Here is a 63,072-nt window from a genome sequence, read left to right as displayed (position 1 = left end):
CGGAGGGGGGGGGGGGGGTCGCCGCCCTGGCAGTGGGGGCGGGTGGGGCTGCACCATCCCTGGGGAGGCGGGAGGGGTGGGAAGGCTGGAGGTGCGCCCTCGGGCCAGGGGGCCGGGAAATGTGTGGGAGTTCGGGAGAGTGGGGCTGGGAGCGACTGGGGTCTGAATATTTGGGAATGGGGCTGGCGGGCGACCTGAGGGCGAATCTGGGCATTTGGCAAGAGCCCTGGTGGGGTTTAGAGGGCGCTGAGGGCTTGAAATTTGGGACCTGGGGCGCAGAGCCAGAAGACTGGGTGTTTGGAGTTGAGAGCTGACTGTTTGGGGCTGGGGATCAGGACGGGTGTGTGGATATTTGGGGCTGGGTCGGTATGGGGGGTTGGATTTGAGGTGCTGGGAGGTCTATATTTGGAACTTGAGTTCAAGGCTGAGGGTCTGTAAATTTGGATCTGGATATTGGTGTGAGGGGTCAAAGGGGCTGTGGGAAAGACATTTAGGCCAATTTTGGGGTCTGCACAAGTTGGGGTACGGAGCGCAGGCCCAACCCTAACTTTCCAGGCCATGTCCTTTGGGGTCAGTGGCTCACTGTGCCGCCCGCCAGGGCCACCTCTCCTGGCTGCCTGCTCCTCGCTGTGTCTGTCCCTTCCCGCGCCTGTGTCCACTCGGAACCCTCCCAGAACCTGTCTCTCTCTCTTTATCTCGCTTCTTGCAGCATCTCTGTCTCTTTGGGTCCAACTCTCAGACCGTCTCTCGGGATCTCCTTGCCTATCTCCCTCTGCATCTTTCTCTGCATCTCTCCGTCTCTCTGTCTCTCACTATCTCTCAGTCTCTGTCTCCCCCAGCATCTCTGTCTCTGTCTCCCCCTCGCTGGTTTCCGCTCAGATTAAGCCGGGGACCTAATTCCAGGCCCAGGATCGAATTTTCTGGCAACAAAGGGAAATAGCGAATCGATCGGTCGCTCCGGAGATTAAGAGACAAGCGGCGCGCGGATCTATCACGGCTAAACGCCCCCTCCCCCGCCCGTCCCCCGCCCTGCCGGCCGCGGAGGCCCGACGCGCTCCGAATCGCCAAGCAGCCTCAGGAGCTCGGGCGCGGGCGCGCCCACAGCCAGGCCTGGCCGAGCCCAGAACTAACCTGACTGTGTGCCTGCTGAGGATGGGGCCGCGGGAGGGATGGGAGAGCCGGTCCCGACCCCGGGGGGAGACAGGAGAGGGGAGGGAGTGAAACCCAGGCAGCAAACCACCCGGAAGACTCATGCTGAACACACCTGTGGCCTCAGGTAACACCTTTTATCCACACCTGTCCACCAGTACACCTGTCACAGCAGTATTCCTCCTTCAGTTCCCCACATCGGGCCCTGCAGGTAACATTTCTCTCCTGACGCCTGCCCCTAGCAGGTAACCCCTGTCCTCTGCACCGTTCCCCTCATCTGCCTCAGTGGGTATCACCTATTTCCTCTCACCGGCCCCCTCCAGGTAACACTTGTGGCCTTTACTCCGGCTCCAAAGATACCTGTGATCACTCAGACCTGAGCATGGTCTGCTCTTACCTGCTCTCCAGGTAATACCTATTCTCCAGAAGCCGCCCTTTCCGCCTGAAGCCCGCGTCTGTATCATTTCATATCACTATCACGTTGCCCCCTTCCTACCTGCGCCTACACCATCCCACCCGTCCCCTAAAACTGCACACACACACTTGTTTCTCACACATGCATATTTCTTCACACCTGCTTCCCCTCAAGCAGGAGCTGTTTACCATATATTCACACACACACACACACACACACACACACACACACACACACACCTTCCTTTGCACATAAGTATCCACATGTGCATCCTCCTGGCCCGTTCTCCAGGAGCCGTGTCCTCGCCCACCCTCCTGGCTCTCACCGGACTTCTCCCTGGCAATGCTAATCTTGTCTGCCCGCTCACCTGTCCTTCCAGAAGCACTTCCCACACTTGTCACCTAGGAACACACCTGCGTAGCTCTGCCTGTCTGCTTGGCCTGGCTCCCTCACACTCCCACTGTTTTACATAAATGCACGTACTTCCAGGGTTCCCCCTGTCTTTCCCACTTGCCTTTTCAGGTGGCTCATCCCAGACAACACCTGCACCCATCGCACCTGCCTCCATGCCCAGCCCCAGCTGGCTGCTCCAGGTGCCTTGGTCCTTGGGGATCATGGATGTCCTTCCGTGTGTCTCTCCTGCCGCGGTCTCTTACAGCCCTCGTCCTCTGAAAATCACACCTGTCCACCTGCACACTGGCCACTCGCCTGTGTCCGACTCCTCACTGCTTCTGTCTCGCTGTCTTTCACAACACAACACCACTTCACACATACACAGTTCGGAGCAGGAAATCTGTCCTTGGACACAGGTATCTGCCTCACCTGTATACCTATGTCCCCATACCTGCCCCTCAGGTGCTGTCTACTTCTTTTCCCACGTACCTAATATCTCATGTTTGTCGCTTCCTCTCTCTTGCTGCACAAGGTCACACCAGTATCTCCACACACCTGCCTGTTCCTCACCTGTCTCCCTCAGGCACCATCACCTGCTCTGGTACCATGTTCACTCGTTTCTGCAGCAGATGGGTACTGAGCACTACACACTGCCCTCCTTAACCTCTCTGCTTCCCATGTCGTCACCTGTTCTCTGCCCTGGCCTCCCCGTCCTGTCCCCACAGGGAATAGCTACTCCTGGCCACACTTCTGCCCCACAGACAGGCACCTGACTCCTGACATGGGGTCCCCCTCTGTCCTTCTCCTTCCCCACATCTGTGTAACCCTTGTCCCTTCATAGCTTTTTCAAACCTTGTGTACCCATAAGCACCTGGTCTCCGCGATGCTTACCTTCACTATCTGCTCATGCAACCGGTCACTCCCACACTGTAGGAGACAAGCCTCCAGATCCCTCACACCTGCCTCCAGCCTGCTCCCCTCTTTTCACAGATCGTGTCCCCAGCCATCTTCTCCTCAAGGAACACCTTTTTGGTGAGCATAAGTGATACCTGCAGCATTGGTTACACATGCTACACCTGTTCTCAGCTGTCCACACACCTGCCCGCTGCATCGCACGGAATCCCTTGCATCCGAGGTTCTCAGACCTCAGCGTGTCAGAAACACGTGGAGGGCTTGTTGGGACACAGAGGCTGGGCCTCCCCAGAGGTTCTGGTGCAGCTGGTCTGGGTGGAGCCCAAGACCCTGCATTCCTAACACACTCGCTGCTGCTGCTGCCGCCTCCGCACCACCGCTGCAGGGGCCACTACTTGAGGAGACCTACTCATGGCACCTTGCCGGCTGCCGCTTTGTCACACCTGTCTCTGTGACAGGCACTGTTCTCAGTTCTTCGTGTCTGCTGTCTCATTTCATCCTCACAAGACCCTTATGAGGGTGGTGCTTACTCTTAACCCCATTTTACAGAGAAGGAAACTGTGCCCAGAGAAATGGAGTCACTTCTTTGACGTCTCAGAAACCGGTAGATATTGGAGATTTGAGTCAAACTGAGGCCATCTGACTCCAGTCACCCAGGTGTTCTTGCCTCCCACACCGGCCTTGCTGGTGACCTCCTTCCTCCCAAGACTCTGTCCACCTGGTCACTGGGGCCACACTTGCTTCTCCATCACCTGCCAGCTCTCCAACACCTCAACCTTATGTTCTCCCTCCCCTCCTGCCCTGGAACACACCTTGCCTCCCTGCTGTCACACCTGTCAGTGTCCCACACTGACTCCCAGCCAAGCTTGTCATCTGAATTTTCACTCCTACCTGCTCCCACCCCCAGCCTCATGGAGCCCACACAGCCACCTGCCACCATGCACCTGTCTCCCAGACACACCTTGGTCTCCGGAACTACCCGCCTCTTTACCCGCTCGTGTTCCCTACGTGTCCATCGGCCTTTATCCCCTTGCTGTCTCCCTCTGCCCATCTCTGCATCGGAGTCTCTTTTTCGGTGTCTCTGTCTCTCTTCCTATCTCTTTATAGCTCTCCGACTCTCTGTCTGTATCCTGCACTCGGTCTGTCTCCTCCTTTCTCTTCTCTGTCCCTTGCTGTCTTCTCTGACATTGCAAATATCGGGGGACTTGAAGCTATACTGAGCCCTATTTGAGTCCAGGCATCAACTTTCACCCCTGTGAAACCTGTCTGAGCCTCAGTTTCCACATCTGTGAAATGGGCATCATGATAGTTGCTACCTCCCAGGTGGTGGTGAGGATGAGGTGCTGAGGGCAGTGAGAGGACCCAGGCTAGATAGGGGTTGATCTCCTGTCTGTGGGTCCCTCTCTGTTCCTGTCTCTTTCCAAGGGCTGTAGCCCCCCCTGGCTGTCAGTGGGAGTGTGTGTGGTGGGGGAAAGGGAGAGAGAGGTGGGCAGAGGCATCCCGGCCAAGGCCTGGGCATGGGACCAGTGTGGGGCTGGGGACAGGGATCGATCCACTCGGCGGCAGTGCGCGGGCCAGGATTGCATCTTGTCACAATAATTTATTGCTCTCATCCCGTCTGATCGATGGCGCTGAATTAGCACCGTGCGATGCCCCTGGAGCCCCAAGCCTCCCCAAGCCCCCTGGACCCGGCCCTTCTCCGGCCCCGTGGGGTCCCCACAGCCAAGGCACCCAGTTCCAGCTGGCCTGGACCCCACACCTGGGCCTGTGGGTGCTCGGCCCTGCCCTCTGTCTCCTGCTTCCTGTCCCTCTGTCTCTTCCCCTTCTCGCTGCCCCACTTTGCCCCTCATGTCTGCCTTCCTGGGCCCTTGACCCCTGTATCTGTTCCTCATTTCCTCTCAGTCACCCACTTCTGCCCCATTTTCGAGCCCATGTCTTCATCCATTTAATTTCCTGTTCCTCTCTGCTTCTGTGTCTGTCTCCCATCTACCTGTCCTACTGGCTCTCTGCTCCATTCCCATCTGCCCGTCCCTGTCTCTCTGCCCCCTTGTCCCAAGTCTTGCTGCCCCATCTCCATTTCTGTCCCGTGTTCTCTGGCTTTCTGGTCCCTTGGACTCACCGTCCCTCTCTTCCTGTTTCCCTGCCTCGCTCCATTTCATCGGAGTTCCATTTAAACCGTTTTTCCTGAGCACATACTTGACACCAGGCCCTGTGAACAGGACACAGTGCAGCCCCTTGGCCATCCCAGCCACCAGTGCTCAGCGCTGTCTCTGGCGGAAGGCGTGGGCTCAGCAGGTGGCGGGGGGCGGGGTAGCCTGGCGGGCCTGGGGTTGGGGATGAGGAGCGGGAGAGAGCTGGGGTTGAGGGAGAACTTGTGTTGGGAAGAGGTGAGGGTTCAGGATGAGGCAGGTTTAGGTGTGGGAATGGGACCATGTGGAGGTGAGGAGGAGCGGGAGGGGTTTGGAGTTGGGGTGGTAGCCCTGAGCTGACACCCCCAGTACTGCTGAAGGGCCCTGAACCCACCCTGGGATCAGCCCGCCTGCCACTCTCAGGCCTTTCCCACCCTCCTGCCTGCCCCCTGCAGCTGCGGCTCTGCCTCGGCCCTAATCCCTCAATTTTCCGCATCTCTGCCCCTCCTCTTCTTCCCCCCTGACCCCGGGTCTTTCCAGCAGCTCTCTCCCCTTAACCTCCAGCGCTTTAATTCACTTTGTCAAGCCTCTCTGACTCAACGCCTCTTCCAGGGGCCCCTGACTTGGGTCTCCCTCTCTGCCTCTGCCCCTCTCTCTGTCCCTCTCCCTCCCTCTCTGCCTCTGCCCCTCTCTCTGTCCCTCTCCCTCCCTCTCTGTGTCTGCCCCTCTCTCTGTCCCTCTCCCTCCCTCTCTGTGTCTGCCCCTCTCTCTGTCCCTCTCCCTCCCTCTCTGTGTCTGCCCCTCTCTCTGTCCCTCTCCCTCCCTCTCTGTGTCTGCCCCTCTCTCTGTCCCTCTCCCTCCCTCTCTGTGTCTGCCCCTCTCCCTCCCTCTCTGTGTCTGCCCCTCTCTCTGTCCCTCTCCCTCCCTCTCTGTGTCTGCCCCTCTCTCTGTCCCTCTCCCTCCCTCTCTGTGTCTGCCCCTCTCTCTGTCCCTCTCCCTCCCTCTGTGTCTGCCCCTCTCCCTCCCTCTGTGTCTGCCCCTCTCTCTGTCCCTCTCCTCTCTGTGTCTCTGCCCCTCTCTCCCTCCATCTCTCTCCCTCTGTGTCTGTCCCTCTCTGGGTGTCTCCCCTCTCTGTCTTCCCCTCGCTCCCTGGCACTTCCTCCCTCTCTGGGCCTCTGGAGGGAGGGGCAGGGCTCCGTGCAGAGGTTGGAGGAGCAGCCTGGGTCCGCATAGCGGCCTCCTTCTCCTCGCCTCCCAGCGCTGTTTGGTAGGCGGGGTGCGTGGCACTGCGGCTCCCACCTCCCTGGGGACGCTCTCTCACCACCCCCACTGACTCCGTTCTTCGTGCTGGCCACAGCCCCGGGGACGTCTGTGCAGAGCCTGGGACTCAGGGAGAGAGACAGAGACCCACCGCCCCAGACATGCCTGCTGGAGGGAGAGGCTGGAAGTGGGGTGGGGTGGGCGTGAGGTCTCCATCCCTGCCCTGGTTTGGTGCCTCCTAATCACCCCAAACCAGTGTCACAGACACCTCCTCTGGCCGGGAGCCTGTGCCTCGCCATCTCTCTGCACTCTGTCCCTCAGTCTGTCTTGCACAACGCAGCCTTGGCAGAGGTTCCCGTGTGTGTGCGTGTGTAAGCTATGGTGACTGTCTGTGTGTGTGTCTGTGATGTGTGACACTACATATGCGTGTGTGTGGGTCTCGACTGTCTCTTTGTGTGACTGACTCGTGGAGATGTGTGTGTTCCTGGGTGACTTAGGTGACTGGCCTGTGTGCCTAGCAAAGCCATGCGTGTCGTGTTTGTGAGCGTGTGTGTGACCGTGTGAGTGTCTGGTGTGACTGTCCACACTTGAGTTGTGCCATGTCTGGCGTTCCCCAGCCGGGTGGCCAGGCCGGGCAGCCCAGGGCTGAGGGCCAGGAGTCAGGAAGGCCTGGCCCCAACAGGACCCCAGAGCCCGCTGGGCGGTGTGAGGAACTCGGTGGAGAACTGCCCTGGGAAAGGCCACAGAAATCCCCCAAATCTGTGCCCCGAGCCCGAACCCGGCGTGTGCGCTCGTGTGGCGGTGTTTGTGATAAGGCGTTGCTGTTGTCTCTGAGCCTGTGGGCGTGTGTCTGAGTCTCACATCAGACGTGCACGTGTGCGTGTGCGTGTACGTTTGTGTAGTCATTTTGGGGAGTGGAACATCGCGGGCTGGGTAAGGAGGGCCAGCTCCTGAGAACTGAGTGAATGATGCTGTGTGACCAGCCAAAGACTAGAGGCTGCGTGTGTGGTTGTGTATGTGTGTGTGGCTGTTGGCTGGTGCACGTGTGTGCTCGTGTGTGAGCTGGTGCCTGTGATGTGTGGGGCTGTGTTTCTGTGCTGACATGTGAGCGCAGCATGTGTGTGGTGCCGCTGTGTGTGTTCTGTGTGCCTGGGTGGGGATGATCCAGTTCTCAAATGAACCAGCCTGTTGTGGGGGGGTGGGGGGGCAGTGTGTGGCCTGGAGAGAAGTAGTGAGGGGGGTGTGTGTGTGCGCACACCTATCCCGGGCACCCTCCCCCAGGGTCGGGCCAGAGCATTTGGTTGATGTGAGCAGAGGTGGGAGTGGGGGTGCCTTCAGGGGCGTGTGGTTGTGTAAGTCCTGGCAGGAAAGTCCCCGTCACCTTCCTGACCCTGTCCTCCCGTGATGGGACTGGGTTTGTTACCCACGGACATGGCCGTAATCTGTATGGACTGGCGTGCGTGTGGGCATGCACATGTACAGAGTGTGACAGCAGGCAGCCAGGCTGCCTGTGGTGTGGGAAGTGTGCCCACCGGGGGGTGTCCGGAGAGAGTGTGTGCAGGGGGCTCCACTGTGTGTCTCCCGTGTGCACGGCTATGTCCTGCACGGGTGTCTGTTGTAGGGAGGGGTGTGCCCCCGGGTGGGCACAGGCAGCGTGTCAGGGTGTATGTGTGTGTGTCCAGGCGTAATGTGTGTGCCTGTTGGTATGTGTGTACGTGTGGGGGCGGCGGAGGGAGAAGGGTCTTGGGCCGCATCTCTCTCCTCTTTAGACAGAGCCCTGGAGAAGATATGAAATTTAAAAAAAAAATCAATTTTCATTCCACTTGTGCAGATTGTGTTAAGGGGAGCTGGGGGCTGGGTGAGGGATGAAGGGGCTGGGGAGGGGGTGAGGCCCGAGGCAGCTCCCGAGGCGGCCGGAGCAGCTTAGAGAAATCAAAACAACTGGTTAAACCCCAGCCCGGGGCCCCAGTGATGGGAGGCGTAGAGAGACATGGAGAGACAGAGAACAACAGAGAGAGACAGAGATGCCCAGAGACAGAGACAAGGAACAGAGACACTGGGAAGCAGGTATCCATCTGGAGAAGAGGCGGCCAGAGAGATGGAGCCGCAAGACCATCGGTGAGAGAGACACTGATACCTCGTGGGGTCTGAGGGGCCAAGAGACCTGTCTCTGGAGAGACAGCACCAGAAGCAGGCCTGAGAAGGGCACAGCTCACATGCATGGGCACACATGCAGAGACATGCACAACTTATACTCATGTGCTCACACAGAGACATGCAAACTTCACACACATAGGCACACACAGAGACAGTGTGCACCTTACATGCATGTGCACACATGCAGAGACTGCACACCTTACATGCATGTGCACACACGCAGAGACTGTGCACCTTACATGCATGTGTGTACACAGAGACCACACACATTACATGCATGTGCAGTCACAGAGACCGTACATCTTACATACATGTGCATGTACGCAGAGACCGCACATATTACAAGCATGTGTGCATATGCAGAGATGGCACACCTTACTGGCATGTGCATGCATGTAGAGACTGAGCACCTTACATGCATGTGCGTGTACACAGAGACCACACACCTTACATGCATGTGTGTCTATGCAGATACTGTGCAGCTTACATACATGTGTGATATGCAGAGACTGTACACGTGTGTGTGCACAGAGAGACATGCTGGAGAAGGGTGGGTGGATGGGTGGACAGGCAGGCAGCTGGGCAAATGGCAGCAGGAGCAGCGGGGTCCCAGGTGGGGTTCCCTCTGAGTGCCCACCCCATCCCAACGTAGCCCCTCACCCAGATAGGCAGGGGGTGAGTGCCACTGTGCAGACAGATCCGTGTGTGTGGTGTGTGCATGTGCATCTCGTCTTCATGCGATGCAGCACATGTGCATGCAGGGTCTCTAGTGCTTGCCTGTGTGACTTTGTGTGCTTGCATGTCACTTGTGTGACTGGCTGTGCTGGTGTGTGCCTGGGCCCGGGTGTGTCTGTTTCCGTGTGGCGTGGCGTCACTCAGGTCTGTGTATCTGCATGGATTGTGGACCTTGGTGAGCAGTTATGTCTGCTAGTGTGTGTCTGTCTGTGATTTGGGACTGTGGGTCTTTGTTTCTGTGGGAATGTCTGTGATCATGATGTGTGTGACTATTTTGACAATCATGTCTGTGAGTTGTTTTTGACATAAGGCATGTGTGCCTGAGTTGCTGTGTGGGTCTATGTGATGTGTGTTGGTTGTAACAGTCTTTGTGCATATGATTTTGTTGACTCATGCATCACACATCTGCGTGGTGTGTTGTGTGACGTTGTGGTGTGTGTCACTTTGTTGACCTGTGTCTGTGTGTTGTGTGTGACGTGGTCTGTGTTATTTTGCTGACCTGTGTCTGTGTATTGTGTTGTGTATGACGTTGTGGTGTGTGCTGCTTTGCTGACCTGTGTCTGTGTGTTGTGTGTGACGTTGTGGTGTGTGTCACTTTGCTGACCTGTGTCTGTGTGTTGTGTTGTGTGATGTCGTGGTGTGTGCTGCTTTGCAGACCTGTGTCTGTGTGTTGTGTTGTGTATGATGTTGTGGTGTGTGTTATTTTGCTGACCTGTGTCTGTGTTGTGCTGTATGACGTTGTGGTGTGTGTGCCTGGGTTGGTGTGTGGGTCTGTGATCTGCTTGGCAGGGAGAGGAGGGAGGCAGCTGTGGCCTGCCCAGCCCCTCTCTAACTGCTGTGCACACGCACACGCACACGCGCACACACATTCAGTGCCGTGGCTGCGGGCGGTGGAGATGGGGGTGGGGGGTGGAGGAAGCAAAATAAAATTAAAAATTAAAGCTTGCCCGGAGTCCCCATCCGCACAGCGGCCGTGGGGAGCCGCAGGGGGAGCAGCTCCCCCTCCACAGCCACCCTGGCTGGGGCTGTCTGTCTGTCTGTCTGTCTGTCTGTCTGTGAAGCTGTCCTACTGGACCCCTGCCTGCCCCACAGCCCGGGCCTGAAGGCCCCACTCTCTCCATCGGTCGATCAGTGATCAATGGGGCCAGGAGGGCGCCAGGGGCAGGGCGAGATCAAAGGGGCCCCAAGAGATGGACACTGGGACGGAAACAGAGACACGGAGACAGACAGCCCTGGAAACAGAGACAGAGACAGGAGACGGGATGGGGAGCGGAGAGACGTGGAGGCCAGAGACGTAAAGGCAGAGCGATGTGGAGACACAGAGCTGCGGCGGGGGGGGGTGGGGTGGGGGAGGCAGGCATGATCCTGAGACGGAGACATGAGGATCCGGAGACTCAGGACTTCAAACCTGGGCAGTCCGGCAAAAATGAAGGGAAGGGGACAGGATGGGAGGAGGCAGGGACCGTCCGGTGGGCCTGACAGGACAGAGGCGGGAGAGAGACCAGAGAAGTGGCAGGCAGAGACCATGAGACGTCAGAGACGTGAGAGAGACAGCGGGGGGGGGGGGGGAGCGTGGGAGCAGGGCCTGGAGCGCCGATCCCACGGCTCCTCGTTATAACGTGTCCGGAGGAGGCGGCGGGGAGTTGAAAGCATCGGGAAGAGAAATCAAAACCAACACGGAAATGAGAGGGGCCAATGGGGGGGGGGGGCGATAGGGCGGGGGGGAGGAGGGAGGGCACCCAGAGAGGCAGAGAGAGCCGGGGATGTGGGAGAGGTGGACAGGGAGAGGTGCGGAGTCAGGATGATGGAGAGAGATGGGGAGACAAATGGGAGGGAGATGAAGAGAGAGACAGACAGGGACAGGGTGGGGGCAGAGACAGAGAGATGGGAGCGTTAGAGGGAGAGAGAAGGAGGAAAAGAGGTGGTGGAGAGAGAGGGAGCAAGAGACGGAGAGATGGAAGAACTAGGGAGATAGACTGAAGGGTTGGGGGCGGGCGTGGAAGACAGAGAAACAGGGCAAAGGATTGAGTGGAGGCAGAGAGACCGAGAGATGGAGAGAGACAGTGATAGGGAGAGAGACACCACGGGTTGAGGGGAGACAAGAGAGAAGAGAGAGAGAAATGGGAGAGAGGGTGGGAGGAGACAGAAGGAAAGAGACCTGAGTGAGGAGAGAGAGAAAGAGGGAGAAAGTTGTGCAGAGGGAGACGAGGGACAGATGAGGTGTGGTGCTGGGGGCTGGCCCCAGAGGGCCTGAGCGGGAGGGAATGTGTGGGAGGGGCCTCAGTAGACTCTGGGCCATGGGGTTGGGGTGAGGGTGTGGGGGTGACTGGACAAGTCTGGGGGGAGTGAGCTACCTGACAAGTCCTGTCTGGTGTCCACGGGGGAGGTGGGGTTTAGGGGGAGCAGGGTGCCTGTGGGTTTCTGAGGAATATGTAAAATCTTTGGGGAGCAGTGGGGTGTCTTAAGAGGATTGGTGTATTTAAGAATATGCGGGCTGAAGTGTCTAAGGCGGGGGTGGGGTGGAGAGGGGGGTGTGGGGTGCCTGGGTGGTGGGTATCTGAGGGGCGGGGCTGCCAGAAGGGGAAGGTTCTGAGAGAGGGGCAAGGAGGGGTGGGGCACCTTAGGGAGAGGAGGTGCCTGAGGAGGGGGTGTCTACGGGGAGGGGGTCTGAGCGGGAGGACCCGTCTGAGGGGGAGGCAGAGCTAAGGGAAGGAGTGCCTGAGGGGGAGGCAGATCTAAGGAGGAAGAGGCGCCTGGGAAGCAGGTCCAGGTGGCGGGTCCGCGGGGTGAGCCGCAGGTTGCAGGAGGGTGTCTGTGGGGGGCACATGCAGGCACTGGGGCTGCTCTGCGTGGGTGGGCGGAGGGCAGGGCTGGCCTGTCCCCTCCCAGCCTGTGGGGCGGCACCCGCTCTGGCCAGCTCTGGGCAGACAGAGGAGAGGGATGGGGGTCAGCGGGGGGCGGGGAGGGGGGCGAGGTTCCGAGAGAGTTAAACCTGGGGCAGCCACAGAGAGACAGAGGGAGAGGTCAGGCGCGAGCCGGGGACGCAGGGACAGCGGCAGAGACTGTGCGGGGCGGCGGGCGGGCGGGCGGGCTGGCGCGAGAGCCGGCGCGTGTGAGTGAGCAAGTGAATGGTGAGGAGCGAGGAGGGAGGCCGGGAGCACCCTGGTGCTGAGTGCTCCGGGCAGAGGAGGGAGGCTGCCGGCGAGGTGCCGGAGGGAAGGATCGCGGCACAGGGTCAGGGAAAGGGACCGGACCAGGGGCAGAGAGGTGCCAGGGCGGGATGTGGGGGGAAAGGCGGCTGGCGTCGGCGGGGCAGGTCTCGGCGCTGACCCGTCTGTCTGTCCGCCCGCCCTGTCCTGTCCTGTTCCCGCGTGTCTGTCCCGGCCTCTCTGCAGGGCTGGCTCCACCATGGACTGTAGCTGCGTCTCCGACCTGCTCTTCGCCCCGCCCGCCCTGCCGGCTCTCTGGACCCCTGGTAACTGGCCTGGCCCCCTCCCCCACCCCAGCCCTCAGGCCTCCCCAGTGGCCCCTCCTGCTCTCTCCCTCTGCTCCCTCTCCCTCCCCGGTCTCTGTCGGAGTCTCCTGAATCTAATTCCTTAATGAAAAACTTGGCTAAAAACTTCACAGCCAGATGTCCCTGCACCTGCCTGTGGGATGTGAGGGTCTTTGGGAGGGTGGGTGAGGGGTGGAGGTCCGAGAAGAACAGGGATTCAGGGTCCTGAGGCCCCGGGGGTCTGCTGAGCACATCTCAGCCTGCTGTCACCAGGAACCTGCAACCTGCGGGCAGGGAGAAGCGGGGGACTGCCTCAGGGGGTGAACCCCTCCACCTGGCCCTTACCGGCCTGTGGCGTGGCCTGTGGCATTCCTAATGGGGTCCTGGTGCTGAGGGTGGGTGGCCCTGGGCCTCAGCGCTGGGTCCCTTTCTTGTGCAGGCACTGATGGAGAGGGGTGGGGAGGGGGTCCAGAGGGCCACAGGCCAGGGGCTGTGCACAAGGGACAGGATCATCCAGATAGGGGCTTGGAGACCCGGCCAGCCCCTGGAGGACGGCTTGCTCAGAGGATGCTCAGGATGGGGACGTGGACAGTAAGACCGGCTTGGGTGTGCATTTGAGTCCAAGTCACACGCCCCACAGATGAGCAGTGTGTGTGTGAATGTGTAAGTCACACGCCCCACAGATGAGCAGTGTGTGTGTGAATGTGTAAGTCACACGCCCCACAGATGAGCTGTGTGTGTGTGTGTGTGTGTGCGTGTGTGTGTGCGCGCGCGCAGAGACCTGTGCCTGGTTATCTGGGGCTGTGGAGTGTCACACTTGAGTGTTTCTGGAAGAAGGGTCACACTGGCTTGTGTGTGTGCGTGAGCTGGTGTGCCTCCTTGTGCTGCTCAGCTGAGGCTACCTGGGTGGCTCCGGGCGGGGCATGTTGCATTTCTTTGGCACGTCTAGTGTGTCTACATTTAGGATTGGGGTGGGGTGTCTGCCAGCTTGCTGAGTGCACCTGCCTCAGGGGGTGAAGCCCCTTCGCCTGGTCCTTACTGGCTTGTGGCATGGCCTGTGGCATTCCTGATGGGTGTCCCGGTGCTGAGGGTGGGCGGTCCCGGGCCTCGCCTCAGCGCTGGGGCTGCGTGTGTGTGTGTGTGTGTGTGTGTGTGTGTGTGTGTGTGTGTGTGGTTTCTTGCATCTGTGCCACTGAGTGTGACCAAGTGTTGGAGGCTGTCACAGTGTGTGTCCTTGTGTTGAGGTGCGGGGTCCTCTCTCTAGTGGTGTGTGTATGTGTGTGTGCACGCGTGCGTCAGCCATCACCACACACTGAGGACATGCATTGGAGGACAGGTGTTTCTGGGTTGGGTTGTGTACGTGCATGTGTGTGGCCAGCTGTGTGTCATCTTTGGGGCTGTGTGGGGTGTCTGTGATAGTCGCGTCCCCACTAGCATGTGTTCTGGGTGTGGAATGGGCCGGAGCCCGTGTTGATGGAGCCCTTGGTCCGAGGTGAGAAAAACCCCAAATGGAGTTGAGAGAAAACTCTCTCTTTGGGGAGGAAACTGCCTGGCCTCCGGTCCCGGCCTCAGGCAGGGAGGCCTTGGTGCCCACGCGTATGCACCAGGCAGCCTGGACCAGGCCTTGCTCCTCCTTGCCTCCCGCCCCGGAAATCGTAATGAGCCAGAGAGCGAAGGAACAGCCCGGGACCAGCAGTGGACACAGGCTGGCCTCCCAGCCCAGCGCCGCCTCCCTCGCCCTCGCTAACCTCATTCCCTTCCTTGCACGGCTCTCAGCTCTTTACAGGCCAATTCTGCCTTCTGCGTTTTTTTGTTTTTTGTTTTGTTTCCCTGAATGCCAGGGCTTGGGGTCTCTGAGGAAGGGAAAGCGGATAGAGGATGTGGCCCAGGAATGCGTATAGGACCTGGGGCTTCCTGGATGGTGAGGTTGAGGGGTGAGCAAGCACATTCCATTTCCCCCCAGCGTCTGCGCATATTTGGGCCGTGTGGTGCAGGATGCCATTGGGGTGTGGGAAGCTGAGTGAGCTGTGGGTGTTATAGAGTGTGGGTGCCTGGGGGGGCTGTCATGGTGTCACCCAGTGCGTGCCTGTCAGGTTGACACGTCTGTCCTGATGCTGCCTCACTGTCTCCCCCACCCTCTGTCGCATCGGATCTTTGGGGTCCTGTTTGTCGCCGTGGCTGGTTGCAGTTCTGAGGGGCCCGAGGAGATGTGTGATTGTGTGTTGGGGCGAGTGTGCAGTGTTGGGTGCTGGTGTGGCACATTGTGCTGGTGCACTGTGCCCAGCAGGCGTGTGCCAGGCTGGTGCATCCGTGTCCCACAGTGTAGCAGGTGCCCTCAAGGGGGAGTGGACGTCTGTGTGACATGTTACACAGTCACACAAGACACACTGCTCTCTGACCAGAGCACGGATGCAGGGAGGGAACCCAGCGGCGTGAAAGGCATAAATACATGACAGACATTGAGACGTGTGCGCAGGCCCAGCCTGGATGTGCCAGGGTGGGGTTGGCCACGAGGGGAGCTTTGGGGAGAGATGGTACAGGGACGGCACAGGGAGGCGGGAGCCGGCAGGAATGGGGCTGAGAGAGCAGGAGACCAGAGACCATGGGAGCGGGCCAGGGCGGAGGTGGTGTGCCACGGAGGGAGAGGGCTAATGCCTTCCCTGCAGGCTGGCCCTCCCCAGCTCTTCCCCACAGTCAAGGACAGGAAACTGGGCCTCCTACCCTCCACCCCAGGACGCTGAACCTGGGTGAGTTGTGCCAAGACAGGGACCCGATGCTGAGTTCTCTCCCGTTATTGGGAGTTTGGGGACTAGAGAGCCAGTGGGGTATGGGGAGTAGGAATTCAGTCCCTAAAGATGCCTGAGGCTGGGCAGCTGCTCATCTGGGGAGGGCGGGTGCCTCTGGAGTCCAAGCAGGGCCACTCCTGCCTGCCGTCCCCAGGGTTTGCCTTCCCGGATTGGGCCTACAAGCCGGAGTCGTCCCCTGGCTCGAGGCAGATCCAGCTGTGGCACTTCATCCTGGAGCTGCTGCAGAAGGAGGAGTACCAGGGTGTCATCGCCTGGCAGGGGGACTACGGGGAATTCGTCATCAAGGACCCCGACGAGGTGGCCCGGCTCTGGGGCATCCGCAAGTGCAAGCCCCACATGAACTACGACAAGCTGAGCAGGGCCCTGCGGTGAGGGCTGCGGCCTCGCCCCTTCTCCCCTCGTGGTCCCTCTGGGCCCGCCCCGGGAGCTCTGGATTTCCTGGGCAGAACCCCTTGATCGCGGCCAGGGCTCTCCTCGGGTCTACGTACGTCCCTGAGTGCAAGGCAGGCGAGGAGGAAGGGCCCCCACTCTGGGCTTTGGAGCCACACAGGCAGGACTCCAGCCCTGCCTCACTCTGGGACCTTGGTCAAGGGGCTTCTGTGAGCCTCAGTTTCCCCAGCTGTGCTCTGTGGCTGGCAGAGCATGGGCCCGGGACCCTCCCTCCACCCCGTCCCCCTCTCCCTACAGCTACTACTACAACAAGCGGATTCTCCACAAAACCAAAGGCAAGAGGTTCACCTACAAGTTCAACTTCAGCAAAGTTGTGCTCGTCAACTACCCGCTGCTGGACGTGGCGGCAGCCACCACGGGCTCCCCGCTCTTGCTGAGCCCGGGTCCCTTTGGGGGGGGCCCGGGGCCAGATGCTCCTCCCCTCACCCCCGAGGTGAGTTGGGATGCGGGGGTCTCAGAACAGGAGCATTTGGTGTCCCCCAAGCCATGGAGCCCCTGGGGAGGGGTGGCCAGTCTGAGCAGCACCACCTCCCTCACCCCCCGCTCCAGACCCTGCAGACCCTGTTCTCTGCCCCACGCCTGGGAGAGCCGGGGGCCCGGGCACCCCTGTTCACCCCCGAGACGGACAAACTGCGTCTGGACAGCCCTTTCCCATTCCTGGGCTCTGGTAAGGGCCTGGGGTCCCAGGGGTGCTGGGTGGGGGGATGCTGCAGGAGTTTTAGGGAAGAGGATGGGCAAAGACAGGATACAGGAAGGAGGTGGCAAGGCTGCTGTGTGTATGTGTGTGTGTGTGTGTGTGTGTGTGTGTGTGCGCTTAAGAGCTGGAGAAGGATTTGCAGGGAGGAACTGGAAAGGGGGCTGGGCTGGGAGAAGGGCTTTCAGGGGTGCTGAAGGAATGGGAAGCCTCATGAGGGTGGGGGACAGGTGTGGGAGGGACAATGGGACGCAGTGCAGGGGCCACAATAGGTGGGTGGGTGGCACCCTTCACTTAGGCCCCGGCAGGCAGCCCTGACTGTGGAGCAGTGGCCCAGCCCGATGCACCTCCTGTGTCCCCAGGTGCCACCGGCTATTCCAAGCCCCCTGGTCTGCTGGGTCCTTACAGCCGAGCCTTCCCAGAGTACCCCTGGAACTTTAACCCGTACCTCGCCGGCCCCTTCCCCAAGCTGCCTGCTTCTCTCTACCCACCCCACTTCTACCCCAACCCTCTGGCCAGCTCCCTGGGCCATCTGCCCTCGGCAGGGGCAGGGGGAGGCCCCACGACTGCACCCCTACTGGCTGCCACAGGGGAGGGCCTGGGCCCCGAGCGCCCCTCGGGCCTGGCAGCAGCCCCCCGTCTGGCACTGCCAGGGGCTGGGGGTCCAGAGACCACGCTGGGAGGGAAGGAGGACAGCGACTCGGAGTTGGAGATCACGGATGTCAGCGGCTGCAGCTCTGACAGTGAGGGTGACGAAGGCCTCCCCGTGCCCCCCAAGCCCAAGGGGGGCAAAGGAGGGCTTGGCAGCTGAGCCAGCGTGGGGGATGGGTTCTGCTGGGGCAGGGACCAGGGCCACTGCCTGTGCAGCCTCTGTGTCTGGTTTGCCCTCGATGCCCTGCTGGAGGCCAGGGACCAGCCCTCAGTCCCTTCCAGGGCAGGACACATGGCTGCCCAGTCTTCTCCCCCAGCCCCAGGCTGGGGTCTCACCTCCCCCTCCAGAGGGCGAGGGAACATGGCCTCCAGCCTCCTCCCAGGCTCCAGTTTGAGGGGGTCCCCACCTGGCCCCACTCCCAAAGTGCAATACGGCGCCCAGCCTCCCCGCCCACCCCTACCCCCGTGCTGTGACCTGTGTGTTTGTGTGGCTGTGTGTCCCCTGTGCCAGCCCATCCTGACACCCTCTCTACACAGGCCCCCTGGGGACAGGGTGCTCAGAGCAATAATCCCGCCCCCAGCCCCCGCCCAGGAGGGCTCCCCTCCCCACCAGCTCCCCATGACCCCAACAGCCACCTCCAGAGTTTACTACAAAAATAAAAGAACAGAAAGGAGTGTGGATGTGGGGTGCCCAGCACTGTGGGTGACCATGGGGATGGGGGTGGGAGCTGGGAGGGGTGGGGTGGGGGTGCCTGGGGGAAAACTGTTAACACATGGAATGAATGAACAAGTGGAGAAAGGCAAGAGGCACAGAGGCAACGCGGTGGGTCTGACCCAGGCAGGGGATGCCAGTCAGAGAGAACTCCAGACACCACACCAGGGCCCACCCTCACAACACAGAGCTCTCCTTAGATAATATATATTAAAAATAAACCTCCAATTCAGGATATAAAAACAGAGCAAAGGCACTTGGGGTGGGAGATGGGGGGTGGCCCCCCAGGCAATACTGGGATGGCCCGGGAAATGGTGATCACTGTGGTGCCCGGGGAATGAAGCCCTGAGTCCCCCAAGCAGAAGGCCAAGGCCAGCGGGAGGTTGGAGGAGGCAGTGGTCCCAGCTGGACCCCCTCAGACTTGGCCCAAAAGCCTGCGCCCTGTCCGTGGGCCTTGGGTGCATACGCTGCGGCAGCTGTGCAGTAGTGGGTGGTGGCCCTCCCGTCTCTCCATCTTGCAGAAGGCCTGGGGGACGTGGAGCAAAGCAGGAAGGAGAGAGATGGAGAGAGGAGGGGAGAGGAGGAGAGACGGAGAGAGACACGGAAAAAGGGGAGAGAAAGGGAGGGTGGGGAGAAAGCGAAAAATGGCCTGAGAAACAGAAACTGACAGAGATGGAGAGACACGAAGGTAGGCTGGGGAGATTCAGAAAGAGGAAGACAGGGAGAGGAACGGATGTGGAGGGGGCCCCTGGTAACTCTCTGGCAGTGCTCGGCCCCCTAGCTCCCCACTCACCTGCCTGGGGCAGGGAGCCTCAGGTACAGCCAGACTGGGGGACAGTGTTCTCTCCCAGCTGAGACAAGGTGAGTCGCAGGCGACAAAACTCCTCCTCCACCTCCTGGTTGGGGAGTCATCCATGAGAGGGGCCCTCACTGAGTCAGCCCCCCCACACCCCCCTCCCACCTGCCCGCCACCACCTCCAGCTGTTTAATGGTCTCCTCCAGGCCAAGTAGCTCCTCTCGGATGTCCTGGGTCTGTGTGGGGCTCAAGGGGCCGCCCCCTGGGACCCCACCCCCTTCAGGGGGAGGCCCTGCCCCGCTGTCTTCCTCTGAGGGGAGCAGGAGCTGCTTCAGGGACAGCACTGGTCAGGGACAAGGGGTCAGAGTCAGAGGCTGGGCAGGGGTTGAGATGGGGGATTCAGAGGGGAGCAGGGGAGGGGCAAAGGAGGGGAGAAGCCAGGGGCCGGTGGGTGGGAGGGAGGGTGGGCGCCAGCCAGGCTGAGCTTGGGGTGAGCCGGGCCTGCAGATGGAGCTGGGATGCAAAAGGGAGTGCATAGGTGAGGCCGAGGCAGGGCTGGGACCGGGTGGGAGGGCACCCAGGATGGAGGTGGGTCCAGGGAGACTGAACTGAAGGGACAGAAGCTACAGAGAGGCGTGGGGCATGCATGTGGCTGGCGCAGCTTGTGTGGCTGAGCACCAGGCCACAGCCCTGCAAGGAGGGGGGGCTACCTTTCTGAAGGGCTTTGGCAGCGAGCTGGCCCTCAGGGCCGGGCCTGCAGAAGGGCAGGAGGGCGCTGAGGGTTCTCTCGATCCGGCCTGGGTGGGGAGCAGATGGGTGGTCAGATTCTGCCTGGTTCCCTGTGGACACCCCCACCCGCACTGGAGGACCCTCCAGGCTCACCATCCGTGGGAGGCATCTCTCGGCTGCCACCGTTGCCATTCTCAGAACTGCTGAGCAGGGGTTCGCGGGTGCTGGGGGAGAAGTGCTGGGTGACCCCCACACCCTTGACCTCGGGGGAGGCAGGGGCAGGGAGGGAGACAGCGGGGAGATGGGGAGGTCCGGAGACCGAGACAGAGGTCAAGGCTGGGAGGCAGGGAGACAGAGAAGCCCGGCCAGTGGAAGGCAGAGGCCTGGGTGGGAAGACAGGTGGGCCATGGTGGGGCAGCACACACACACGCACACACACAGACACACACACGTGCGCACAGGCATGCACATGGACCAAGGCTAGAGCTCAAGCTCTGGGGACACACAAGAAGCCAGGCCCAGCCCCCCCAGCCTTCCAGGTCCCTCCCTGCCCTGCTCACCTGCTTGGACTGGGCCGGGGTTTGGGGCGGGAGGCAGGGGCAGGGACCTTCAGGGATCCGGCAGTCTCAGTGATAAGGGCACACCAGCTGGGGAGACAGGCCAGCACCTGGGCAGTCAGAGCCCCCAGACCTTGTGCCAGGGCCTCCCACCCTCACCCCGTCCCCAGGGACTCAGAGACCGGGCCCTCCTCCTCCACCTGTTTGTGGACTCAACCCCCCTTACTTCTTCCGCTCTGACATGGTCTGCGCCACCAGCTCATATATCTGGGCCTCTTGGTCCCAGGTAAAAATGACATAGAAGGCTTTGTGGTCTGTAAGGGGAAAGAGGCGGGCTCAGAGCAGGCAGCCCTCACAATGGAGGCGCTCTCAGGGCTCCGGACTCAATCCCCCTCCGGTGTCACCAATACCACCCCCAGGTGCCCTCCTCCCAGCCTTCCCTCTCATGCTCCCACAACTAGTCAGGCAACCCCTCGCCACCCCCTGGCCCTGGGGCAGCTTCCTGGCAACACGTTTGCAAATCCCTTGTCCCTGGGCTCCCGGCTCCCACTCCTGCACCCCTACAGCCCCAAGCGCAGTCAAGTGTCTTCAAAACGGCAGCAGAGCTGGCCAGCCCCGGTGAGCTCATCTGTGCAAACCTGGGGCAGTTCCCATCTCACTTAGTAAAACCCACAACATGGCAGGGCCCTGCCCACTTCTCGGGCCTCCCTCCCACAGTTGGCCTCAAGCCTGCCACGCTTCCCACTTCTCAACCTCTGCTGTGGCCTCCCCTTCGCCAGAATGCAAGATCCCCGGCTCTTTGGAGGGTTCCCTACCCACTCCCTAGGCAGCCATGCCTTGCGCCCAGGGCCAGGCCTCACCGGTGGCCACCTCCCGGGTCATGGCGGAGGTGAGCCGCAGCACCGGCCGCAGCATGGTCTTGCCGTCGGGTGTGGGGGTCAGCGTCCGGCTGTGTGACTTGAGCAGCAGCCGCTCGTCCTGGCGCTGGAGCAGCAGCAGCAGGTCGTCCAGCAGCAGCACGTGGACCTCTGCAGGGGCACGGCCCTGCTCAGCACCCCGGCCTGAGCGCCCCCCCGAGGCCCGGCTCGCTGCCCGGGGGCTCACCCACAGCCTTGTCCTTTGTCACCCGCCATGTCAGTGGGCCCTCGTGCACCAGCTTCTTCTTGGTGATGTCCAGGTTCTGGAGATGGGAAGGAGTAACGGTCAGTGCAGGACAGGGCGGGGCAGGGTGGGTAGAGATGACCAGGGGGCTGGATATCGGTCAGGGGTTAGGGCGGTGCTGGGGGAATGGGGAGGGTCGGCGTGGATGGGCCTCTCTGGGTCCCTGGGACCATTAGAGAATGATTGGGCAGCAGGGTCAGGGCCGAGGAAGAGGAGGCGAGGGCAGGCAGGGTCACCTTGAACTCGCTCAGCATGGGGTCACTGCTCTGCCGCAGGTGGGACAAGTCCAGGCGCCTCTGATAGTCCTTGAGCCGCTGGAGCAGGAGCAGCGTCATAAGTACAAGCCAAGGGCTGGGGCCACCCCACCGTGTCCCCCAGGGAGACAAGCCCAGGGTGAGGCCTGACCTCTAGTAACTCTAAAAGGGAGGAGCTGAGGGTTACTCAGCAGAAATGGCCCTGAGATGGGCAGAGCTAGGCTCACCAGCAGGTCCTCCATGTCCCGCACGGCCTGGTTGACGTGGTGCAGAATCTCTCGGCAGCACTCGGCCGCCAGCTCCACTTTCTCCCGCTCTGCAGGCTCTTCTGTGGGCGAGGGAGGGACCAGGCCTGGTAAGCTCCAAGCCTGGACGCTGCTGGTCCCTGGCCAGGGTGGGAGACAGGAGAGCGGGGCCCAGCAGAGTGGGCAGGGCCGTACCTGTGTTCTGCGCGATGCTTTGCAGGAGCAGGGGGTACTTGGTCAGCCGCTGCATCTCCGTGGGGATCATGTCCTTCAGCTGCAGGCGGCGGCACCGCGGGCGGCTCTCGGCCTCCTAAGGGGATAGCAGCGCTGAGGTGGCCCACGCTTGGGCCTAGCCTCTGGGTCAGGCCACCAGCCCCTCCTCCCTGGACCATGGCCCAGCGCCCGCCCCTCTGCCCCCCACCCCCCGCCCCCAGCCTGCCTCACCTGCACGAAGGCACAGAAACGAGGCTCCTTGCGCTGCTTGGCTTTAAGCTGCTCTAAAGCAAATGACTGGCGGCTGCAGAAGCGGGAGGAGATTTTCTGGAACCAGGAGCCCTCGGCACCATCAAACTATAGCGAGATTCAGGCCAGGGGGTGTCTCAGGTGGGACATTGAAGCCCAGACAGAAGGACAGGGCTGGGGGCCCAGGCCCTTGGCTTCTGGGTTCTTGGCTGCGGGCATGGGGGAGGCGGAGCTAGGCTGAGCGCTCTCACCCGGGCCAGCAGCACATCTCCAATCTCCTCAATGAGGTAGCCGCTCTCCTGCCTCCGCTTCATCAGGCGATCGAGGAACAGAGCTGTGGGGGACGGTCAGGATAGGGGGTGCTGTCAGGACCCCCAAGATTGCATATAGAGCCTGGTGGAAGCTGGCAGGGGTGGGGCTGCAGGTGTGTCTGCCTGATCCCTGGAGCCAGTGGGCTGTCCCCCTGGAATTTGAGCTCCAGGGGTTGGGTGGGGTTGACCCCAGTGCTAGACTTGGGGGTCCAGGAGAGCAGGCTAGACCCCCAAGTCTAGGCGCAAGGCCTCGGAGGAGGAGCCCAGGGGTGGGGTGGGCAGGAGGGCGGTGGCCCTGCACTCACAATGCACCTCGATGAGTTCGTCCAGGCTGGGGAAGATGTTCTGTAGCTCCTCCAGGGGGAAGAAGCCCCCGTCGGCCATGGGCTGGTAGAAGAGGTCGTGCAGCACCCGCAGCATTCGCACGTGGGCCGCCTCCGTCACCAGCAGCTCTGTGGGCCAGCAGGAAGGAAGTGTGGTTGGGGAGGGAGCCAGCTATGGGGGGCAGTCTCAGAGGCAGGCGGGGAGGATGAGGAGAAAGGGACGGGGTGGGGACAGCCCTCTTGGGGTTGAGGTCATCTGCCCGAGATTGCCACTGAGGATGCGTCAACCGCCGCCTCTCCTTTTTGGCGGTGGCCGCCAGCCAGAGCGACCGACGTGTCCCAGGCTGCCTGGCACCACAGGCTTCCCAGGACATGGGGTGTCAGTGCCCAAACGGGGAGAGTCCCGGGCAAACCAGGACGACCCAGTCACCCCATGGCCAGCAAGCTGGCAGCTGTGTTCCGTGCCCCACCGTCCAGCGAGGGAATCAGCCTTGGTCTCAGGGACCACGACTCCCTCTGCACTCAGGGTGGCAGCTCAGAGCTCTGCCTCTTTTTCTGGTGAGAACCTGCTATGCTTCAGATGTGGCAGCCACTAGCCCCGTTTCGCTCAAGTATTAATTAAAATGGAACGAGACACAGATTTCAGCCCTCGGGTGCCCTCGCCATAGTTCAAGTGCGCAACAGCCACTGTGTGGCTGCTGGTGCCAGTGTTGCACAGGCAGTATCGGCATTTCCATCATTCCAGAAAGCTCTGAGAGCACTGCTTATGTTTCAAGCATGTTCTTAGGAGGATCTGTGACCTAAAAAGCATTCGCCTACTGCTTTAAAAATCCCGAATGAGTACCTTCTCCAAGTAAACTTCCAAATGAGCTTCCAAAAGCATCTCTTTTTGCCAAAGCTCCTTTATACACACAATTCAAGACCACAGAAAAGAACGAGACAAAAACGAGACTCCTTCACCTCTGCCCAGAAGCAGCCCTTCTTCCCACTCTTCCCACGGACCCCCAGCGGCTGGACCGCGTAACAGCAGCAGCTGCGCTCGCTGCTCTCACTCTGCCCCACGTGTGCTAAACACCCCACGCGAACGTCTCATCCTCTGACAGCCCTTGAGACAGGAACCATCACTGCCCACGTCTCACAAACAGGGAAGCAAAGGCCACGCCAGAAACACAGCTGTATATACAGCTCCTGCCCGCAGCACCGCACCGTATGCACTGCTCCCGCCTTCGGGAACGTCCTTGTCTCTGCCAGCAGCATCCTGGCGCGGAGCGGTGTTCTCCAGTTTACTTTACGTGAGAAAGGGCCCGGCCTCTCACGCTGCCTGCCGAATCGAATCCATGGCAGACGGACATCCCCCTGCACCGCCTCCTCTCTGCAGCGCGGAACTCACCCGTGGTCACACGGCTGCAGGAGGGCACTCACCGCTGATGACCTCCTGCCGCTTCACCTGGCTCTTGGGCAGGCTGTGCAGGGTGCCGGGGGGCACGAGCTCCCGCCAGCCAGGGGGTTCTTCTGGTTCCAGCTCCAGTCCTGACCGTCCTGGCTCCCCCTCATCTCCGGGCTCGGGGCTGTGGGACAGAGGCCTGGTCAAGGCTCGGCTTAGGGCGGCCCAGAGAGGAGACGTGACTCCTAGTGCCTGCCCCCCAGCCCCCCCGCCTCGTCTTCAGCATCTGTGTCCCCAGGTGGCCCATGCTGCAGAGCAGCCCCAGATTTCTAGAAAGAACCGTCCTACCCTCTCCTGGAACCACTGCAGGCCCTCAGTGACCTCAGCATCGATACCCAGTTCTGTGTGACTCTGTCACTGACCCCCACCCCAGCCCCCATCCTCCCTGACTCTCCAGGCTGACTCAGTGGTGGGGGGGTGTTGGAGTGACGTACGTGGCTCGTCGGGCAGGGCCAAGCACGGCCGTGGCAGAGCTGGGGTCCATGTCCACGTCGCTCCGGGAGCGGCCCCCACCCCGGCCCTTAGCCCCGAGGCTGCCCCGGGCAGGCCGGCGGCGGTCACTCACCCGCAGGCTCTCCGAGCGCCCCAGACGCCCCGATAGCCTGGACCCCGAGGCCAAGGATACAGTCAGGAAGAGGCCAGGACAAGGACAGAGACGAAGAAAGACCAGGACAGGGACAGGGAGAGACCAAGACAGGGACAGGGAGAGACCAGGACAGGGACAGGGAGAGACCAGACGGGGACAGATGGGGAGAGACCAGGACGGGGACAGGGAGAGACAGGGACAGGGACAGACCAGGACAGGGACAGACGGGGAGAGACCAGGACGGGGACAGGGAGAGACCAGGACGGGGGCAGGGAGAGACCAGGATGGAGACAGGCAGAGACCAGGACAGGGACCAGGACAGAAATCAAACATGCAACAGAAGAGAGGAGTCAGAAGGAGCAGTGGCATCTAGGGGTGCTCAGTAGGGGGTGGTCAGGAAGGATAGGGAAATTTGGTGGGGAAGGGAGGGGAACCCAGTGTGGAACTCAGGACTGACCCCTCCCTTCCCTGAGGTGGGGGTGGGGGCAGAGCCAGGAGTTGGGGTGGGAGAAAGGGGATTTTAATACTTAGCTCTTTGGCTGGGAGGGTGATGTCCCCACCCACCCCTCTTAGGGGTGAAGGGGAGTGGGTGGCCAATGGGGAGAGGGGAGGGGCTGGGAGAGGTGGGGGAGGGGCTAGCCCTGCCCCCTGACCCAAGGCCCAGGCACCCACCTCTTCCACCTTCTGGGGAGAGAGGGGCACAGGGTCAGAGGTGGACCCAGATGGAACCCAACTCACCTCCCCCATCCACCAAAGGGTCCCCAAAGCGGCTGCACAAGGACAGGCAGGGGGCAGAGCCTGCCCCCCAACTGTGAGGGGGACAGGGCCCCCAGGCACGGAGCACAGAGGACTGGAGGGCTGAGGGAAGGGGCACCAGGAAGCAGGAGCAAGGCCGTGGGCTGAGGCTTAAAAGAGCAGAGGGAGGGCTGAAAGTGAAGGGGTGGGGGGGGGGGCAGCTGAGGGGGGAAGGGCATGGGGAGGAGAGGAAAAGAGTGGGAGGAGCAGAGGCAGATGAAAAGAAAGAGGGAGGAGGAAGGAGAAATAATTGTAAAAAAGAAGAGGAAAAAGGAATGAAAGAGATGATGAAAAGGGGAAGGAAAGAGGGAGAAGACAGAAAGGGAGAGCAGGGCAGAGTGGAGGTGGCTTGGGGACAGCAGGTGCAAATGGCAGCAAGACCCGACACCCATCCTCCCAGCCCCGATTCCTGCGCTCAGCACCCCCAGACCCCTGCCTGGGTACCTCTCTGTATCAGGACCCTCCTCGGTGCTCTCCAGGGGCGCTGGGGGCTCCAGGCTGGCGGGGCCCTGCGGGGGCGGGTCCCCCAGCTCTGGGGAGGCATCACCTGTGGTGTGGGGCAGAGCAGGGCTGGCTGGGAGGCCCTTTGGCACAGAGACTCCACTCTGGGGGTCTGTTTCTTCCGCCGTGGAATGATGGGCAAAGACCATCCCCTACTGCCCCATCTAGTGCCTGGCAGACACCAAGTGGCTGTTCTGTACGCTCAGGGGGGACGGACAGATGGAAAGGCCTCTGAGAACACAGCTGGGGCCCAAAGAACTGGTGGGGAGACTGGATGCTCTGCTCGAAGCATCCATCTGTTCTCCTGACCCTCAGCAAGGACTTTCGGGAAGAGGACACATATACCCCATGTAGAGATGAGGAGACTGAGGCTCAGCGAGGGGTTGACTGCCAAGATACAGCGAAGGTAAGCCTCAGAGCTGGGCTTTGAACGTGGACCTGGCCAAGCAGCTGAGGTCCCAGGGACTGAGTGCCACACAAGGATTGTGAGAAAGGAAATTAATGGGGCTGGCGGGTCACCATCTAAGGGGGCTGATTGGCCATGTACTCAGAGCAGGTGCTGGGAAATGAACTCATGGGGGTGATGGGAAATGTAGTCCAAGGATGTGGGAAACGTCACCAGGACAGAGGTCAGAGCCTGGGAGGAAAGCCGAGGAAGGGGTAATGTGAGGGAAGGGCGGTTCTATGAATGGCACTGGTGCCCGGGAGCAGGACGGGAGAAGGGAGGGACCTGCGGGGAGAACTGAAGGGTGCTCTTGCCATGGGGACCAGGAGACTCACCTGGTTCCCGGTCAGGGCTGTCCCCGGACACAGGTTGCAGTGAAACTCCAGGGGAGTCCTGCCCAGGGGCCCCAACATTCCGGTCCCGGGAGGGCACCCCCAGGCCTCCCTTCCGTTCTGTGAGGCCTGGCTTTTCAGCTGGGGAGACATTGAGGGAGGAAGGGGGAGATGAGATCCAGTAACTCATCCACAGTGGCCGGGGCATCGAGATGCTGTGTTCCAGCCGTTCCTCTCCACCTCTCCTCCTCCTGCAGACCCAGGAGCCAGCCCCCAGCCCCCTCCGCCCTCAGACCCATCTTCCCCTCTTAGGTTCCCAAAATGGATGCTCTGGCCTCAGGAACATTACCATCAGCCTCCGTTTTGAGGTGTCGAAAATCTGGGGCTGAAATGAGAGATGGGACCAATGGGACCGTGAGATGGGAGGCGGTGTGGCGGGGGGGAGGCGGTGTGGGGAAGTCAGGGCAGGCGAGGCCGGGCACCTCACCCTGGGGCTCTCCCCGGTTCCATCGGGCAGCGTCCAGGAAGCTGCTCAGTCCTTTCTTGGTCTTGGTGGGCTCATCTGACCGCCGGTTCCCCATCACCTGCGAGAGGTGGGGGGAGGGCAGAGGGGGCTGGTATTTCTGAGCCACCCACATAGAGGAGCTGGACCAGGGGCAGAGTTGTGAGGCTCCCACAGGCTCTCTGGGGAGGAATGGTCCAGGTTTGAGCCCTCAGGGAAGCACCTTTTTCCGGAAGAAATTCCTCCCCGACTTCTTGTCCCCACTCTTGGTCCGCACCCCGAGGTGGCGCATGTACAGGCTGATGGCGTTGACCACAGCGGCACTGTGGGGAGGGGATGGTAAGGACCCTGCGCACTGCGCCCCCAGAGCCTGACCTTCCGAGTTCGCTTCCCACCCCCACCCCACAACCACTTCCTGCTGCACATCTCAGGAAAGGGGCAAGTGCTCCAGGGGACAAGACCAGAGACGTGGCCGAACCCGGACCCCGCGCCCCAGCCTCCTCCCTGGGGCCCAGGAGACTAAAACGCCTGTCTTGCTGTCTCTCTGCTTCCATCACCTCTTCTCTTCGTCGGCAGAGATGGTATGTCTGTGAGGAAGGAAAAGAGAGACAAGCTTGCTAAGCCTGGGTCCCTGTTCCCCCAGCACAAATGTCCAGTGGCTGTCCCTTTGAAGCTGGGACAGGACAGGGGAGAGGCAGAGAGGGCACTACCGAAGCAACTGGGAAGGAGATGATCTCATCCGGGTGCAGCCAAGGACAGGAGCGACAAGGACGAGACCCAAGTGCCAGGCCTGAATATAGGCCTTGGACAGGCCTGGAAACTGGGAGAGACCCCACAGCTGGGAAGTGAAGACTAAAAACCAGATGAACTAAAATGCCAGGGCTGTGGGACCCAGAGGTCAAGGGGAGATGCTAAGACATGAATGTGGAGCTGCAGGGGGGGCCCTGAAATGGATGGGGCAGCTGGGGAGGGGCTGGCCCACTCACTGCATCTCCTCCAAGTGGGCCAGCAGCCGCTCTGCCACCAGCCGCTCCCGGGCCTCGAAGCTGGCGCGATCCCGCCCCACCCAGGCCTCCAGCTGCGTCAGCTCCTGCTCCCAGGGTGTCATGCCCATGAGCCGCTTGGATCGGAAGTCCTCCAGCTGCCGGCTGATGGCTGCCTGCTGGCTCTGCACCACCTCCTGCACGAACTGCCGCTGGCTGTCCTCGGAGATGAGGTCAGGCCGCGTGCGGTCTGCAGGGATAGGGCTGTGGGCTGGGGGCCAGTTTCCCGGGCCCTGGCTCCCCACCCACCCTCGGACTCCAACAGCCATGCTTCCTTGGGCTGCTGCTTCAGGAGGAAGACAGGAATCTCCACTGACCAAGAGCATGGTGTGTGGCCTCCCGCCCTGGGCCTCCGGGAGGCCTGGCCCCTGCTAGAGCCCTCTCCCTCATCCCAAAGTCCCCTCTCGTCTCCTTACCAAGTTCAAAGGCGACAGCGGAAGGGACAGACACCCGCAGAACCTGCTCAGGAGAGAGGATGGAGTGAAGGGGAGGACTGGGCAGTGATGGGATGGCAGCTTAGGTGCCCCAGGAATGGTGGTCTGAGGGAATAGTGGCGGGAGGAGGGCCAGGCTGGCACAGGGGCTCCCTGGCCCAGGATGTCCTTCACATTGCCCTCAGCGGGATGGGGGTTGGGAGGTATAGGTGGCTTTCCAGGGCCAAAGGCAGAGGGGACTGGGCCCTCGAAGGTGCCTCTCACCGCGGTCTTCTCCAGGAAGCTGTGGTAGAAGTCGAGGAAGGCCTTCTTGGCTTCCTTAGGGCCCAGAGAGCCCAGCATGTCCGCATGCAGGCAGCAGAGCTGGGGAGACAGAGGTGACCTGTCCTCTCTCCCAGCCACCCAAACCACACCTCCGCTTGGAAAACCTCGGGGCTCAGATCCTCTAGAAGTGTGCTCCCTGATCTCCACAAGCCCCTCACCCAAGCCTGCCTCTCTCGAAGGCCTCCCTTGGGGCCACCATGAGCAACTGGGAAGTGTTTTCCTGGGGAATGGTTCTTTGTGGCTCTGTCTGCCCGCTGCTGCCACTACCACCCGACACCTTCTAAACCAGGGGTGGGCAAACTTTTTGACTCGAGGGCCACAATGGGTTCTTAAACTGGACCAGAGGGCTGGAACAAAAGCATGGATGGAGTGTTTGTGTGAACTAATATAAATTCAAAGTAAAGGAGCAGAGGGGAGAGCAAGAGAACCCTCCGCTCTTTCGGCTCCGCGGGCCGGATAGAACAGCCGAACGGGCCGGATCCGGCCCGCGGGCCGTAGTTTGCCCACGGCTGTAATCTAAACCCTCTGTAAACACGAACCTGTTAGCTCATAGGGATGTCATCATCCCACTTCACAGATGAGAAAGCTGAGCTCAAGTTTACTGACGGTCACACAGCTAGCAAGTGGCAAAGCCGGGACCGGAACCCAGGCAGCCTATCTCCACTAGACTCCACTGCCTAGAGATACTGTGAGCGACTTGAGGGTCAGTGTGGCGGGGGAGGGGGTGTGGGTGCTGATTCATCCGGGTCTCAGACAGGGCCAGTGCACGCAGGCCCCGGTGAGGGGGCTCACTTATTCATTCGTGAAGCATTTCCTTGGGCTGCCCTGTGCTGGGAGCCGCTGGCAGTGCAGTGGGGACCCCAACCTGTCCTGACTCCTTGGGGGCTCTTGTCTCAGTGTGCTAAGGATTCAGCCCACTGGGGGCGGGACTCCGTAAACACTTGCAACAACTATGTCACTGCCCACCCCCAACCCAAGGCAAAAACTCCATGAAAGGCCGGTGGGAAGCAGCCCGGGACCGCAACGACCCCTCCGCTGCTCCTCCAACCAGCGAAGCGAGGGAACGGAATGAGGACAAGTCCCAAAACGCTGAGGCCATCCGGATCACCTCAGCCAAGCCCTGGCCCTCGGGCCTCGGGTTCTACGCTGTGGAAGGACATGGCAGTCAGCACCGAACCTGGGCTGAGTCCCAGGCGCTCAGTTCTAGAAACCCCAGGCTCAGGAGGCTGGAACCTCCATGCACCAGGCGAGGGTCTGCACTTTTCTGGAGAGAAGGCAATCTCCGAATCTCCTGCCAGTTTCTGAAGCTTCAGTGTCAGTCTACATGCCCTTCTTTCCGCATCCCTGGGCATCCCTCGCTGGCACTTCCGCAGCCTCCTTGTCTTCTGGAGGGTCCTGCTGGGCATTTCCAGTACAGCCCAGTGCCCTGGGATCACCCTGCTCTCAGCCTGCGCGGGGCTGCACGGGGCTTCGTGGGATGGGGCCGCTGTCCACAGAGCTTCTTCCTTCCTACATCACCCGCGGGGTCCTCTGGAGTCCCAGGTGCTTTGCACAGCATGGCTCTGCACCTGTAGCTCGCGGGGGTTTTCAATACAGGAGGCTTCTGGATCCTCGATTATCTGCCTCGAGGGCTGCTTGTGGTGGCTGCTTGTTTGTGAATCAAGGCTGGTGCGCCACCTAGATCCGAGGAGGCTGATGGATGCGCCCAGGTGCAATGACTGACTGGCGGCACCTCCAAGGCCACGGAGAGAAGGGTCCAATTTCTAGAGTCCCTGAGGAAGTCCGCACTGATGGGTGACACTGCCACAGGCACAGGAGGGGCGGGGCATGGTTTCTCCCCGGCTCCTGGATTCTGCTGCTCTCTCATGGCCCTGCGACGTGTGCTCTCCCAGCCTGCACTTAAAGCTCACTGAGATTCATACGGGCACCTGCAATCCTGTCTGGATCACACGGTGGTCCCTCTGGCTCCCTAGTTCTAGATCTGCTTTGCTTTCTGGATCTGTTTTCTAGACCTTCCTGGCTCATCTTCACTGGCCTAACACACTGACCACTCTGGCCGGGCCCAGCCCCACCCTGCCTGCGCCTACCCAGCCCCATCCTCACCAGGGGTCCTGGCTCGAACTGCAGGGCCACGTGCTGCAGGAGGGCCATCAGGTGGGCTGGACGCCGCTTCACCTGCTCCAGGCTCTGGAACTGGCTGTTTTGCTCCTCTGCGTTCTGAGGGTGGGGATGGGGGTGAGACTGTGGGGAGAAGAGGGGCCTTGGGCTTGACCCTGCCCCTTCCCTGGCACTTCCCGATGGATCCAAGCTGGGAGGAGGTGTCTATGCTGTAGAGGTGGCAGCAAGGCAGGTGAGAATGGAGGTTTAATATTATAATGAGAGGAGATGAAGACATACGTCACACAAGATGGGATGGGGATCTCTGCTGTAACTGGGGAGTAGGGATAAAGTCGGGGTTAGAGTGAAAAGGGTGGGATCAAGAATGGGATGGGGGATGAGGAAGGAGGCACCACAAAGACGAGAGAGAGCTTTGAGAGGCTGCAGCGGGGCAGCATTGGAGGAGAGAGAACTGGACCTGAGGTGGGAGGGGACACTGAGGATGGGACTTGAGGGGCGGGGGCCCCAGGGACAGAAGCTTTCCCACTCCAACTTCTCACCGCCTCCAGTTCGTTCTCAAAATCCTCGTCTTCAGCCCCAATGATGCTGACGGGCACCAGGCCAGGCCGGGGGGGCCCTGGGGCCTGTGGAAGAGGAGGGTTGGTTTCAGCCCACAGTGCTCCCCACTCACAGCCCCCCAACCTCCTCACTCCTCGGCTCTCTCCACTCACCGCCCCTCGGACCACGATGTTGTCTGCCTCCATGGGCTCTGCAGGGCTGGGGGAAGAGGAGGGGCCGTGGTTAGGGGATGGGAGGAGGTGGCACAAGAGGTTACTCACAGATTTCTGGCCCAGGTGTGAAGGTGAGTAAACAGCCTTTCCCCATCTGGGCCTCCACAGCTCAATGGGGCCTCTGTGTGGCGACAAAGAGCCCTTCAGAGGCCAGCCAGGGCGGGGAGCCCAAGGACAGGGAGACTTGTTGGGGGAGAAGCTGGAGTCCCAGGAGCCTGGGCCCATGAGAGAGCTGTGGCCATGATAGCCTGCAATTTTGGGGTCCCTAATGCAGGAGGGGGCTGGAGCTCAGACTCTGGGATCTCTGGGAGGAGGAGCTGGGGCCCGGACTCCTGGGTCTGAGGAGGAGGAGGAGAGGCTGGGGGCTGGGCCCCGGGGAGGCAAGGCGTGCAGGCCAGCAGAGTTGGGAAGGTTAAAGGGGAGGTAGGAGGTATATAAATGGGGTGTGTGGGGGCTCTCTTCTGATGTGTGACAGGCTTGGGGCAGGATGTTGCCTCTGAACCCACCAGCCCCACTTCCTGTGACAGGAAGTCACAATGGCAAATCCTCCAACCCCCAACTCTCTCCGCATAAGAAAACAAACTCTGAACCCTTCTCCCTCAAGGACCAAGAGTCCCCCAACCCAGGAGTTCTTTCCCTCCAGGATCTGATATATTTCTGGCCTCCAGTCCTAGAAAAACAAGGACCAGTCCTCAGACCGCTCATCCCCAAGGTGTGTCGTCTCCTTCGCCTATGTCCGTCTGTCTTGCTGGCTCTCCTTTCTCCAGACAGCATTCCCTGGCTATATCTCCCTTGAATCTACCTCATCTTTGCCTCTCTTCCTCATTTTCTCTCTCCCTTCCTTCAGACCTGTCTCATTTCCCCCGTCTCTGCCTCCTCTCCCTCCTCTCGACCCCATCCTGTGTCTGTTGCTCCCTGCTTTCCCCCTCATCTATCTCTGCCTCTGTCTTCCCACATTGGGTTCTGTAGCCACTGTTCCTGCACTTCTCTGAGTCAATGTTTCATATCTCTTTTTCCCATGTCATCTCCCTTAGAGTCTCCACTTCTCCCTGTGTCTTTCCACCGATACCTTCTGTGTCCTTAATTAATCTGACTAATGTCACAAGAGCCCATGTCAGGCAGGAAGAGCTGTGGAAACAAGAGTGGGGTGGACCAGTGGGGGGGCGGGGGGGAACTTCTCCCCACAGCCCAGAGCTATTTATAACCCTAGTTGCCTGAGACCCACCCTTCCCCCTGTTCCATAGGCCTCCTCCCTACCACTCAGTAAATGGTAGCTATAATTTTGATTATGATCATTAAACAATGATGCTTCCTCAAGTGTCCAAATGCCACCCCATGGGTTCACCTGAGCAAGCATCATTTTTATTCTTTTCCATAAAGGGTAGGTGTCCAACATCCAAATTTGAGTAATTTAAGATTTGAGCACTGTTAAATGTTCACATAAATAAAATTGCAAACCAAGGCAGAAAAATCATAGTAATTATTTATTATGAGAGCTAAACTTACATAGCACGCACAGGGTGCCAGCACTGCTCCGAGTGCTTCTCACACAGTACCTCAGCCCTCACAACCACAAGCAGCCCATGCTATTATTACTCCCACCAGAGATGGAGAACCTTCACTGGGCTGCCAGCTGCAACCTCTGGGCTGGAAAACATGACCATGAACATCCCATTTAGGAGTGGACAGGTTCAACAGAAGCAGGGAGGTTCCAAAAGAGCACAGAAGACGCAGGTTATCTGAGCGAATGCCAGGCAGGCCCCCCGGCCATGCACTTGGCATGTATTATCTCCTTTATCCCTTGCCGCAGCATGAAATAATGACTAAGGCTTAAAGTGCACTAAGTGCCATCAAGTGGCAGCATTACTGCTTTATAGGTATTAACCAACTTAATCCTCTCAGTGACCCCAAGAGGTCATTATCATCACCCCCATTTTACAGAGGAAACTCAGACACAGCTCATAAGGATAGAACAGGACTCAGCCCGGCAGCCTGGCTTCAGAGTTTATGCAGTTAACTACCAGAATGTGCTGCTTCAGAGCATGGGGAACCCCAACCTTAGGAAACTAAAATCTGAACCGAAGCCGAGACACATGAGGTCTCTTTATGGTCTGGGAAAGTCAGGGATATGTAGGCACTGTGGCCTGGCAGGAATGCAGGCTGGACTCTGCTGTGCCACAGAGGGTTGGGGCTGAGGGAGGATGGGGGAGTGGGGTTGGATGCTTAGGGGATAGGGGGGATGAGGGGCTGCCACAAAGGCTGAAGCTGTCAAATGGATCTGTAGGTAACTGACAAGGCCTGAGGTCCAGCAGAGGGGGTGCTATGTATATGGGGCTGGCCGGGTGGAGATCCTAGAGCAAAGCTGGCACATGTGGGGGGCAGCATGGGCACCTGGGTTCTATGCAGGGCTCAGAGTCTATAAGATATTGAATGGATGATCCTGGTCTCTAAGAACCTCTGGGAGACTTGTAGAACCTAACATAGAGTGAAGGCGCTTCCATAAGGGGCCTGATTCCATCTGACACATGGTGGGTCACACGTGATCATGAAACCATGGAGAAAGTAGCCAGTCTATGGGATCTCTGGAGACTTAAAAGAGGACCAGAATTCTTTAGGGGCCTGTGGTGGTTCCTAAACCCAGGATCTACAGGGCCCTGGATTCTAGGGGATGCTACTGGTCCCCTAGTTGGGGACCCCACGTCTGCAAGGAGCCGGGTCTCCATAGGGGGCTAGCAGAAATTTGGGGTGTCTGTAGAACCTTGTATCTACATGGAGCGTGGCGGGTCTACATGAGCCCCAAAAGCTATATGGGACGTGGCGAGTCTACATGGGCCCCAAATCCTACAGGGAACGTGGCGGGATGCACTTCCAGGGATGCTGGGGCGGACGTGCGGAGTCAGGGTCTGACGCCCGCGGGGGCCGCGTCCCTCACCTGCTCCGGGTCGGAGAAACCACCGCAGCTGCCAGGACCGAAGCTTCCGAGCGCCGGTTCCCGGTCCCCCCTCTCCCCTCCCAAGCCGCTCTAGCCGCCTCCGAGGCCACCTTTGATTCTAACTCCACTCCTCCCATCAGCCGCTCTAGCCCGGCTACTGACAGGTGACTCTATTCCTCCTGCCGGACACTCTAGCTCTTCACTGCGCCACGCTGGCCAGATGGGGCCGCTCTGGCCTGCCTTGGAGGGCTAGCGTTTCCGTATCTCGACTGCTCCCGTCACTCCCCTGGGCCCCGCCTCCTCTCGGGCGGGAGGTGAGGAGGGTTCCAGCCCGACAGCCAGGGCTCAATCTGAGATCTCAGAGTCACCTCGGCCCTTAGGCTCCCGGACGGGGCTCCCCACCCTATCTTACCTCCCTAACTCGGAGATCAGTTGAATTCCCAACGCTTGTACATGAAGTCTCTCCGCATCCCCACCCCCACCCGGCACACTTCCCGCTGGTCTGGAAAGCAAAAACCCTGGGTTCGAGCGTACCTTTCCCTCAGACATGCAGTGTAATCTGGAATAAGCAATTACTTCTTTCCGAGCCTCAGTCTTCCCATCTATACAATGGGCGAAGTTCGCCAGCTCTGTCCCCCACAACCCAGCTCTCTGGGTATAATTAGTGCCCCCCCACCCAAAAAAAAAGAGATTTCCAAAAACGCTTTCAAACAGCTCTCTGCAACTTTCAGCTTCACAGCGGCCTACGACGTAGTTAACTGTCGTGTTTTTTCTCACGGGGTCCTAAAGCAAGCAGGTTAGAAGGCGGCGCTTAGCGCGGAAAGCACCTGCGAGTTCAAAGCCCAGCTCCACTATCTCAGGTGTGTGCCCTGGGCGAGTCGGCTCTGCTCCCGGGCCTCAGTTTCCCCACCCGCACAGTGGGAGTGAGCTCCATCCTCCGCGGGACAGTTGGAGGCCTTGGCCCCGCCTCGCACGCCTCTCCCCCACCTATTGCACTTGACAGGTATTCGTTCTCCTCTTTTTGCCCCTTTGACAGGTGGGAAAACTGAGGCCCGGGGAGGGCCGGCGGCCGGCTCAGCGGCGCCGAGGAGGCCCCTCCACGGCCGGCCGCGCCCCACCCCCTCCATCCTCCTCCCACTTCCCCAGCCGCCGGGGGGAGGAGCGGGCGGGGCCGCGGACGGTGTACCTGTTGTCCGCGCGGGGAGGTGACCGGCGGGCGCCCGGGGTCGGGCTTGGCGATCCCGGCCCTGAGTCCCGGCTCCCGCTTCCTGGCTTTGGCGGGGCAGGAAGTTGGGGCGTTTTTCCGGAGGCCCCCGCCCCGCCACCCCTCCCCGCTTCCTGCCCGCGCCCCGCTCCCGCCCGGCACCTCCGCTTCCTTCCCTTTCTCGCCGCCCGCCCGGCCCCCGAGGGCACCGCCCCGCCCCGCCCCGCCCCGCCTCGTCCTGCGGGTCCGGCCGTGGATCTGCGGGGCGCGGCCTCCACGTCTCACCTCTGCCGGTGTCCGCCGTCCCCTCCCGGCGGGCCGCGTCCGCCTCCGTCTGGCAGCATCCCCCTTTCCGTCTGTCTCTCTGTGTTTCTGTCCGTGTCCCTCCCTCCCTGTGTCTCTCTTTCTCTGTCCCCTGTTCTCCGTCCTGGTCCCCCCGCCCGTCCCCTCCCTCTCTGTCACTTTCTCCCTCGGAGCCCTCTTTCCCATCTGGGTCTCTGCAGAGCCATCCGACTCCCTTCCCCACCTGTTGCTTTCCTCTCTATGTCCGTTTTTCTGTGGACTCTTCCCTCCATCTCTTTCTGCGATCGCTCTGAGTATCCCCTCTGATTCCCTGCCCTTCACTCGCTCCGTCTCTGCCACTCTCTGTGTCTCAGTCTTTCTCCCCTCTGTCTCAGAAACTGCATATCTGTGCCTCTCTGTCATTGCCCCTCCATCTCTCCCCTTCCCCGAGCTAGGGCCACAGACTCTCCAAATCCCCTGCCACAGCCCACTGCCAGATAACAGGTATGGCAATAGAAGAATTCGTTGCTGGCCCCACCAGACAGTCCCCTGTGATTCGGAGACTTAAATATGCATAAGTAAATGTACGTGGTCACCTCCATTCCCTCCTGTCCCCCCAACCTGCTCAGGGAAGACATGCCTGGGGTGGAGCCCTCTGCAAGACACTTCTGTTTCTTTCAGGGGGCAGCCAAGATTGGCTCCCTGCTCTCAGGTAGTGGGAGAGGCAGAGGCGGGTGAGGGGAGTGTAAAAGGGTGTAAGGGGGAAGAGTGGGGCAGACTCCTGGGTCTGAGGGAGGAGGGGACTAGAGGCCTGGGTTGCTGGGTCCCAGGGGAGAAGGGTGGGTGGTCCCCCTGAGATCCATGACTCCTGCTAAGGTCTGCAGTTGGGAAGCATTTATTATAACTAAGTGGCCATGACAGAGCAGGGAGGGGGAGGTGACACCGAGGCTGCTACAATCAGTCCCCTAGAGGCAGTGATTAAGGGCTCATTACCAGCGGGGTCAGTGAGTGGGTGGGAGCTTGGAAAAGGCAGCAGGGAGAGGAAGGAGGAAGAGCGGACACGCCCCAGGGGGAAGTTGATGCAGGACCCTCCCGGGAACGATGGTGAAAAGAGCTGGTTCCAGGGAGCAGGGGAGACACTGCAGCTGGGAGCATGGCAGACAGGGGCTGGTCACGGCTTCTCCAGCTGGACGTCTCCGATGTGGAGGCTGCCCACGTCCTGGTAGGTGCCCTGGAGGCCCCGGGAGATGTCCTCGTACATGGAGCAGTCATCAAGGTTCAGGCCCTGGGGTGCACACATGGTGGTGGGCCTCAGTGTCCGGATGCCTGGGCCCCTTCCCCAGAGGACCCCCAGGAGGCCCCCAATGCACCTGCTCCTCACCTGTCCCCACCCTCCACTTACCTCATAAAGATTTTCGTCTTCATAGTCATCCCGGGCGTCCACCCCGAACTTCAAGTTCTGCCATCGTTTCTGTGGGGGATTGGGAGTCTCAGTGGGTAGGGGTATGTGTTCAGGCCCTTCTAGATGTCAGGAGGTGCTTTCCCAGAGCCAGTAAGGGACCTCGCTCAAAGCCACATATTGGGTAAGTGGCAAGGCTCTCTGGGTCCAAACCAGTGTTCTTTTGGCTGTCCCCACTGCCCAGTTGTTCTCCATGAACAACATCAGTAGTAAATAGCTATGGTTGCCCTGTGGCCCAAAGAAACTGCAGGTCACAGACGCTGGGAGGATCCCCAGCCCCATCTTCCCTGGCCTTGGCTACGTCTGGAGGGCCACAGCACTCCTGTGTCGGGGGAGTAAAGCACCCTGAGCGGGGAGGGGGGCGGGGGTAGAGTGAGAACATCCCTAGAGAAGGGCAATGATGACAGCCAGCCGAGGGGAGACTGAGCAAGGCAGCGCCCCCAGCACCGTGTGGAATCCTGTCATTGCATTCATTTGTTTACCGCCCTGGCCCTGTGTGGCAGGGGCTGTCATTCTCCCAAGTTTTGGGTGGGGACCCTCAGACTCCAAGGGCCTGGTCCCAGGTGGCTCACCCTGAACAGCAGCAGTGTCCCGGGCACCACCGCGCAGAATAGCAGGATGATCCCCTCCGCTGTGATGATGTTGTTCTTGGTGCCCTCCCCCATGTCCAGGAAGGGTCTGGGGGCCGGCTCTGTGAGGAGGGGGTGCTGCTCAGAGCCCTGGCCCCTGGCCCTGTTCCCCCCGGCCCCACCACTAGCAAGGCCCCACTGAAGCCCCCACTCCACAGGTGAGAAATGGGTAAGTGTGTGGGAGCCGGGAGCAAGGATGCCCGCGATACAGGCACTGGCTCCCTCCCCACTTCCCAGACAGGAGGCCCAGAGTCCCTGGCACTCACCACGCACACGGAGGTAGGTGCCACAGGAGCGCCATTCCCTGCGGTTTTCCATAACATGGCACCTGTACAGGCCTCTGTGGCTCTTGTTCACCGATGAGATGGTCAGCTCACCATTGCTCTGGTCCCAGTCGTGGAGCTGAGAGGGCCACGTGAAGTTGCCTTGGAGGATTCGCCACCAGGTGACGTTAGGGCGGCTGCCTAGGCGGCTGATGTTGAGCAGGCACGGGAGGCGGGCCTCCTCCCCCACGATCACCGTCACCGATGGCGGGCCCCCGTCTATGCACAGGGTCTGGCCTCCTGGGCCTGCAAAGAGGCAGATGGCTCAGGGACTGTGGATGGGGACACAGGCTCCAGCCCGAGCCTCTGCAGCTGCAGCACTCCTGGGTGTGTGGGGGGAGTATGAGGACCCTCCTGGGAGGAGAGGGAGGTGTGGGGCACAGAGGACACACGGTGTTGGGACAGGGAGTGAGGGGGCACCTAGGGAAGGAGAGAGAGGTACCTCTGAGAAGAGAGAGAGGACATACCTTGGGGGGGGGGTTTGAGGACGTCCTGGGGGAGGAGAGGAAGACACCTGGATGGTGACACAGTGCCACCTCTTGCATGTGGATATTTAGTTCCCCGGTGGCAGAGTGCCCCTGCCCCGCAGCAACTTCCAGAATCAGTTTGGGCATCACCTCCTCCTGAAGGCTTTCCTGGTCTCCAGCCCCAGCCCCAGCCCAGCCCAGCCCCACACTTGACACTACCTTTTGTCATTTTCAAAAAACCCTTAGAAGAAGGTTGTCTCCTTATGCCGTTTTTCAGGTGGGACAGCAGAGGCCCAGGGCAGCCAGGGTGGCAAGGGGGGGGGAGGGGCGCCTAGGAGGAGGCAAACACCAGGCCTCCCGGGCCTCTTCCTGCCAGTTTGGGTCTGCCTTGTCTTGTGTCTCTGAGCCCGCCCCTATTCTCTGTAACTTGCATGTGTCAACCTGGGGGTCAGGGGTTGAGTTTAGTCCTTGGGCTGGGGGTTAGGGGAGCGTCTCGGCAGTGTGGGTGGCTAGAGGGAGCTGATGGCCCGCCCCCCCCCCCCCCCCCCCCGCCGGCTTGGGAAGCTCCAGCTATCAGAGCCAGTCCATATGGCTGCTCTGCCTCTTCTGGGAAGGAAGGGGGGAGTTGAGGAAGAGGCAAGAAGGAAGATGTGGGGAAAGAGGCAGCAACCTCAGGGGCAGGGGCTCCATTCCTGGCTCCCAGTGTGACCTCGCGTGACCAGCTGCCTCTCTGAACTCCTGGGTCAAACAGGTGGTCATAGCCTGACAGCTGGCATTGCTGAGGGAGGGTGGTATCAGGAGGCACCCCTCCCCCAGCACTGAGAAGGGGCTCCCTGTGCAGGGGGTGACTGGGATTCCAGGCAGAGAAAGGGAAAGCTTTTTCTTCACTCTGAAGCTGAGTGCACCCCAAGGTCCCCTTCTGCCCCCAGCTCTGAAGCTCAGTCAAGGGCAACCCTAGTTCCTCTTTTTGATCTGAGGCACAGGGTAGGGAAGGCACTCTGGCTCCTGCCTCCCTCCATGAGGCGGTGGGTGCCCCTTTAACATCGCTGAGCCCCCTCCAGCCTCCCCTAGGCCTGTTTGGAACAGTCAAGCCAACAGACAGATGCAGTTTCTACGGAGGCCTTTCCCAGCTCCCCTCCTGCTGTCTCCTCTCTGCCCTTTCCTGAAGCCCTGCTCTCTGCCTGTGCCCTCTCTCCAGCCTCCGCAGTCCCCCTCCTCTCCCAGGTACCCGCCTGTTAGCCGCATACCCAGGCCAGCAGCAGAGATCAAGAGGAAGAAGATGGTGCCAGGCGGCGGGACTTGCAGGACTGCGGGACCCCCAGGCATCTTCTCCCAGTGGGTTGGTCCGTCTGGTCTGGCTTGCAGCAGTCCTGAGGTACCAGATCCCACCTCCGCAGGCCCCGAACTCCACCCCACTTCCTGCCCAGCCCTCCCGGAGATGGGCTCCACTGGCCCCACTGCTGGGCAGCTCCTGCCAGTGTGCTTCCCACGTGAGCTGAGAGGAACTGCTCCCTGCACCTGTGGTGGCCACAAGTCCCCTGAGGGGAGGGTGCTTGGGTCGGGGGAAGAGGCTAGTTCAGGGTCTGGCTCCTCATTGGGTGCCTGCTGTGTGCAGGCAGTCAGGGCAGAGACTCTGAGCTTTCTTAGTCTTAGTCCCTACTGGCCTTGGGCAAAACCTGTGCCCAGTCTGAAACTCTGTGTGCTCCCTTCGTGGGGCTGGAAATGGGGACTTAAAGGCGAGGTGTTGTGCATGCACAGCACCGAACATAGCACCCGTCACATAGTAGGTGCTCATAATGTTGGTTACTGTTAATGTTCATGAGGAATAAATGAGGCAAGCCAGCGGGCTCTATGACTAAGTGGTGACTTCCCTTTCCACGCCTTTTGTTGTTGTTGTTAATCCTCACCTGACGGTGTTTTTTCCATTGATTTTTAGAGGGTGGAAGAGAGAGGGAAAGACAGGAATATCGATGTGAGAGAAACACATCGATTGGTTGCCTCCTGCATGCCCCCAACCCGGGGAGGAACCTGCAACCAAGGTACGTGCCCTTGACCAGAACTGAACCCGGGACCCTTTGGTCTGCAGGCCGACACTCTATCTACTGAGCCAACCCAGCTAGGGCTCCATTGATTTTTTTTTTTAAATATATATTTCTTTATTGATTTCAGAGAGGAAGGGAGAAGGAGAGATAGAAACATCCATGATGAGAGAGAATCATGGATCGGCTGCCTCCTGCACACCCCCTACTGGGGATGGAGCCCGCAACCCAGGCATGTGCCCTTGGCCGGAATCGAACCTGGGATCCTTCAGTCCACAGGCTGACGCTCTATCCACTGAGCCAAGCCGGCTAAGGCGATTTTTAAAAAATATATTTTATTGATTTTTTACAGAGAGGAAGGGAGAGGGATAGAGAGTTAGAAACATCGATGAGAGAGAAACATCGATCAGCTGCCTCCTGCACACCCCCCACTGGGGATGTGCTCGCAACCAAGGTACATACCCTTGACCGGAATCGAACCTGAGACCCTTCAGTCCACAGGCTGACGCTCTATCCACTGAGCCAAACCAGTTAGGGCACCATTGATTTCTTTAGAGAGAATGAAAGGAAAGGAGGGAGGGAGGGAGGGAGACACATGCATGTGAGAGACACATCGATTAGTTGCTTCCCAAACTCACCCTGACTGGGGCAGGGGATCAAACCAACAACCCAGTTAATGTGACTGGGAATCGAACCTGTGACTCTTTGATGTGAGGGCCGATGCTTTAACCACTGAGCACACCAGCCAGGGTAAGCCTTGGCATTTTTAATCCGAGACTAGGATATCTCTCTGGTGTTGTGACATGAGATGTTCCTGGTACCCAAGGAATTAATAGCAATGATGGGCTCTTTCTTGGCATTCTTTCATTCAGCCTCCCCACAAGCATCAAGCGCCCCTCCTTTTACAGAGGGGGAGACTGAGGCCCAGAGAGGGAATGCTGTCACTGTCACCTGTCTGGTGTTACACAGTCTGGTGGTGGAGTGGGTTCTTTTGAGCATCATTTTAGGTCAAATGGGAGGAAAATGAGGTTTGAGGGGAGAGGGTGGGGAATGATATGAAATTGTTGAGATGTTTCTGAGCAGTTAGGGGACCATCACACACACACACACACGCAAACACACACACAGGAAAAACTTTTATTGCAGGGAGATTTCTGGTAGCAAAAACTGGGAAACCAGACGATAAGCCCGTGCACAGAGAATGGCTGCATACATTGTGGTGCAGTCAGCCAACAGAGTAGTACACAGGAGAAAGGCAGGACCTCATGTGTCAACAGGGCTGCAGCCGAGAAAAAACATGAAAATGAGAAGATACAGTAGCATGATATGGTTGACTTGTTTCCAAAAGGCAAAACAGTGCTGTGTGCTGTTAGGGACGTGTGGTCTGTAGTCAAGGAGCAGACAGACCGGTGCAGGGGAGTGACACCAAGTTCCTGAGAAGGTTTCTCTGAGGGAAGCCAGGGGGTCGTGACTGGGAAGGTTACACAGAGGGCTTTGTCTAAATTTTATGTCTTGTTTTATTTCTTAAATTAGGTGGTGGGCCTATGAGTCTTTGTTACACTATCATGTACACTGTTTTGCTTGCTTGAAGTATTTCATAAATATTTTAAAAAAGCAACTGTTATGCTCACAGACGAGCATGGCCTTCAGAAGTCACCATTCCTAGGTTTGAATCTCAGCTCTGCCAACGGGCTGGCCGTCTGAGCCTGTTTCTTCTGTAATCTGGGCACAATCCCCCCACCTTGTGAGGCTGTGAGAATTAGTGTGTTTAGCACAGGGCAAGTTCCTCTTCTCTGGCCAGAAGGCTCTCCTTTCCTCCAGCGACCCAGGTGTTCTGTTGGGACACTGGTGTATATAGCAGGTCATTTGTCCCTCTTGCTTTAGTTCCTTCTTGTGATCCCACTCCTAAGGAAGAAGCCTGGAATCAGAGGCTGCAGCCCTAGAAATTCACCTCCTTCCTCATACATTAGTGGCTGAGCTGGTTTCCAGGCCCTCGACTGCCCCCTAGCGGCAGAGAAGCGCAGCTGCGGGATTGCTGGCCCTCTTAGGTTTGGGCATCTGCGCCTTCCATCACCCAGCACCCGTTATCTGGCGCTGTGCATGGGAACCAGATCCTTGGCATTCCGTTCTCATAACTCTGGGAAATGTCTTCAATCTCAGCGGACAAAAGAGGTGATTGGGGCCAGAATGAGGAGTGACGTTGGGCCTCATTTCCCTCACTTCTGAGGGACAGTGCACTTTAGTAGATAGAGCCTGGGGCTGGAGCCGTTACCTGGGTTGATACAGGTTTTGCCACTCCCTAACTATGGAATATCAAATTATCCCATCTGTGACTTACTTCCCTTCAAACTGCAGGTGCTTTTTGGCATTTTCTTCACAGGGTTGCAGCGTTAACGATACATATTTACCAAGTGCCTTGCATGTGATAGGTTCTATTTATTCAGAACAGTTTCCAGCACTGAGCTGGGGTGAGTGTAAGAATCTGATTTGGTATTCTTTGCATATCTTGGTCTTAAACTGGGTAACACTGGGTTGATTGGCTGGCTGGCTGCCAGATGTGCTGCTCTGAGCCACAGCACCATCTCCATGTGGTATCCCTGGAATCCCTCAGGAGCCAGCAGTGCTACAGATGAGGATTGGAAGGTTCAGAGCAGGAGCATTAAGAGTTGCACAGAATTAGGGGTAGAGCTGCCATCCAATCCCAAGTTGTTTGAAATTCAGGCTTGGAACCAGAAAGAAATGGGTATGATCCAAAGTCTCTTGGACTAGGGCCTTGTGCAAACCAGCTCAGCTTTAGTTCTCTCCAGCCAGGTAAGGCTGGTCACATGGGAACAGTAATGGGCCTTTTCCAGGCTTGCCCATTCCTATGGCTTGATGTGCGCCCACTGGGCATCCTTTGATTCTACCACCCACACTAGGGGCCCAATCACAGGCAGAGCTACTGCCCCATTGGCACCAAGAGCCCATCACCATGCAGGACCACTGAAGCTATGCCAGGTGACAGCACTCTGCCTCTGTGCAGGCACATCTAGGCCCATTTCAGATCAGGTCTATAGCCACAATGCAAAAGTGAAGGCTCAGGCAGGACCACCCTGCCCACGCAGGCCAGGAAAGCAAGTGCATACCAGGCACAGAGCTCAACCAGAGCTGGAAGAGCCACAGGGAGCCAGGGTTCTGTTCCTGTCCACTTCCTTCCAAGGAAACATCTCAACCCAGCCCTCCCCTCCCCCAACCGTGTTCCAGCAGGTGACAGAGTGCACTTCAGCACCCAGGCTCCAGCTGGGGTCACTGCTTGAACAGCATCTTCTTTCACCTCATTTTCTGAGAATTGCAAAGGCAGGATATGAGGGAAGTCCAAGCGTTTCTAGGTCTTGGCCAGTCCAGCCCAGGCATCTTGCCCCTTGGGGCAGAACTGGGAAGGCTGGGGTCTAGGCTTTAGCAGCCACAGCCACCCAGGAACAGAACCTTGACTCCCTGTGGCTCTTCCCTGGCTCCTTCCTCATGCCCCCAAATGGAAGAGGAGCAGACAATCAAGAGACCAAGACCAAGATTATGAATGAGGCAATTTATTAACACAGCATTTGTTCTAATGCTTCTTGTTGGCAGCTGCCACCTGTGGGAAAGATGGAAGAGTAAGTTAAGATCAGTCCTGGGGTCCGTGTTCCAGCACTTTGTAATAGTTACCCACAGCCCAGAGGACACCAGGCATCCTGCTTTGTGGTCTCACATGTATTCATTCTCCTTGTCTAATCCTCATAACCCCAGGTACTTCCCCATTTTACAGAAGCGTCAACTGGGACTCAAGAGCGCTGGAGTGGGATTCCAATACTGCAAATGCCATCATACACACTGATGCCTGTGCCAGGCCCTGCTCTGGAAGAGTTTCCCTCTCCTCTTAGGCCACCCAACTCTCAGAGGGCGACACCTTCCATTCCTTTCTGACACTTGACGTTAAGTGACTAAACACTCAAAGGTTCCTAGTAGGTCTGAGTCAATGATACAGAAAGAAGGAAACCAGTATGGGTTTATGCCAGGCCCTGGAGGGCCCCCACTGCTTGTAGATCACGGAATCCTAACCACCACCCCAAGTGGGCAGGAGCAGATTGCTCCACAGACAGGGAGATTGGCTGCAGCCTAAAGAACTGCCCCAGGGTGTCCAGCCAGTCAGTCATCGGGATGGAGACCTGAATTCTGAGCCAGCCCACCTCCCGATCTCAGCAACCACCCCATCTCATGCCCAGTCAGCATGAAGAATAGGGAGACATTGAAGCCAAAATCTGTGCAAGGCTGATGCCCTGCAGGAAAAGCAGCCCAACTGCACCACTGGGTTGGGTTCCCTTTACCTCAGCTCCAGCAAGCCATTCAGAAATGCTTTTTTCCTGCCCACCCCCAGGGAAGGCCTCCTCTGACCCCCTACCAGCCTGGACTGTGCCCTGCAGGGAAATTCTGATCTGACAACACCCAGGCCGGGGGAAACACCCAGGCCTGGGGAAACGCCCAGGCAGTGACAGAGGGACCCAACCCTAGCCCTCACCCAGGCCTCACCTGCCCTGCGATTCTGTCCAGATCTCTCTGTCCCTGAGGTGTCAATTTGCGGCCCCTGGGGGAGAAAAGGGTCATGAATGCCCCCCCCTGGCCCAAGGTTAGCGCAGGTTCTCAACTCCCCTTTCCGGATGTGAGTCAGGCTTCCCCAAAAGGCACCTGGCCACACGACCACATGCTGCCAGCCAACTCCCACTGAGGACCCCAGTGGGCTGCATTTTAACGAGCTTGGGGCAGGAGTGGGAGCCCCCCGGGAGCTGACAGGGTGTCCTTTGTGCAAGCATTAGATCAAAAGCCCTGAAAAATCAATTGGGCAAAGTTAACGAGCAGGCTAATGAAAGTGGACAGTCGCTAAATTACCTTCCTGGAGCCCAGGGTAGTCAGTTAAGAGAGGTCGGAGTGAGGCCCTTAGCTGTTTGCTTTTCTGCAGACTCCCCTGCCCACCAGAGGGTCCGGTACGGACAGTGCAGAGACCTAGCTCAATGGCCCCCGCTAACTTTATTATAGGTGGCTTGACCCCAAGGCTCCTCCATCACCCCCCTTTCCCACCCATCCTGATCCTTTGCTTACCCATCCTGATCCTTTTCCACCATTTTCAGCCCCTCCAGGGCTTGGAGGACTCTGCGGGCCACGCTCTTAGAGCCTCTGCTAAAGTGGCTGGGCATGACACCATTTCTCTGTCGTCCTCCATAGATCTTGGTCATGGAGCCAACCCCAGCGCCTCCCCGAAGGTACAGGTGCCGCGCTGTGGAAGCTGGGTGGGGTGAAAGGGAAACTTAAGGGCCCTTCTCAGGCAGAGAACACTCTTCTCCACAGCTGAGGGAAAGGCCTTGCCACACACACAGTCTGTGTGGCAGCTAACTCACCATTCATAGCCAGGGCAACTGTGCACACACTGAAACCCGGTACCTCCCTCTCCCACCATGGCCAGGTCATGCTGCACTCTGGGCCCAGTCTAGGAGACAGGACACCCAGGCAGTGGAGGGACTGCCAAAGCCACACTGCTAAGGCGTGACCCAAAGGCCTGTAGATAGAGCCTTGCAAGTGTTTAAGCCACAACTGTCCACCTCCATATGCCTGAGGGACAGGAGAGTAGAGAAGGGACCTATTGCCACTTGAGTGCAGCTCTCTGAGCCCTCAGTCCGAGAGTTTGGGGTGGGGGAAAGGGGGTCAGGACTGAGATCCATGCAGTGGATATTCCCAACCTGGCATGAGTATCACCCCCCTCTGTGGACATGGGGATTCCTCTCCCTAGATGGGCTTGGTTAAGTCCCTGGCCAGCCTCCTTGGAAATGCTCACTCCTATTCATGTGGAGCACTTAGTCGTCTGCCAGCTCTTTGTAGTTGCTTTCACGTTCTCCTCCCATGAGATACTAAGATGGCCTAAGGAGCTGGCCTAATGTTGTGGCCCTAGCAAGTCACCTCCCTCATCCAAAAACCAGGAGTAACTGTCCCTCAGACGAGGGTTACTGTGAGGACTCCATGCAAATGTGTCAAGTGCTGTTGTCCTCTACAGAAAGGAAACAGGCTCCAAAGGGTGCTCACTGGCTTCATGCCACAGAGCTCTGGAGGGACAGCTCCTTTTGTTTTGGTTTCCTACCTCAGGGGGCCACTGGAGTTTAAAGGCATTGCAGCTGAGGTGTGCCCAGACTTCAGCCATCACATGGCCTTGCCTGGCTGGGAGCTGAAGGGCAGTGACTTCAGGCCACCCTAGACCCTGGAGACGTACTGCTAAGAAGCAGGTGCTGGGCCATGTCCATGACCCTCCAGTGTTATGAAGTAGGGGTGGGTGAGATGGATCTGTGGGGTGGGTTCCGTCCCCACCAGCTGCTGTTCCCAGAGTACTCTTCCACGCCACTTGTTCCCAGCCCTCCAATTGCCTCACACAGCCATGGGCTTCTGGGGGTCAACAGCACAGCCTGTCTGTGGTCTCACTGTCTGGCCTCTGCTCACTTAAAAACCAATCTCTCCTTGGTCCTTTCTACCTCAACCTTCCCCTCACCCTACCCCTACACTACTGCTCTAACCCTCTTCCAGGCATTAAGCCACCCGCCCCCTGTGGATTAAGAGACTCACTTGATATATGTCAATACCCACAATCTTTCTACTGTGAGTGACATCGCTGGAAAACTCCACCCTTATAGCCAGTGCAAATGCCTAACACCCACCACCATCCCTCCTGTGCCTGTCCCTGGGCAGAGACCTGCTTTCTCACCCAGGCTGGGGAGAGGACCATCTTAGGAAGGGGGCAAGGTGAACATTCCTAAGATGTCCAGAGGATGCACACCTGAAACGAGATGCCCAAACTTGGCCTTGCCAAGCCAGGACCAGCGCTGACTAGTCCCAGCCTGGGGTCCATATGGAAAGGGTGGCCCAGCTCTGAGCTGTCCAGTAGACAGGGTTTGAATTTCAACACCGCTCATCAGCCTGCCTACTTTCCAGGTTTGTGTGGTGGTACTGAAGGGGATGGCTTACTTAAATCTTGAGTAGTGATGGCAGAGTATAAGCTCCCATAAAGCCTATTAGTTTCTTTATGGGGGTGGTGGGTTTACATTTCCTTAACACTGTATAAAATTATCTGGCCTGCTGTCAGATGTTACAGGCCCTCACCGTCACCCCAGTTTGCAATAATTCTTCTAACTTAATAGGAAGGTTAACTTCACAAACTGGAACTTTAGTTGAAATACTGAGCTCTACAAAATATGGACCTTTTTCACTCTTGAGCCCTTGTGGCCCTAGCCCCAACCACACAAACCAGGGGCTGTCACAAATGGCTTCTCCTTTAGTCCCTCCAATGGCCTTCTGCTCCTCTCCTGATCCTTGGGAAACCTTGTCACTCTCTACTGCCAGCTGTGAAGGAGGGACCATGCAGGGCCCCCTACCCATGGAGTCTAATAAGAGTAGAGCAGGTACGTGTCCTGCTAGGCCAGTAGGTAGGACACACACTGCACTGAGCACACGGCAGATCAAAGGAAGCCTTCCCAGATGCATTTTGTCCTTGACCCTTCTCTGCTAAATTTCTAAGGGGAAATTTAGACCTTGATCCACCCCCTGAATTGTTCCTGCAATGTCTCCAAGGCCCCGTTCCGGGATAGGACAGACCAACCTCCCACATATAATAAAAAGCACTCAGGTGTCCCAATTTAGCAGCTGCTCACTGCCAGATGTCTTGTCCAGGGCCACACTGCACCACCTTCTTCAAAGGTGGTCTTCCCTCAACACCATTCCTCCTCTTATAGCAGGTCTCCACTCTCCGGACAGGTTCTTTCTAGCCCTACCTCACCCTCACCCCCCACCACTGCCTGGGGACTCCTTCCTCATACAGCTCTGCCCTTCTTCTAGACCAGTGGTCGGCAAACTCATTAGTTAACAGAGCCAAATATCAACAGTACAACGATTGAAATTTCTTTTGAGAGCCAAATTTTTTAAACTTAAACTTCTTTTAACGCCACTTCTTAAAAATAGACTCGCCCAGGCCGTGGTATTTTGTGGAAGAGCCACACTCAAGGGGCCAAAGAGCCGCAGTTTGCTGACCACTGTTCTAGACCACTCTCAGGAGGGCCCTGCCCACTCCACACTGGCTCCTACACACCTCCAGAACTTACACCCCCCCACAATGCCACAAAATTGAGGGGGCAAAATAGGCCAAGCCCCCATGATCCAGAATAGAGAATATAGCACAGACCCTGCTGTGCCCCCTGGTAAAGTAGCATCTCCATTGACTTCAACTTGTACAGAGAATAAGCTGACCACCAAACTAGGCGGGAGCACTATAGACTTTAGAAGAGTGGTTGGCAAACTTTGTAAAGGTCTAACAGCAAGTATCTTAGGCTTTGTAGGCTGTCACAACTGCAACTCTGCCTCTGCTGTGGATGTACACAGATGGGCTTGGTTATATCCCTGCCAGAAGCCAATTCCAGCATGTCAGCAGGGCTGAATCATCTGAAAATGGCTGAGGGCATTTCCCTAGACCTGAAAGGGATGCAGGGATGATCGCTTGCTGCTAGACAGCTAAGGGCATCTTAATTTACATGTTATTGCCTCCTGCTGGCCAAATACCTGAACAGCCAAGACAGTTTCTCCCAAACCTGATAATCTGACAATGGATAATCTAAATCAGTGGTTCTCGCCGGTTCTCAACCTGTGGGTCGCGACCCCTTTGGTCGCCTAAGACCATCGGAAAACAGATATTTACATTATGATTCATAACAGTAGCAAAATTATAGTTACGAAGTAGCAACAAAAATAATTTTATGGTTGGGGGTCACCACAACATGAGGAACTGTATTAAAGGGTCGCGGCATTAGGAAGGTTGAGAACCACTGATCTAAACCCTGGCCTTTTAAGTGTATATCTACCTTGACTTAGGACAATTTGTGTTAATAAAAAGCAAGGGGTCCTGAGTCAAGGAAGAACTTGGTTTCTTTAGCCAAGCTCCTCTGCCCCCGCCGTTTGCCTTCCAAAATTATGTTTTGTCTCTGAACTTATTTAATTTACACACAGCGCCTTCTCCAGATTCCTGAACCCTTCTGATGCTGGATAAGACCTCCAGCATTATATCCCCAAGAAATATGCACATAATAAACCTCTGTCTAGAACCATCACCCTATGCCAATAGGGCAGCTGGGAAAGTAAGGTAAAAAGAGAGCTTCGGAAACCCTAAGGGGGACCAGGAGGGAAGGCAGAGGACACACTCCAGTATGTGGAAGGGGCATCTTGGGCAGAAACTGGCCACAGCAAAATGAAAATTACACAAGGCCTTTACCCAATTTTCCATTAATCTCTCCCCACCTAAAAAATAAAGTATGGCCGAAACCGGTTTGGCTCAGTGGATGGAGCGTCGGCCTGCGGACTGAAGGGTCCCTGGTTCGATTCCGGTCAAGGGCATGTGCCTTGGTTGCGGGCACATCCCCAGTGGGGGGTGTGCAGGAGGCAGCTGATCGATGTTTCTCTCTCATTGATGTTTCTAACTCTATCCTCTCTTCCTCTCTGTAAAATATCAATAAAATATATTAAAAAAAAAAAAATAAAGTATGAATTCCTGCCAGGGAAGAGATGAATTTCCCCTACCACATGATGACAGGGAGGGGAAAACTGTGGCATCACAAGCTGGCAGACCCTGAACATGTTACTTAACCTCCCTGATATCTACTATCAAATCCAAAGCACCGGTCCTGTTTGGGAAATTTTTAATAGGTTCAGATTAAAATGGGAAAGCTAAGATTCTTTCTCCTAATCTTAGATCCAAAACTGTCCTGACTCTTGGGGCATTGGCAAAGAACATTCAGGACCAGGCAGCTCTACTTCCCAAGATGGGTGTGGTTTTGTCCAGGCCCTATCACTGTTGTTTACCCAGCAAAGTCAAGTCAGCTTCTCTTCACCAACACTTCCCACCTCACAAAGTTGACCTTTTAGCCCTCAGGGGTCAGAGGTTGTGGCCAAGTCACATTAGCACATGTGTTCAGGTTAGGGCCTGAAATACAGTGACATCTGATGCATGAATGCATGACCAATCTACAAAATACATGCTCTGAAGTGCTGGGCAACTCTTCTCAAGGTTATTCTCAAGTTTTATCAATTTCAAAACTCTGCTTTCCACCAATTTCCCATATGGAGGAGGCAAGCTTTGGCCTGGATGGAGCTCCCACTTCAGAGGAGGAAGGTTGGGGCGACAGTTTGGAGAAACTTGAAATGTCAAGAACAGGCGAGAACTAACACTGTGAAGTCAGGGGTTACACTTGCAATCTGTCCAAGCTGCAAGTTACAGGAAGATTAATAAGAGAGGGGGCTTGGCCCTGACGGGTTTGGCTCAGTGGATAGAGCGTTGGCCTGCGGATTGAAGGGTCCCAGGTTCGATTCCGGTCAAGGGCATGTACCTTGGTTGCGGGCACATCCCCAGTGGAGATTGTGCAGGAGGCAGCTGATTGATGCTTCTCATCGATGTTTCTAACTCTCTATCCCTCTCCCTTCCTCTCTATAAAAAAAATCAATAAAATATATTAAAAAAAAAAAAAAAAGAGAGAGGGGGCTTGGCAAATGATCACAGGGTGACCATAAGGTTTTCTTCTGAGTATTTGGGAATCAAGATGTAGAGCAAAGAGCGACCTGGCCAGATCGACAACCACTTAGGAATAACTTGCTAGAGACAGGGAGGCACTGTGATGACCTGAGCAATAAAAAGAAAACAGCTGACTCTTCTTCAATGATTACTCTCCAACAGGCAAGCATATTTTAAAGCAGTTTGACTGTATTAGGCTAATCTGATCCAACAATAATTGGCACTGACACATTATTAACCCCATTTTAGAGATAGAAAACCAAAACACACCGGCAGATGGAGGTAACAAATTAAATGTAGAGGAGGATCTGAACTCAGGGAGTCTGGACCCCCTGGACATAAGGATAAGGCCTGCCTCTAAAACAAACCACCTCTAAGCAAAATATGAACATCCATTTGTCCCTGGGTTTTCCTGGAGGATCAGAGGAAGCCACAGGTCCTCACACAAACCTCTTACAAAGGAAGAAACAGAGCCAGGGTAAGAAGTTGTTGAATGTCACACAAAGCATGCAGTGACAGAGTCAAAGTCTCTTGCAATCTGGGGGAAGAGGGAGGCAAATAAGAGATCACAGAGGGCACGCGAGTATGATCTGTGCCAGGGGTCACCCGTCTCCCCACTACCCAGCTAAATGCCCCAGTTCCTACCAGCTCGTGTGTAGAACCAATTCTCATCGTAGGGAGCAAGCTCTTTGTGCTTGGCCAGCTTGACAGTGTCCACCCATTCAGGGACTTTCAGCTTCCCGGACCTGGGATCAAGACAGCAAGAAAGGCACAATTCACCAGTCTCCACAACCCCCTCATCCCCTCTCAACAGGACTGGACGTTAACAGGAGCTGGACGTGTCCCAGAGTATAAACAAACTGAAACTCAAACACAACCCAGGCCCCATGTAGAAAGGGGGACTCCACACTGAGGCCCTCCAGTAAGTCTCCCCCCTACCAGGAGAGGGCGCTGCGGACCGAGGGGCCAGCAAAGACCACAGCCTCCAGCCACTGTGAACCCCACACTCACTTTTTGAGGAAGGCTGCTAGAGCTCTGACGAACTCCTGCTGGTTCACGTCTTTTACAGTAACTCCGGGCATCTGCGAGAAGGACCACGCACGTGAATACGAACTGGTGAGGACCACCCACAGGGGCTGGGGCCGAGCCCCAACGCGACCTACACCGCCGCCCTCCCCTGACTTCCAAAGGCCCTACTTCAAGTCCGGGAGCGACTGGCGGTCCTAGAGTTCACCGGCGCCCACGACCATAGCCCGACCGCATTTGTGGAGACGCTGTAGGACCCTAGACCCTGGCTCTGGGGTTCCACACTCCCGGCTGCCCCCAGGCCCAGTCTCGGTTCCCGGACCACGCCGAGCCAGCATGTCCGGGCCTGCCGCTCGCACGTGGCTGCGGCTTCAGGGGGCGGGGCGGCGCCGCGCAGACACCTCGGGCTCCGAGACACACGCTTGGGGCTGGGGAATCGGGTCCCGACGCTCCGTGCCCAGCCTGAGTCAGAGAGCCCGTCTTACCGTGCGGCCTCCGCGCTGCCAGCCAGGGGAAAGGGAGCAACGGGGTTTCCCGGACGCACAAATCGGGCGTCAGTTCTCGCGAGGGTTCCGAGAGCTCGCGAGAACGGGGGTTAGAAAAGGCAGCTCCGCCTATCTCAGGGCGAATAGGGCTTCGCTTCCGCCGAGGTGGGCGGGTGTGTAGTGAGGCGGGAAGGCAAAAGAAAAGGCTATGGGGACGGATGGGGAGGCTTGTTTCTTCCCCATTCCTCCTCCAGGAGTGTAATAGAGAGGGGAGAGCGTTCCCGTCTTGAGCTGGGGGTATCTGGTTTCCTTTGCATTGATCAAAACATCAGCGGAGGACACTGATGGCGGAAGTTAATGAAGTTCGGTGGGCAGGGAAAGACCTAGCCACTTCTGGCGTTTTCAAAGGGACGACCCCCCTTCCCCTCCAAAGTGGAAGTGGCTTTACTGGTCGGAAGTGGGGGTAGTAAGGGCGGAACTGTGATGGGGAACCCAGAGGAAGTGCTAAGAAGAAATCTGCCCACTGCCTTTCCTGTTTCGACCACTAGCCCTCCCGAGAGCTAGAGACGGAAGCCCCGCCCTCCTTAGGGCGGAAGTTGCTTCACTAGAGCACAGGCGGACTGAGTGGGAACGAGGCAGTGGAGGCAGGGAAGGGCAGGGACACAGAGGCGGAGGCGGGACCTTGGGAAAAGTTAGTTTAGCTCTGCCTCCTAGCGTCTGAATCGGCTCGCTCAGCCCTTAGCCTTACTTGCTATTTATATTTACCTACTGACCTGTGCAACTTTAGGCTGTCCATTTGCTTGGTCTTCAGTCTCTCCTTTAAAAAAAAAAGGGGTGGGGGAGAATTTAAATGGAAATACCGAGATCCCGATTATTTTTTAAGTGACTGCTTCTGTACATGGTGCATCTCATGAATTCTAGCAACATTGTGTGTGTGTGTGTGTGTGTGTGTGTGTGTGTGTGTGTGTGTCTACCTACTCTGTGCCAGGCACAGGTAAACATTATGTAGTATTAGTACATGTACACTTGTTCAGAAGCGCAAAATCAAAGGTGCCAGCAGGTTCTGTGTCTGGTGAGGGCCCGCTTTCTGGTTTATAGACAACAATCTTTTTTTGCACCCTCATTGCAGAAATTGGGAAAGGAAGATCTCTGGGCCTTTCTTATGAGGGCACTAATCCTCCTATTTGAGGAATCCTCATGACCTAATCACCTCCCAAAGGCACCACCTCCAAATACCATTACATTGCAGATTAGGTTTCAACATATTAATTTTGGGGGGCACACAAACTTTCAGTTTGTAATAGTTTGTAAACTTTATAACAGTTTATAACATGTATTTAAATTAGGGACTTTACTTACATTCATGTAGCATGTTGTCAAAGCCTATTTTGCATTGTTTCTAAAATTTGAGAATAGTTTTAGTATCTCAGATTCTCCCCACCCCTGAATCAACACTTGTGTTCCCATGTGTAACTGTAAATGTATCCACGTAATGGGTAATTATTGTTTTTCTTTTTTTTTACATGCTGACTTTATTTTTAATGTAAATCTTTATTGTCAAGAGTATTACAGATGTCCTTCCTCTTTCCCCCCATTGTTCCCCTCCACCAGTTCCTGCCCCACTCCAGGCTTTCACCACCCTATTGTCTGTGTCCATAGGTAATGCATATCCTATATAATAAAATCCTAATATGCAAATAGACCGAACGGAGGAATGACTGGTCACTATGATGCACACTGACTACCAGGGGGCAGACGCTCAACACAGGAGCTGCCCCCTGGTGGTCAGTGCACTCCCCCTGTGGGAGGACCGCTCAGCCAGAAGCCCGGCTCATGGCTGGCAAGTGCAGCAGTGGTGGCGGGAGCCTCTTTCACCTCCACTGCAGGCAGGCGGTAAGGAGTGAGGAGTCCCGGACTGTAAGGGCCCTGGACTGCGAAAGGGATGTCTGATTGCCGGCTTAGGCCCAATTCTTGGGGGATCATCAGTCTGTTCCATGTTTCCATGCCTCTGATTCTATTATTTATTTATTTATTTAATATATATATATTATATATATTATATATATATATATATATATATATATATATATATATATATTATTGCTTTTTTACAGAGAGGAGGGGAGAGGGATAGAGAGTTAGAAACATCGATCAGCTGCCTCCTGCACACTCCCTCCTGGGGATGTGCCTGCAAACAAGGTACATGCCCTTGACCGGAATTGAACCTGGGACCCTTCAGCCTACAAGCCAAAGCTCTATCCACTGACCCAAACTGGTTAGGGCTCCGATTCTATTTTTTAGATTCAATTGTTGATAGCTATGTATTTAGTGCTATTTTATTGTTCATATTTTTTATCTTTTTTGTTCTTCTTCTTCCTCTTCTTAAAGAATACCCTTCAACATTTCATGTAATACTGGTTTGGTGGTGATGAACTCCTTTAGCTTATTCTTGTCTGTGAAGCTCTTTATCTGACCTTCAATTCTAAATGATAGCTTTGTTGGGTAGAGTAATCTTGGTTGTAGGTTCTTGCTATTGGTCACTTTGAATATTTCTTGCCACTCCCTTCTGGCCTGCATAGTTTCTGTTGAGAAATTAGCTGACAGTCATATGAGCACACCCTGCTTTTCTTTGCAGCTTTTCTTTTGCTGCTTTTAAGATACTCTCATTGTTGTTAATCCTTGGCATTTTAATTATGATGTGTCTTGGTGTGGGCCTCTTTGGTTCCTCTTCGTGTTTCCTGGACTTGTAAGGTAAGTCTATTTCTTTCACCAGGCAGGGGAAGTTTTCTGTCATTATTTTTTCAAAACCACCTGGCAGGAGGTTTTAAATATCTTGTTCTGTCTCTTCTCCTTCTGGCATTCCCATAATGTGAATGTTGGTACGTTTGAAGTTGTCCCAGAGGCTCCTTACACTGTCCTCATATTTTTGGACTATTTTTTCTTTTTGCTCTTCCGACTGAGTTCTTTTTGCTTCCTCATATTTCGTTTCATTGATTTGATTCTCAGAATCCTCTACTCTACTGTTGAATCCCTAGAAATTATTCTTTCATTTCAGTTAGTGTACTGGTATGCTTAATTTCTGAATGGTCCTTTTTTATGTCTTTGAAATTCTCACTAAGATTCTTGCTTACTAAGTCCCTCAAAGCTCTCATTAAGGACCTTGAGCAACCTATTAAGCATTGTTTTGAACTCTGTATCCATTTTGCTTCCATTTTTTTTTTTTTTTTCATTTGTAACATGTTTCTTTGTCTCCTCATTTTGGCTGCTTCCCTGTGTTTGTTTCTATGGGTTAGGTAGATCTGTTATGTCTGCCGAACTTGGTAGAGTGGCCTTGTGTAGTAGGTGTTCTGTAGGGCCCAGTAGCTCAGCTTCCCCAGCCACTCTAGGTGCACCTCTGTGTGGGCTGTGTGCATAGTCTTGTTGTATTTTTGTTGTAATTTTTTGTGTGGTTCTGTGTGCTGTTTGGTCTCATAATTTTGTCTTCTTTTTCTCTAAAAGGCACTGCAAATTGTATAAATGTCAGACCTCACAAAACTATCCACACTGCTCCACTAGGCATTTCTCATAACAATGCATTGCATTTGCTTACATATACCCTTCTTCTAGAGGCATGTCTCATTCTCCTTGAAGCCCTAAAACTTAACAGGGCCTGGTAAGCCCCCATTAAATGTGCACTGAATTGAATCAAATAAAAATAGAAATAAAGTCTTGTTACTAGTATTTTTCTGATTCCCTATAACCCGTAGCTTATTGATTAAAATATTTAACTTCTGTCTTTCCCAAGCTCGACACTCAATGAAAATCCCCCTTTCTCTCCAAAAGCCTGAAAGAGTGGTGTGTACAGATTTCTTTCTGAATCAGCAGGAAGAGGAAAAGGAGAAGATGAATCGCAGTTTGCAGTGGGGTCTCCTGGTGAGGAGTCCAAGTGAAGAACTTAACCACCATGACTCAGTTGTAAATGTGGGGGTCAGCCTTGGTTCCCTCCTCCCCTTTCTCTCTCCTATCCATCCAATCCACTGTAAGTCCCACCTAAAAAGTTCTAAACTTTTTTGTGTTCTGAATTCTTTGGTGTTTCACAAAACCTACTGCCCCTTCTCAGAATTAGAAAAATGCATAAGGTAAAATATATAGGATTTAAAATGAAATCAATTATATTGAAATACAGTCATCACAAGTATTTTGAATTGTGCTAATAGTAATCCATGGGCTTCTTTAGCACATTATTGCTTAAGATCAAGCGAAGGTCTGATGACTACTGTCCTCTCAAAGCCATAGTGAGTGAAAACAGTATTGTAAGAGATCTGCAACAACTGTACAGAACATGGAAACAGCTGTGCATTCCATTGGTAACAAAGCCCAGGTACTGCTGTGCCACTGTGGTCTGTTGCCTGCATTCAAGATAGGAGGAAATACTAGGTTTTTGGTCAGAGGATAGCAAAAATCGAGACTTAATTCCAAGTTCATGGACCCCCTCCCCCCGAATGCTATCCACAGACCCCTTGAGGGGTGGTCTGTGGAATCCAGGTTCCTGTTCTAAAATATTAATCGAACCAGAAAACCTCCTTTGGGTTTCATCACATTTGTAGTAAAATCTAACTCCTTGTTGTGGCCCTGCATGAGCCAGCCCCCTGCTTGCCTCTCCTTCCTCACCTCCCTTGACTTCCTCTCTCCCTAACTCTAATCCAGCCACACCGGTCTCCTTTCTGTTACTGAACCCAGAAAGAAGTCTCTGCCTCAGGGCCTTTGCACATGCTGCTGCGTTGTACCTTCCTTTCCTTTTTGGTCTGCACATGACTGGCTGCTCCTCATCACTCAAGTCTCTATCAAATGCCTCCTCCTCAGGGAGGTCTCCCCAGGCCACCACTCTGATAAGGAGTCTTCCTTTCTCTTGATCTCATTGGTAACCTATTCATCCTATCTAATAAAGAGGGAATATGCTAATTGACCCTCATGCTGTTGCAAAGATGGCGGCACCCACAGCCAATAAGGAGGGAATATGCTAATTGACTTCCCTGCCCTCAAAGATGGTGGCGCTCATAGCCAATAAGGAGGGAATATGCTAATTGACTGCCCTGCCCTCAAAGATGGCGGCGCCCAGTCCCCTCAGCCCTGTCGGGACGGCAGGTGCGCTGCAAGGCTGGGCCCACCTCTAGGCGGGCCCGGCCGCTCTGTGCACCTGCCTCTGGAGTCCCCCAGTCCCCTCAGCCCCCCAGCTGCCCAGGGTCAGCTTGAGGCACAGGCAAGGCTTGGATGGTGGTGCCCAGCCACCCAGGGCCAGCCCGAGGTGCAGGCAAGCCTTGGATGGTGGCTGCCCGAGGCTTGCACTGCCGGCAGTGGCGGCAGCAGAGGTGTGATGGGGCGTCGTCTTCCCCTGATCGCCGGGTCGCCTCCCACCCCTCAGGGCTCCCAGTCTGTGAGAGGGAGTAGGCCAGGCTGAGGGACCTTGCTCCAGAGCATGAATTTTCATGCACAGGGCCTCTAGTTGTTTAATAACATGCTATTTAGCCTCCATGTGTTTGAATGTTTTGGGGAGTTTTTACTATAGTTGATTTCTAATTTCACTCCACTGTGATCTGAGAAGATGCTTGATATGATTTCAATCTTCTTGAACTTGTAGAGACTTGTTTTGTGTCCTAACATGTGGTCTGTCATTGTGACTGATTCATGTTCACTTGAGAAGAATGTATATTCTGCAGCTTTGGGTTGAAATGTTCTATAAATGTCAACTAAATCCATCTGATCCAGTGTGTCCTTTAGCACCACCATTTCCTTGTTAAATTTTTGTCTGGAAGATCTATCCAGTGAAGTCAGCGAGGTGTTACAGTCCCCTACTATGACTGTGTTGTTGTCGATCTCTCCCTTCAAGTCCTTCAGAAGTTTTTTTTTTTTTAATATTTTTATTGAAATCAGAGAGGAAGGGAGATGGAGAGATAGAAATATCAATGATGAGAGAGAATTATTGATGGTCTGACCCCTGAATGCTCCTACTGGAAATCAAGCCCACAACCTGGGCATGTGCCCTTGACCAGAATCAAACCTGGGACCCTTGAGTCCACAGGCCAACGCTCTGTCTAGTGAGCCAAACCGGCCAGGGCTAGAAGTTTGTGTTTTTTAAAAAAATATATTTAAGTGCTCCTATATTGGGTACATATATGTTTATCAGGGTTATATCCTCTTGTTGGATCGATCCCTTTAGAATTATGTAGTGACCTTCGTTGTCTCTTGTGATGGCCTTCATTTTGAAGTCTATTTTGTCAGATATGAGTATTGCTCCTCCAGCTTTTTTTCTTTTCCATTTGTATCGAAAAATTTTTCCCCCATTCCTTCACTCTCATCCTGTGTGAGTCTTTAGTTCTGAGGTGGGGCTCTTGTAGACAGCATATAGTTAGGTCATGTTTTTGTATCCTTTCAGCTACTCTATGTCTTTTGATTGGAGCATTTAATCCATTTCATTTAAGGTTATTATTGATAGGTACTTATTTATTGCCATTGTAATTCTGTATACCTAGGTTTCTCTCTCTATTTCTTTTTTTTTTTTTTCATTACAGCAGTCCCTTTAGCATTTCTTATAATGCTGGCTTGGTAATGGTGTACTCCTTTAGCATTTTTTTTTTTTTTTGGTCTGGGAAGCTCTTTATTTGACTGTCTATTTTGAATGATATCCTTGCCAGATATAGTAATCTTGGTTTCAGATTCTTGCTTTGCATTACCTTTAGTACTTCATGCCATTGCCTCTGGCCTGTAGAGTTTCTGATGAGAAATCAGGTGTCAGCCTATGGGAGCTCCTTTGTAGGTAACAGTTTGCTTTTCTCTTGCTGCCTTTAAGATTCTCTGTCTTTATTTTTGGCATTTTAAGTATGATGTGTCTGGGTTTGGGCCTGTTTGGGTTCTTCTTGCTTGGCACTCTCTGTGCCTCCTGAACTTTTTTCTTTACCAGGTTAGGGAAGTTTTCTGCCATTATTTCTTCAAACACATTTTCTATCTCTTCCTCCCTTTCTGCCTCTTCTGGCACACCTACTATTTGAACTTCGTTACAGTTCATGTTGTCCCACAGGCTTCCTTAAGCTGTCCTCCTGTTTTTTAATTTTTTTTTCTTTTCTTTTTGGTTCTCTGATTGAGTGATTTTTTTAAACCCTGTTTTCTAATTCACTGATTCAATCCTCAGCTTCCCCTAATCTGCTGTGTATTCTTTCCAATGTGTTCTTTAGTTGTGCTATGTCATTCTTTATTTCTGTTTTCATAGTTATATCTTTTCTCATGCTGCTGGGCATCTTTACCATCATTATTCTAAACTCTATATCAGATAAATTTCTTATCTCCATTTCATTTATATCTTCTTCTGGAGAATTCTTTTGTTCTTTCATTTGGGGGTTATTTCTTTGTCTCCTCATTTTAGCTGCCTATTTGGGTTTGTAACTATGTATTAGGCAAATCTGCTACGCCTCTCAATCTCTAGTGCAGGACAGTGTCAAATGCTATTTCTGACTAATTAGGTCAGGCAAAGACTCAAAGCCTCCAGAGACCACATCTGCCTGTAGACTGATAGGATTCCATCTTGAATAGCCCTCAAACAATCACCCACAAGTTTCGTGAGAGTTTTTTCAACTGGGTGGGGCAATTGCTTCTGCCTGCAGGTTAATTGTTATTCTCAGTCTCTTAATGGGCCTCAGAATGGGTGTTTTCCAATAGGGTGGGTCAACTGTCTTCCCCCCAGGCAAAGCTGCCTATATAGCAAATGTCTGCATGAGAAGGATGATCCCCACAGCATGAGGGAATGACTCAGCACAGGAAACCAGGGTGTCTGCTTTCTGAGTTCTAACCCTAGAGCCACCAATCCTGGCTTCTGCTCACACAGTTCCAGTCCACTGTGCCCTCCCTCTGCCAGAGCACAAGGTGAGTGGCTCCACAGGAAATTTTGTGCATTAGCCCTTTAAAAGGTGCCTGTATTTCCAGTTGTCTCTCTCTGTCAGACAGCAACCATGCTACTTTTCATAGCCAGATGTTAAGTGGGTACCCTTTTCAGTTCTGGTTCTCTCTTCTGGAGAGCCTATCTTGGAGATTAGACCCCAGAATTCTCAGTGGCAATCTCCCACAGGTGGGATATCTCTCTGGAACTTCAGTTGCTGTCTGTGGGTGCCTGGCCAACCCTTTTGTGTTTCCATCCTCCAACCAGTCTCTATGTGGTCTCCACATTCTGTCTTTGGTTATCAGAGTTCTCTCCAGCTAGTCCTCCGTTGATTATTCAGGAAGTTTTTCTGTATTTTAGTTGTAATTCCAGTTTTGTCCTAGGAGCATGTCTGTGCAGCATCCACTTACTCTGCCACCATTTTATTTTGAATCTCCCTTTCCTTCAGTCACTCTTTAGTCCATTATATTCTTTTATTTCCTTCATAGCAACTGTCAGCTTCCTGTCTGTCTCCCCAACTAGAGAGGGTGCCAGCTCCATGAGGGCATGAACTTGTCTGCCTTGTTCCCTCATTGTATCCCCAGGTAGAAAGGTGCCTGGACATGGAGGATGTTCACAAAGTTTGCTGACTAAAGGAATTAAAGAAGGAGAAAGAGAGATGATTCTGAGTGAACAGTGAGCTGATTCAGGACTGAGGTTGGTCAGCAGGTGGCCCCATTTCTCCACAATTTAGAGAGAGTGTGAGATCTGAAAGCACTTGGAGGTGTAATGTAGGTTTATCAGAACAAATGTACCCCTCTGGTGTGGATTGTTGTTAACTGAGGAGGCTGTGCATGTGTGGGGGATGAGAATATGGGAAATTTCTGTACCATCTTCTCATTTTTGCTGTGAAACTAAAACTGCTTTAAAAAAAACTCTTGCACAGCTGGTGTGGTTCAGTGGTTAAGCATTGACCCATGAACCAGGAAGTCATGGTTCTATTCCTGGACAGGGCACATGCCCTGATTGTGGGCTCGATCCCCAGTAGGGGGCATGCAGGAGGCAGCCAATCAATGATTCTCTCTCATCATTGATGTGTCTCTCTCGCCCTCCTCCTTCCTCTCTGAAATCAATAAAAATATATTTTCAAAAAAGAAATAAACTGTTTAAAAAATCATTTGTGGGCAGGAAGCTGTTCATGCTGTGATAAGAGGGAGAGGTGGCATCAGAGTGCATTAACTTTGTAGGAAAAAACCCAATTCCTAGGAATTAGACAGAATGTGTTTACTTAAGTAATTTATTCTGATCCCCCGGAGAGAAACTGAACACAGGTCCTGTCCAATGTGAGCACCTATTCTTGGGTAGGGAGACATAGTTGGACAGAGATAGGCACAGTTCAGGGTGATCAGGCCTGTGTAGAAGGGACGAAGTGCTTCTAAGGAATGCAGAGAACTCTGCCTAAGGGACATATCAGAGACATTATTTTAAGTTAGATGTAAAGGATGAATAAGCTTTTGGGAAGAGCTCAGGATCTCATGGGGGTCTATGCAGGGCATGTGTGTATGCAAACATATGCTGGAGACTGCAGACCCAGTTACACAATGGGACAGGGGTGCAGAATAACTACATGGACCAGGCAACTGGCATCTCAGT

The 63,072-nt window shown here is 56.1% G+C and overlaps 4 protein-coding genes across 8 annotated transcripts; 1 reads left to right on the top strand and 3 right to left on the bottom strand.

Moving 5' to 3' along the window:
- Window positions 1-12,558: 12,558 nt before the first annotated feature.
- ERFL (ETS repressor factor like) lies at window positions 12,559-17,405 on the top strand (the record flags this gene model as incomplete). Its single annotated transcript, XM_080645507.1, has 5 exons — window positions 12,559-12,625; window positions 15,584-15,818; window positions 16,138-16,333; window positions 16,450-16,567; window positions 16,957-17,405. The coding sequence occupies 5 exons, from the start codon at window positions 12,559-12,561 to the stop codon at window positions 17,403-17,405; spliced, it is 1,065 nt and encodes a 354-aa protein (XP_080501633.1).
- Window positions 17,406-18,148: 743 nt separating this feature from the next.
- ARHGEF1 (Rho guanine nucleotide exchange factor 1) lies at window positions 18,149-36,340 on the bottom strand. 5 transcript variants are annotated; one of them, XM_080645482.1, is made up of 30 exons: window positions 36,207-36,304; window positions 32,029-32,074; window positions 31,858-31,941; window positions 31,304-31,417; window positions 29,141-29,239; window positions 28,860-28,902; window positions 28,387-28,633; window positions 27,958-27,987; window positions 27,624-27,723; window positions 27,386-27,482; window positions 27,248-27,283; window positions 26,902-27,039; window positions 26,065-26,167; window positions 24,674-24,841; window positions 24,218-24,363; window positions 22,778-22,924; window positions 22,413-22,495; window positions 22,144-22,269; window positions 21,895-22,009; window positions 21,682-21,782; window positions 21,437-21,514; window positions 21,144-21,219; window positions 20,900-21,067; window positions 20,266-20,353; window positions 20,043-20,129; window positions 19,636-19,706; window positions 19,464-19,550; window positions 18,933-19,096; window positions 18,751-18,853; window positions 18,149-18,483 (listed from the first exon to the last, which is right to left on the bottom strand). In XM_080645482.1, exons 2-29 carry the CDS (start codon window positions 32,059-32,061, stop codon window positions 18,770-18,772), a joined length of 2,913 nt encoding a protein of 970 aa, XP_080501608.1. In that variant the 5' UTR covers window positions 32,062-32,074; window positions 36,207-36,304; the 3' UTR covers window positions 18,149-18,483; window positions 18,751-18,769. The 5 variants fall into 5 exon arrangements, with proteins under 5 accessions (XP_080501608.1, XP_080501607.1, XP_080501610.1 ...); XM_080645481.1 differs by lacking the exon at window positions 36,207-36,304 and adding an exon at window positions 35,021-35,124; XM_080645484.1 differs by lacking the exon at window positions 24,674-24,841 and having other exon boundaries at window positions 36,207-36,340.
- A 1,046-nt stretch (window positions 36,341-37,386) lies between these two features.
- Window positions 37,387-40,918, bottom strand: CD79A (CD79a molecule). The gene is made up of 5 exons (XM_080645531.1): window positions 40,632-40,918; window positions 38,861-39,163; window positions 38,538-38,656; window positions 37,909-37,977; window positions 37,387-37,791 (listed from the first exon to the last, which is right to left on the bottom strand). The coding sequence occupies exons 1-5, from the start codon at window positions 40,708-40,710 to the stop codon at window positions 37,678-37,680; spliced, it is 684 nt and encodes a 227-aa protein (XP_080501657.1). The 5' UTR covers window positions 40,711-40,918; the 3' UTR covers window positions 37,387-37,677.
- A 4,055-nt stretch (window positions 40,919-44,973) lies between these two features.
- Window positions 44,974-53,619, bottom strand: RPS19 (ribosomal protein S19). Its single transcript, XM_080645534.1, has 6 exons — window positions 53,535-53,619; window positions 53,035-53,105; window positions 52,669-52,769; window positions 46,536-46,719; window positions 45,969-46,023; window positions 44,974-45,036 (listed from the first exon to the last, which is right to left on the bottom strand). Exons 2-6 carry the CDS (start codon window positions 53,103-53,105, stop codon window positions 45,010-45,012), a joined length of 438 nt encoding a protein of 145 aa, XP_080501660.1. The 5' UTR covers window positions 53,535-53,619; the 3' UTR covers window positions 44,974-45,009.
- Window positions 53,620-63,072: the final 9,453 nt, after the last annotated feature.

This window comes from Plecotus auritus (assembly GCF_963455305.1).
Source record: "Plecotus auritus genome assembly, chromosome: 10".
NCBI lineage: Eukaryota > Metazoa > Chordata > Mammalia > Chiroptera > Vespertilionidae > Plecotus > Plecotus auritus.
Note: the sequence above shows the minus strand (reverse complement) of the source record. Positions and strands in the feature narration are given on the sequence as shown.

Bases quoted from the DNA above. Each gene is read 5' to 3' on its own strand.
- RPS19 (XM_080645534.1), bottom strand. From the start codon at position 53,105: ATGCCCGGAGTTACTGTAAAAGACGTGAACCAGCAGGAGTTCGTCAGA. The intron at 46,720-52,668 runs GTAGGAACTGGG...CACCCCACCCAG, and splicing joins TTGGTTCTACACACGAGCTG to CTTCCACAGCGCGGCACCTG. The intron at 46,024-46,535 runs GTAAGCAAAGGA...TTTCTCCCCCAG, and splicing joins GTGGAAAAGGATCAGGATGG to GGGCCGCAAATTGACACCTC.
- ARHGEF1 (XM_080645482.1), bottom strand. From the start codon at position 32,061: ATGGAGGCAGACAACATCGTGGTCCGAGGGGCG. The intron at 28,634-28,859 runs GTAAGGAGACGA...CTATCCCTGCAG, and splicing joins CGCTGTCGCCTTTGAACTTG to ACCGCACGCGGCCTGACCTC. The intron at 21,068-21,143 runs GTGAGCCCCCGG...GTGCCCCTGCAG, and splicing joins GACAAAGGACAAGGCTGTGG to AGGTCCACGTGCTGCTGCTG.
- CD79A (XM_080645531.1), bottom strand. From the start codon at position 40,710: ATGCCTGGGGGTCCCGCAGTCCTGCAAGTCCCGCCGCCTGGCACCATC. The intron at 39,164-40,631 runs GTATGCGGCTAA...GCCTCTTTGCAG, and splicing joins GATCTCTGCTGCTGGCCTGG to GCCCAGGAGGCCAGACCCTG. The intron at 37,978-38,537 runs GTGAGCCACCTG...AATCCCCCACAG, and splicing joins GGACACTGCTGCTGTTCAGG to AAACGATGGCAGAACTTGAA.